The following is a 72089-nucleotide window of genomic DNA, read 5'->3' as shown; positions in this document are numbered from 1 at the left end:
TAATTCAAATTCACTCAGCTCTTGAGACCATTTCCAAGGGCCCTGATCCCACAAAATAATACCCTCGTTAGATTCCCAGGTTCCCCCTGACATTCTTGCCTTCATTTTCCCTTCCAGAACACAGGTGTCTTAACACACAGACCTTCTGCGGATACATACCATTTACCTAGTGTTCAGGCCAAAAGCCTTGGCATCATCTGCGATTCTGCTCTTTCCATTCTACTTGTAATTCATCAGCGATGCTGTGCGCTCAAACTTTAAAACATACCCTGAACCTGACCCCTTTTCGCCACACCTAGTCTTGGCACCTTGGTCCATGCCACCATCACCTCCTGCCTGACCTCTGGAAGAGCCTTCTGATAGGTCTCCGTGCTCCATTTGTGCCCACCCTACCACCTGCTTTCCACATAGCAGCCAGAAGGATCACTTACAGTGTAAGTCACCGCTCTTTGTTCTCAGTCTCCAGTGGTTTCTAACATCTTTGGAATAAAATTGAATCAGGAGTTCTTACTATGGCCTGTAAGACTCAAATGATCTGACCTCTGCTTGCCCTGTGAATTCATCTCCTTTTACCCCTACACACACACAAGCTCATGTGAATGCACACACACACGCGTGCATGCTCACATGCATACACACTTGCACACTCACATGCACACACGCACACACATGGGCACATACTCTCATGGTGCTCTCCTCATGTGCTCCTGCCTGAGGGCTGTGCCACTTGCTCTGTCCCATGCCTGGAGCACCCCTGTACCTGTTACCATGTAGCTCAGTCTCACTTCCCTTGGCTCTGCTCACAGTTGCTCCCCCTTTTAGCACAGATTATTTTCCTATTATTATCTGGCAGAGAACAAGGATCCCAAGAGTGGAAGAAATGTAGGGAGAGGTCCAGAGTAAAAGGTTCTGCTCAGGTGAGGAGTCAGGGAAAGGGTCAGGTGGGGTACAGAACAGGACCATGTGCCCTGCAATGGGGGTGACACCTCAACAGGACAGGAAACCAGATGGAAGACAGGCTGTCATGGGTTTGCCCAGGCCAGGCCATGTAAGGCATAACACTGAAATACCCTGAACGGGCTCCAGCCATGGTGGAGAGTTGAAGGTCATTGTTATTCAGAAAATACTGACTGAGAACAAATATTCTGTGCCTGGTGCCATGCTGTCAAAACACATGCCCCCAAATGCATTGGCGCTGCTCTCTGCCTTTAGCCATGTCAAGTCGGACTTCTGCAGCCCCTTTCTCCTGAAGCCTTGAGACGATCTCACAGGTCTCTCAAAAGGCCACGCCATATTTGATCATCATCCCCACTTCCAGTTGGGGGCTATTTGTTACAGCAGCTAAAGTGACTGTCACACTAGTTGGTTCCACATACTCTTCCAGGATCTGTCTGATCTCTTGCCTTCCCTTCTGAGACACAGTTCTTGAGTTGTTCTTACATTCTACACTGTAATCCATCAGCAGTATGATGGCCTTCATATTGCCAAATCAAGTGGATACATATCTGGCCTCTCTTCTGTATTTGGTACTGCTGCCATTTTAACTATTTTGTGGGTATCAGCAAACATCACTCTCCCAGGTTTTTCTCCTGCTTCATAGCTGGCTTTCTCTTAGTCTCCTTTATAAGTGTCTACTCTGTCCTAAAGACTGAAGCTTCCCTGTGCTTCCATTCTAGACCCTTTGCCCTTCTCATTCTATAAACACCACCCAGGTAACTTCTTTCAGCCCATAGCTTCAACTACAATTATACCAAGATTCTCCAGATATTTTTGTTCATGATATTATTTTAAGATTGGGCATAGAACCCTCTGTACATATAGTTATTTATTTACAGGTGGTATGCACGCATTCTTGTACTTACTCTGTACATTATGAAACTTGTATATAACAGAAATGTGAAAATGAGATAAAAACAAACCAAAACAGAAGCTCTAATTGTTTCTTGTACCCCCTGATGGATTATCTTGCTTACATCATTCTTAGAGACTAGTGGTTGGCAAACCAACTACTCCCTATGGCAGAGATAGTCAGCCCTCCACCAACAGCTCATGATTCCCCTTGCATACTTGCAGCATAGCTGGGAGGGCTACCAGGACTATCAAGAGAAAAGACCACTATTCCAACACTTTGGAAAGGAAACTGGCAGACACACATATATATAGGAGTGTGTGTGTGCACAGTTGCCTACCAGACACTAGATACCACAGAGGCATGCCAAATTCAAATGCAACATGCACAAAACTCAACTCACCATCTTTCTCCCCAAAATGTTGCCCTTTGAGAAAGTACTAGATGATGGTGGAAAATAATATTATGCCAGAAAGCAAGGAAGTGTTCGGAGACTACTGGGAATATGCCAAAAGGACACAATAATTGGCTTAAAGGAGCTCCCACTGGCCAGATTTGGGGCAAGTAAACTATCAGAAAGAATGACAACTTGTTTTAAAGGAATATTTATATGTATGTGTGTGTGTGTGTATACATACATATACATATATATGTATGTATTTTAAAGGAACCAAGGAATCCATAGCAATACTTCTTTTAAAACGGTGAGGGGGTGGAGAATGGAGAGGGAAAGCTCTTCTTTACAGACGAATACCAGTACCAGCTAATAAATGTATAAGGTATGATAGATTTAGCAAATCAATATTTTGTAACCAACAATGGAGTAATTGATTTGGGCAAGGACCATTAATGGATGTTAACGGGTGAAACATTGTTCAGAACAAGATATTTACTCAGTCACATAGTTACCCCCCAACACACACCAAATTACTGATTAATTACAAAGGGGGAAAGGTGCCTTTTTGTGGAGAGATCAAACTTAGCATCATTAATAATGGGACAAACAGCTATTATGTGCTTCCTGACGTGAACAGCAAGAAAGGTATAATATCACGTATATAGAATCCTCGATCCAAATGTACAGCCTAAACCTGATCATGAGGAAACAATCAGCTGTACTCAGATTGTGGCTCATTCTACAAGGCAACTGGCCTGGACTCTTAGAAAAGGTCATGTCATGAAAGACAGAAAAAGGCAGAGAGGACTATTATAAATTAAAGGAAACTAAAGAGACATGACTGCTGTATCCAATTCATGATCCTTGAGTTCGAGATTTTTAAAAAAGCTATTAAGTGCATATTTGGGGACAGCTGGGGAGTTTAAATGTGGACTATGTATTAGATAATATTATCGGATTGATGTTAGGTTCCTTCAGTATTGTTCAGGAGAATGTCCTTGCTCTTAGGAGATACATGCTAATGTAAGTAGACGTGAGGTATCGTGATGTCTGCAACTTACAAATGGTCCAGTTAAAAAATGCTTCTGTGTGTGAAAGTGCTTCTGTGTTGAATATGAGAGATGTAGAAAGAGACAGAGGTAAAGCCAATGCAGCAAAACGGTAACAATTGGTGCATCCAGAGGAAGAATATAGTTATTTGTATACTATTCTTTCAGCTTTAATGCAGGTTTAAAAATTGTCCAAGTACACTGGAGAAACAAGCAAGCAAACTTTGTCCCTGCTCCTGCTGACATAAAGGTTATCAGGGACCAGATTAGGAAAAGCTTTGTTTGATTAACCTAAGAATTTGAACTTTCTCCCAAAAGCTAAAGGAAATCACGGAAAGAGTTTAAGCAGAAAAGTGACATGATCAGATTGGATGTGAGGGGTGAGAGAGAAATGCAGAGAAAAATGCCGCCTTCTGGCTTTTTCTCGGTCTCCATTTGCCCATCTAGGTGAGCAGATTCCAAAGAGTCCACCGTCCAAATGTCTCTCCTCCCGGTCTGAACCTTAGCACTCCGACTCCTGTGACAAGTGACAAGCGGTTCAGATCCCCTACCCTTGCCCCCCGGATGACTGGTCTCCCTTCCTCCAGCAAGGCCTCTCCCAAATCAGTCTGCAGGTGAGGCTGGAGCAACCTTTCTGACACACAAACATGCCCAAAGCATCCCCTGTTAAAAATGTTCAGCGATGCCTCAGGGGGAATGTTCAATCTCTATGGCTAATTACCAGGAGACATCCCGGTCTGGTGTCTACCTGCCAACCCCTCTAGCTACCCCTCCTACCATATCCCCATGTCTGTCCTATGTCCCAGCTAAGTGTCTCCAGTGTGTCCTGCTGCCACACATCTTTGGGCCATTACACACTTCCCTGTCCAAAGGGAGTACATCCTTGCCCTTTCTCTCTGTGTGGGCCACGTCTACCCGCCCCTTTCTTCTTACATGCACCTCTTTCCCACTAAACTTGAAACTCTTGAAGGCCAAAGTCATGCCTTTTCTGTAATGATATCTATGCCTGGCAGCTGGTAGTGCTCAATAAATGATTGCTGAATGAATGAATGCAGCATGAATGGGACTATCAGTTAGGGTTCTTCAATTAGGAGCAACAGAAATCAACTCTGGCAGAAGGAGTTCAGTAGAAGAAAGCTCCACATTACATACACAGGGGCTGAGCAAGACCTCAGGAGGAAGACATGTGCACAGATTTGTGGACTTAGCAGCAGAATGTTGTCAAGAGTTTTGTTTGACTAATGAGGTTATTACACATTGAAATCATGACTGCTATTTAGTTTTTATGTGTAGAAAACACCCTGCAAAGTGGAACAGACACAGGGGAGCAGTGGAAAGATGGCCTGGGTTCCAGAAGCTGAGAACTGGGCTCTCTTCCCTCCACTCCCCAAATTGGTCAGACAGTGATGTTAAGCTCAATGACTCTGAGGGACCCCCGTTGAGAACACCACTGTTTGATTCTGTGGCTGCAGGAAAATATTTTCAGTATCAAGGCTTCAAAGCATCATTTGTTTCTTTGGGGCCTTTGCTCCCCATTTTAGATGTGGCCTGTTGAGCACTCCAAACATGGTATATTAATGGGAAAAGGCTGTGCTCACACTTGCTGGAACCATCCCTGCCTCCCTCCTCATGGAGAGGCCCTGCCCAGAGTGTTTTGCCCTATTCCGAGGTGAGGAGGAACCTCACTCGTGGTGAACCGGCCACCCAATGTGTTACTTTCATCTTCATTTTCCATCAGAAGCCAAAGGGGTCTTAAAATACAAAATGGGTGGTTTCTGTTCTGCTGGCACTTGGCTCACAGCCTCTGCGGGCGCCTTCTGTGCTGGTGAAGGGCTAGTGTGGAAAGGTGACAGATAATGTATGCAGAGAAGGGACGCCGTATCAGAGTCACGGGCAGGTTAAACTCACACCCGAGAAGCCCCAGGAGGTTCCTCCTGACCCCCAAAAGACAAAGTCCCTGTTTTTCACCCCTTCACCTTCAGCGGACTGGTCTTTCATGCTTTCTTACAGTCACTCCTTTGTAAATGCTCTCTGCTAAAAGGCTGGAGCCCAGGACCTGCGGCCACAGGTGCTGCAGCCACGCCAGTGGCTGAGAATAAGCCGCCTGTTGTACAGCGGACACTGACGAAGTGCTGGATTCGGTTCCAGAACCTTCCCGAACAAGGGAAACCTATTTCTGTCACCCGGAGTTGAGCTTCCAACAGGGAAGAAAGAGCCGACAGACAGCTACACTCATACTCCCACAGGAGAATGTGAAAGTGGCCAAATTAACTAAGCCCCTTGAGTAAGGGTCCCTCGGTGGCTTTTCTGCCAAAAGCAATATGAGGACTCGCCCCAGAGCCTGGCCTGCCCCGCAGCCCGCTTGGCCTGAGGCTCCAGGCTCTCATCTCCAGCTGCAGCCACCCAGCCTCAGCTGCGACTCTTAACCAGAGCCTCCTGTGGTGTTTCGCATGGAAACTCAGCTTTTATGTATCTGGAATGTGCTTTTGCCTCCCGCAGCTCCAGAGGGCATGCATCTGAAGTCCATAAATATTGTAAGACTCCACCTCCAAGTACTTCTTACAGCTGGGGGCTTGTCCCAGAGCAGGCCCAGATGGTTTTGGTGTAAGGCCGCTTGCTTGCTGTTCGAAAATATGACCTGAAGCTGACAGCTAGCAAAGACACTTAGATCTTATGGCTTCTCAGGGCCCACGTCCCATCCAGCCTCTCCCAGGCCCCCTTCTTTGCTGCCCTGCTGGCTCCTCAGTTACTGCCCTATTTCTCGCTTCTTGGGCTGAGGTCACCACCAGAATACTTGAAATAGGCCTGCATTTCCTCCGAACCTCAGCTACCTTTGATTCCCTGGCATCTGGCTTTATCTTCCTACTTGATTAGCAAGCAGCAGCAGAGACCTCCCAGATACCACATCCCGTGGCTTTCTCCCCCAGGGAGCCTCCTGCCACTGAGTGTCCCTGCCTGAAGCGTTCTCCCATTGGGTGTCTCTGGTGACACAATGATTACCATCGTGCTTGTCATCATTATCGCCATAACCAAGAAATGACAGTGCATTACATTTGGAATAACACTTCAGTGCCTTTAAAGCACTTCCTCATGCATGCCCTCCTCGCAGCAAGCTTATGAATCAGCATTTTTATTCCCATTGTACAGATGGAACTGGAGTCCACTAGAGGAAGTGGCTTAGTCAAGGCCACATAAGTGCTGGAGCTGACCTTGAATTTAGGTCTTCCCACACCTGGTCAATGATGTCTGAGAAAGAGCACAGGTTTGGTCACAGAAAGGGTTTGGCTCCCATAACAACTGGCATTAGAATTTGGCCAGTTTTTGAACCTGTCCAACGATGTGTTCCCTTTTGAGAAAACAAGGCTTGGTCTGTGCAGGAGGTACACTTCAGAGGGTGCCTGTGAGAATGGGGGCCCAGTGCTAGAAGGCACAAGGCCCACCAAACTGCCTTGGAGTCCCTGGGCGACCTTCCTTCCTGATCAACTGCCATTCCCACCCCACCAAGGGACTCAGTGCAAACTCATTGTAGAGCTAGCCTGTTGGTGTTCTGCCCTGACATTTGGGGATGTTTTGCTAGCTCAGAGGAGAAACCCTAAACTCCAAGCCCTTCCTCAGATGCTGCAGGCCTAGCTAAAGACTGAATTGTTCTTGGCAAGGAGCACAGATTTTTCCTACCCTCAAAGCAACAGGCACATCCCAAGTGCTTACAGGATGTAAAAATGTAGTGTTACACATTTGATCCCAAGTAAAGCTTCCTTTCCTTCTTCACGAGCTTAACCTGATTTCGAGCTATTAAAATTCATTTGGTGAGATGCCTCCGCAGACAGATCTTAGCAGCTTCACCTTTAGCGGACGTGGCTGACCTTCCACTGGGTGCAGTAAACTGGAAGAACCAGCAGGCTGCGGAGGGGAGGCACATCTGCCTCCAAGTCCTGTGCTTCTGAAGCCCGCTCTACCAAGACACGAGGCCTCGCATGTCCTCGGAGCAGCTCAGGATGGGAACAAATGAGGCAGGAAGGAGCCACATGTCTGTCTACCTGGGGGTGCATCCCTGTGCCACCAACTCTGCCACCTTGCTTGAGATGAGGCTAAGCAACACCCTCCGCTTGGAACTCCTGCTTTTCATTCAGACAACTCCACAGAGCTGAGAACCCTTTTCTCTGATGGGTGGAAATCAGCTTTGGAATGGAAAAGTACTTGCAGTCACTGGGGAATGAATATCATCTCCAAAACACATTTACTGCTCACATTCAGATGAAGATTAAATGATTCCTTTAATACTCATCAACTCTATTAAACTTCATAGAAGCAAAACCTTTTGAAATAAAGTAGCCAGATAGTTGCTGGAAACAACAGGCTTCTGAGGTTGCATTCGCCTCCACCATTACCTGTGTTCTGTCAGCCCAGGGAAGGGGCCTGAGGGAGGGATGGGGAGCGGGCTGACATGGCACAGGCCATGACCCACGCACATGCCTGGCATGGTGCAAAGGGCTGTGAATGCATCACGTCATTTAATTTCCCCAGCAACTCTGGAAAGTAGCTACTATTATTATTGCCAATACATGAGGAAGAGCATGGAGGGCCAGACAACTAGAAAATGGTAGACTGGGTGTCAAACCTAATTCCAAAACCATTCTACTGCTCTTCTGTTTGAATCGAAGCCCAAGCTCAGCATATAATGTAATTAGAGCTCAATAAACAAGTGTGTGGGTTCTGGAGTCTGACCACTTGGCTCAAACCCTGGCTCTGCAGGTTTGTAGGTGTCAGTGCTCAGGGAGGTTATTTGATTTCACCGAGCCTTGGTTTCCTCATCTGTAAAACTGAGATGATAATAGTCAAATTCAGAGAGCAGTGCCTGACATGACATAAGCCATCAAAATCAGAGGAACCAGAAATAGACAACGGTCTTGGGTTGTATACCCCAGAGGCCAGCCCTGAGAGAAGGATTTGGCTTCAAGTTCATTAGGAAAATATCCAAGGAGCATATCCCAGGGAACACTGGCAGAGGAGTGGAGCAGTGTGACAGGAAGGAGAGGGAGGCGACAAAGGGTGCGTTAGGGATCAGGCTGGGCGCCTCAGGGAGAGAGGGTATAGCGTGTAGAGCTCCTGCCCCAGAATGAGCCCCTGGACAGATGAGGGCTAGGTGCCGCTCCCAGGGGCATCAACACCTTGCCCTTTGGGCCTGCCCAAGCTCCAGCGAAGAGATTCCATCACGTGGAGACTTAAGAGTCCTCACAGAGTGACACTGTTGGCAAGGATTGGCAGGGTAGCAACAACACCTGTCACAGCTTTGAATGCTCAGTTGATGCTTGTTTTGGTCACTGTAGGCTGGCCTCTTATCAGGGCCCTCAAGGACCAAGGGGCCCAGGAGCAGAGAGCACCCACATCCACGTAGCTTCCTGACCAGCAGCTTCCATGTTCAGCCATTGCCCCATCTGAGGACAGGTTTCTTTTGACTCAAGAGATCATCTCTGAAACACAGATTACGGTGTGTGTGTGTGCATGTGTGTGGTGAATGGGGGTCTCCGTGGGGCAGGAGTCATAATGACAGGGGCCACCCCCTTTTACCTGTGGCCTGGCACCCTTAGTCATGGGCAGCCCCTCTTCTGACCCCAGATAAGAGGCGTCATGCCCGGGGCCCAGAGCTTAGAGGACCCCACTCTGGCCTTCCTCTGCCTACACCCTTCCTCATGGGCTGAGGAGCTCAGAGGGGCAGGGAAATGTACCTAGGGCCTCTTCCCCAGGGTCTTCCCCCTAAGGGTGGACCACGCAGCTGCTGTGCACCGCATCCCCCAGAGGTGGCCAAGGAATGGCTGTTTCCAAAGTGGAGTGATGGAGCTTGGACATGAAGGCTTGTGGAGCCTCTTTCAGTATGGGCTAGAACCAGGGGTGGGAAGAGAAGGACTGTGGGCCACGTTCCGAAGGTCCACTCTCCCACACCACCATGTGCCAGCGAACGACTCTGAGGAGCCCAAGGATTCTAAAATCACAGATTAATTTCCTATCATCTTGAAGGTATATTTGTCAAGGCAGAAGGTGGACATATTTTACTTAACATTCTAGAAGCTTAATTATGACTTGTAAACAGTTAGACATACGGTATGCAGGCCTCCACTTGTCCCTCTGCTCTGAGTTTTGCTAATGTTAGGGAAGGGCCTGCGCAGAGGGGGTCAGTGTTTCTGAGTCTCACCAAAGAGTCCCTGAGTTTAGTACCCCTCGATTGGAGGGGATCTGCCCCAAAGTGATAATTAAGTAGATGAGAATGAAATCTTCTGTCAAGTTCTCCCTCTCAAAAAAAAAAAAAAGAAAAGAAATCCAAAGTACAAACTGATGAGTGCTCATTGTAGAAAAAGTGAAAATACAAATGAGCATAAAGAAGGAAATAAAGTGCTCATAATTCTACTACCTTCATTGGAATGTAAACTTTGTATTTCTTAGCTTGCTTGTTTCCATGGATGCACTATAAAGTGGCTACAGAGTAACACAACTATATCTATATCTTGGTCACCCACAACATTTCAGAAGGAAAATTTTCAAAATTTTTCATTCAGTGAGCAATGTGATTGCTGGAAAAATCACATAATATTATTAATACTGCTGTTAGTATGGTCTCTTACTAGATTAGCAATAATCTAATCACATTGCAGAAAATCCTTCAAGAATATTAGCAAGAAATAATTTCTTTCTGCGGCTTCTGAACAAAAGCAATTCAATCATGACCCATCAAAGTTGCAGTGACTAGAATTGTAGGAAGGAAAAGTGTGTGCACCTGATGACAACTGTTTAAGCACCAGTCCCCAGAAGGCTGGTGGCTTCCCACCGCCACAGATGGGCAATGAGAGTGAAGAGGAGAGAAGGTGGTAGGGCCAGGCTCAATTCATTCTCTTCCTCATTTGCGAACCCAGTTGGCACTAATAAAATGCCTACCGTATGCCAGACACAGCGCTGTGCCCTGAGGAGCTCACAGTGCTGCTATGCACACTTGTTATTTTTGCAGTTCTGTTTCAGGGAACCTTTCATTTGTAAAAATGACTCCTCTGTCACTCTCAGCCTACAAGGTTCAAGAAATTCACCTCCACTTCTAGACTCCAGGAGTGGGACTTGTGACCTTTTTCCCAAACCAGTGAGAAACCTTGCATCCTCCAGACCACTGTGACTGGTTAGAGATGGGCACAGGATACAAGCCAGGCCAATCAGAATCAAAAGACTCGTGTCTCAGATTTTTATTCTAACTTCAGGGAAAAGGGATCTCTTTTTCTTGGCAGGAGTTCTGAGATTATTGAAGCGTGACGTTCCTTAGGGACAAAACATAGAAAACCAGAGAGCTCAGGAAACCTGAGAATGTAGTTCACCCAAATAGATCTTGGAGACATTGTCAGGCAGCTGAATTAAGCTGCAATGAACAGTGGATTTTTTGGTGACATGAACCAATAAATTCTTACTTTGGTTTAAGCAACCTTTTTGTTTTTGCTTTTGGATACTTGCCATCAAAATATCCTGATACAAAAATCAGGAGCAGACAGTTACAATGTAATGTGTTGTCTTGTAACAGACAGGCAGGTTTTGGCGAGATGTCAGTGCTCAGAGAGAAGAGACTACCTGTTGGTTTCTCTTCCTACCTGGGGAACTGAGGAACTCCAGAAGGATGTGACATTGAGCTGGCATTGGGGGGTGAATGGAAAGTGACCAAGCAGAAGACTGGAGAGAGGGCTTTTAAATGTAGTAAGCTTTCTCACGTAGGCCCTAGAAAAGCCCGATGGTTTTGGTGCTGGGGAGAGAATTGGGATCTTTCCTTGAGCAGGATTGGAAAACCCTTTCATGATGTAAAACCTTGGACATCCTGAGGAAAGAGCTGATTCCTGGATTGTTCAGACAGTGTTCCTGAAGCCCTGTAAACCCCGAGTTGGATCACTCAACACCAAAGTGAGCCCTTTCCCCTCCACCTGCTGACCTTTCCCTTCTGGGGCCTTGGGATCCAGATGCAAGGTGAGTGGCCATTTGCCTCATTCATGTCTTCTCCTGGGCAACTCCCTGTACCCTGTTGACAGTTTCAGTAAAGCCTGTTCCACAAAAGCGTTTGACTGAGCCTATTAACTCTGCATAAGGTTCACATCAAACGGTCTTCTACTCAACACTTTCAGGTATTTTTATTTCCAAAATATAAGCTCTTACCCCCTTATTAGAGATCGCCTGCATTCTCTTTGCTTCAGACTTTTTTTAAAGGTAGCAGAAGCTCAGCCATGTCTTTCTGTTTTTATCTACTGAGACTTAGGAAGTGGCGTGCAACCAGTGGGTCCAAGTTCCAGAATTCTGCAGGGGCCCCATTAGAGCCCTGGAGTGCAGTGCACTTCCCATGTGAGTCAATTTGGCACCCTGTCAACCCCAGTCCTGTGGAGTTCACAGGAGATTTGGCTTGGGGTAATTGTGCTGGCACCTCACAACTCTGATCACTTTGCCGAATTCACAGATTCATGGAAACACAGTATGTCAGTACTGGAAAGTCTCTGAAAGATCATCTAGTCTAACCTTCCAGGAAACATGATGGGCTAAGTGTTAGGAACGGGGCGGGATTAGTCAGATCAATTAAGGAGAATGAGGATTGAAATCCAGACCTGGGGTTTCCAGGACTTTCCTAACATCTCAAATCTCTTTGCTAACATAAAAAGTATTAAAAATAAAAGCAAGCAAGCAAATAACACCAACAATGACACCCAGGTGGCCTGTATTCTGCAATTTTTTTTGTTCAGTATTTTTCAGTGGATTCCAAGGCATGCAGTGAGCTAGTCTAGCAATTCTGTCCTAGCTCCAGTCTTTCCCTCTCAGACCCTTCACCAGTGATGTTCCTCCAGCCAGTGTGACAAGCTCTATTCAAGGCTACAAAGCTGGGACTTGGATGCTCATGGTGAAGGAAGTCAGGTGACATTCCCCCTCCCCACTACTATGTGTGTGTGTGTGTACGTATCTCCACTATTTTAACAGGAGCTAAGAAGTTACCTGGATAAAAAAAAAAAACCTTGGGATTCAGACACATGGATATATATGATACATATCTAGAAGGTCTCTGGTAGAAGCATGAGCTCACCAAGGGCAAAGGAGCCCCTGAGAGGAAATTCCCTGTAAGGAATGAAGTGAAGACCATTCAACACCAGGACCTGAATCTCCAAGGTGGTTTTTGGGTACAACATGATGGCCAGTAGTGGTAAGACCCTGCCACCGTGTGGATGCGAGTGCTCCCCACCCACTGCCATGGAAAACAAAAGCAAGTGTAACACTCAACTCTACAACACTCTCGATGGCTCAGACAACCTTGCTGTAGGACGCTCACTCCAACTGGTTATAACTCCTCACTTTGCAAAACCCGTGGCATGGCATTTGTGCTTCATCAAATCAAGGCTCAGTGGAATTCCTGCAACACCAGCACCTGCAGAGCCCCCTGATTGTAGGGTGTGGAGGCCAGCATGGAGCAGCCCCCCGATGCTGCAGAACTGTGGGGACAGAGAGAGCGAAGTCTGGCATGGCTCAAAAACAGAGACTCTTGAGTACGACATGTTTCTTCTCTAATCCTCTCCGGAACATATAAAAGTAATAGAATGTGTATATAACACAGCACAAGTTACTACATTTACTTTCTTTGCAAAATGTTATTTTACACCTGCTGTGTGCCCCCAGCCTTCTTTAGGAATGTGGATTTGTTAGTAGTTTTTATGACTCTGAAATGTAGCTGAGAAAACACAAGATAAGGAGTCCAAAGATAGGGTCTGAAATATCAGCACTGTTATTAATTAACCACATGACCTTGAGTTAGTCACTAATCCCAGCAATTCTTAGCAGAGGTGCCTAGAACATTACCGGACGTCGTAATCACCGCGAGGTTTGCCTCGAGTAATTAGGTAACAATAATCATGAAGGGCTGAAATTTGAAAGCAATTTAAAATACATAAATTAAGATGAATTCAAAGTAATGCCATTAATCACATCATTTTAATTTCCCTGAATTCTTACTCATTTTCTCAAAAAAGAGAGGAAGTGTTAGGGAAATTATAGCCATCATTATGGGGACAAAGTGTGACCTCTCCATTGCCTATCGAACTGATATGAGGGCATGTGCAGAGAAGCTTGAAGCCGTGTGATAGACATGGCCACTCCATGATAATTGATGGTATCTAAAACATCTTTTGTATATTAGAACAAAAACACCGGTGCCTTCCAAGAGAGAAATGAAACTGCATGAATTTTCAAGATAACCCATAGACTTAGGGCTGCTTGGTGCTATGTAGATCCAAGGACTCATGGTTCTGTATTCTTTCCCCTTGGCTGATACGGATCCTGAGGTGGGGAATTCTGTGAAACTTCCATCATGCCTAGCCGAACCAGACAGTTCCTGCTCCCTCAGTATTAGTTATAATGATTACAGATTCTTACAGTCCCCATGAGTTGTGATTCTCTAATTGCTTCCATTTCCCTTTAAATTTCACAGACTGATAAATTTTTAATAACAGAACTGCAAAGGAAGACAAGAAAGAGAAAAACTGGTGCTGGAGCTTCTATATCACACATGATAGAAAAGGACCTTAGGAACATTGCTGTCTATGATACAACAGTTTCACTTCCAAATAAAAGGCAGACAAACTGGTAACACAGTGAGCTTGTAAAATGCTCTTCAGGTTTACAACAAGATGTTAATTCTCCATAAATTTTCTCTTTTGTGATGTCAAACTATAAAACAAGATTTTAAAAACATTTCACTTTCGACTGTTGAGAAATAGGCTTGGTGATTAATGACTGTGCATTGAGTCCCCTATACAGAATTTTATTGTTGTTAACAACCATTTGATCAATAAATATGAGAGATGCCCTCTCAAAAAAAAAATTTCACTTTCAATCTGCATGCTTACAGCTTTATTAAACTTATCTATGGAATGAAAGTTAGGAAAAATTCAAGACTCAGTTTTTTCAAAACTAAGTTCCATTCAAGAAAATGTGATTCACCATATTTTGTCCTTGTGTGGACCTCACAGGCACAAAATTGGATTAACCATAATCCTTAGTTCAAGAAATATTCTGACAGATTGTACTTTCCAAAGATGGCTGTAACTATAATTCCTTCTCATGTGCTTATCCACAATGTGATCTGGACATTCCTCCCACAGAGAAGTATCTGTCCCCTCCTCTTGAAACTAGGTGAGACCTGTGACTTGCTTGTGACCAATAAAATGTGTCTAGGTCAGTCAACGTGATGCAGCTTCTGCCCTGCTTGCTGAAACACTCAGGCTGGAGCCCTGAGCTGCCGTGCTGTACGGAAGCCGAAACTAGCCCACGGGCAAGACTACATGGAGAAGTCCTCAGACTACACGAGGAGAGGGAGAGCTCCACCGCTCCATCCCCACCCACTGTCTGATTGCAACCACATCAGGGAGCCCAAACGAGAATCACCCCAGAAACAGTGAAAGATATTTGCTGTTGTATCAAGCTACTAAGTTAGGGGGTAATTTTTTAAATAACAGTTTTAAAGGAACATACAGTATCATCATCACTGGTCCATGAATGGCTCTGTGGATTGCTTGACTGATTCAAAATCATATAGTGTTCTCATGAATCCTGATTGGCCATCCTTCTGGATCTTTTCCTGATAAAAATGTTGGTATTTTTAAATGGGAAATTCCACTATTCACCTATTTGTAAAATTTTGCTGAAGAAAATGCATATCCCTGCATCAACCCCGCCCAAAAAAGTTTATAGTACTATTTGTTTACACTAGAAACATGAATTTCTTCTACACTTGGATATGACCCAGAAAGTGCATCATGCATGTTTCCTGTACTCATCCTTGAGCCCCAGTGGCTAAAATATGAGGAACTCCTGACTCAGTCCCTCTGAGCTGCAGTTTCCCACGTGTAAGATGGTAGAAAAGCACTAACCCTGCCTGTCTCATAGGCTTGCGGACAGTACCTATTTAGAAAATGCTGGAAAAAGCATTTATAAGAAATAAGGATTTATTATCATGAAGCTGTATTATTTTTACAGTTGTATTATGTATATTTCACTGTCCTGTCTCATTCCTCATCGGGGAAACAAAGGTATCATCCTCTTTCCCACTATGTGAACCTGAAAAGTTGCTCCTTAAATGATCCCTTGTCTAAATGTCCATTTCTTAAGGTAGGAACCAGATCTTCTGTTTCTTTTATTTCCTTTACATAGTAATATAATAATGCTTTGTGTTTAATCATTTTTTCCCACTGAGATACACCAAAATCTGGCCTGACATTCCCACACAAACTGTAAAACAAATAGGATCATGGTAGGACATGTCCAGCTCAGATCCCATTCTTGGGGGGGGGGGTCATTACTGAAAGACCAAGAGGGTCTCATTAGAAGGTAGTTATGCCCTCAAGGCACCCCATGGCATGGCCCCTGAGGACAGCTTTATAAAGAATCTGTAGTGCCAGTCTCTGAGATTTCTAGAACTATCATCCAGATGTCCATCTGCTGCCCAGACACTGAGAAGGTTGTTTTTGATGATGCAATGTTCCTAATTTCCATTCACAGGTTGAGTATGTTCTCAGTTTCCTTTGGGAATTAAAACTGGGGTCTTGGGTGTAGAAATCTCTAAAGAGTTGGCCACATCATTCTAGGTCTTCAAATCTGACATTCAGCTCAGCCCCTAATTGCCCAGAGAACTTCTGTTTACCATGCAAGGATAAGGGACCACATGAGCCTTTTTTGCCTACAGGCTGAGACCTCCTTGCAGAAGTCTAGCAATCTTGCCTTGGGGGATATTTCGCAGCTCATTATTTTTTCTCTTTAGATACGGTAGCCTCACTTCTGCTCATTAGGCTCCTTTCACTACATCATTGCCTTTCTTTAATGTGGCTGGTCTATTAAATAGCCCTCACCTGGCAAAGCCCCCCAGCCCCGAATGCCGCTCTGCTCTCCCGCTTTCATGACTCAGTGTGGACGCCGCTTTAATAAGAGTGGCACAGGATCTCCTGGAGCCACAAAGCTGCTGTGCAGTGGGGGGCGGGGGGGATAGCACAGAACGGGGAGGACATGCCACTTAGCTTTCAGAGGTTCCTGAAGGCGTTCACAGAAACGCAATGAGGTACACCAGAGGAAACGGCTCTGAGCAGAAATATTGGCATCCCATTTATTCAGCGCTCCCAAATATCAAAAGGCAATTGATTAAATATTGATCTGACAACTGCTTGAAAAGGAGCAGGTGCCTCTCACAATCTGGCAAGAAAACAGGGTCAGGAACACCAAATGTGGGTACTGCAAAAGCACGTTTGCAAAATCTCCGTGTCTTCTTGCCATGATTAAAAGGCTTGTTAGCCATGGGTGAAATCCTATAGAGGGTATGTGCTTGAGTGTCAGCTCATATTAAGCTGCATGAAATTCACATTTTTTCTTTACTCAGAAGCCCTCAAACTGACCCAACCATTCCCTCTGTGGTCAGATCAGCTTCTTTGGACTTTTTCTGAAGGTCAGCCCTTGAACTGAAACAGATCTTAAAAGGTCACTGTTCCAGTCTTTGTTTGCAAGTACACAAACCCACTTGAGCTAGCTCAAATACAAATTGGTTGACTAAAACACAGACATGTGTGCATGTGTATGTATGTGCATGTGCATGTGTGTGCCTAAACGGAAACACACATGTATACATCACTGGCCTAAAGGTCAGGAGTCTTCCAAAAACAATTCTCCTGCCCTTTCTCCCTCTCTCTCTCCCCCCTTCTCCCTCCCTCTCAAGGCTATTTATCACAAGCTCTCATTTTTGCCTCTCTCTGCTCATATGTGGATTTTTCTTCTATTTCCCCAGAATCCTCTTAGCACACCCATAAGCAGCTTGACTTTGGTTTGTCCTGGCACTGACTTCTGTCCCCCTGTGCCCCTGTCCCCTGTTCTGGCATGTTACCATTGTTGTAGGTAAGATGGCAGTCATGAAATGGTTGTCTCTGCCCTCAGCTATGCAGTGTTGGTCATAGCTATGCATAGTGTCATCACTTCAATGGAGACCTGTGTATTGCTGGTGCTACACATGCAAAATTGGATTGTTGTTAAAATGTCTTCAGGAAGATTATACTATGATTTAGCATTGAAATGAAAGGTATGTTCTCAGAAAGGCATGTAAACAGAGCAATGGGGCATAAATCTGATATTAGCGAAGCAAATACTCATTACTGGAGGAATGGCAGCAATTTCATATTTTCTTACAGAGCCACAACTAAATGTTTACAAGACCTAGGAAACAAGGACATCTACAAGTAGGTGAAGCTGCGTTACGTTTTGCTTCCGAGATACAAGCAGAGGATTGTCTCTCTCATGTCAAACCATTCACTGAAAGCAGGAGAAACTGCCAAATCCATCAGAACAGACAAAAGAAATTTAAAAAGCCACGAGGGGTTGATGTAACCAGTTTGTGTGTCCAGCAGGACCATTGTTAAGACAGTGAAGTCTGTTTGTCATAAAATGCTCAACTTCTAGCAACATTTGCTTCAATTGAAACAGGAGAAATCAAAACTTGGCAAATGGGTGTCAGCTTCTTGGAAGAAAATCCTGGATGTAGTGGTAGAGCACTCTTTTGACAAATTCCACATCACTGATGTTTTGGAGGGCATAGAGGAAAATCATCTGTGAAATACCACATATATCAGCAATTCAGAGTTTTTCAGAAGCATTTCAGAAGATTTAGACTCAATGAAGAGAAGTTTTCAGAATTTATTTTACTTATATCTTCCTTTTCATGTGTACTTAGTACATCTAAAAGTCTTTCAATATGTACACAATTAAAAGTCAATGTGATTTTAAAGAAGCATTAAAAAATTTAATTGCCAGCAATTTTTTTTCTTTCTTGGTGACAGATAAAACTATGATCCATCTTACCACTGATGTCAACTTAGATGCAATAAAACACAGTAGGTCCAATGGAATGTGAGCAGAAGCTGTGGGTACAACTTTGACCTCATTTGCTTAAGAAGAGATCCCAGGCCCCAGAATTCTACGTTTTTCTCCCATCCCCCTGGATGGAGTGGCAACAAGGCTATACACTGTCCAATATGGTAGCTGCTAGCTAGCCACATGTGCTATTTAAGTTCAAATTTTAATTGGTTCAAATTCAAAATTCTATTCTGTGGTTGTATGAACCACAATTCAAGTGCTCAACAGCCACATGTGGCTAGTGGTTACTATATTGGACAACACAGATATAGATGGTACATTTCCATCAACACAGAATATTTAATGGAACAGCTCGGGAGTAGAGTGGCTTTGAAAGCCACGCACTGAAAATGGCAGAACCATTCTCAGTCTGGGTCCTCATGCAACTGCATGAAGCCAAGCTTTCCATTGACCTGGAGCAATCACCTCTGATTGTCGAAAGAGAATACAGCTCTTTGTTCTTCATGCTACACTATTGCTGAATATTTCAGTACAGCAGTTCATCTTTCATACTAATTAATACTGTTGGTTGACTTCTTTATTCTCTCTTTACCCCAATAGATACTATTGGGTTTGTTTATTTGTCTATTCTATTGGGTGGGTTTGTTTATTTGTTTGTTTGTTTCATAATTTAGTATAGCGCCCAACACAGACTAGGCCCTTAAGCACATTTGTTGATAAAAAAGCACATGTAATTAATAAATCAGGGCACAGAGGAGGGACAGCTACAGTTTAGAAGATCAGTCAAGGTTTCCTGCAGGAAGTAACATCTAAGGTGAGATTGAAGAATGAATCAGAAACAACAGAGGTACAAGGCAGGAGGAAAAAGCTTCCAAACAGAGAAAGGACCAAGGCAAGAGAGCATGGAGCTCTGGGGAGAGTGAAAATTCAATCAGTTTGGAGCAGGGGGGAAGTAGGAGGTGAGAGTTAGTCGGGGATTAGATCCTGATGGACTGCGTAAACCATGTTAAGATTTAGTATTTCATCCTAAAGGCCACGGAAGGTCCACAAACCAATTTTGATGCATTTACCAAGCTATATTAAGAACTGTCCAATGAAACAAATGTTGCATTCTTAGAAGCATTTGCAGGAGGAGAGTCCCCAACACTTTGGCTAAACATTTCTGTACTTAGTCAAGATCCTCATGGCAGATTCCCTTGTATCTAACCTAAAGCTCTTTCTTTAACCAAAGTGTATTTCTTTTTCAACTGGTGGAGGTAAAACACTTTGGTTATCATTCTCTATGCTCTTCCCATGCAGTACAAAGGTCTTGGGGAATAAGTCAGACCTCTGTGGTGTGAGTTAACTGGGTTGATGTCAAGCATTTTGCTACATGTGGTAGTTTAAATGAGGAGGAGACTGAAATAGCCAATAAATAAGAACTGGGTAATAATGGAAACCCACTGCATTCCAAGAAAAATAAGAACACCGTCCCAAGTCTTCTTTTCCTTGGAACAATGATTCCAGGCCCAGTCACCTTCTTTTGTCAGTAATGGTAGGAATCTAGAGCCTTTCCTCGTGAGAAGGATGACACATGGTAAACAGACAAATTTTCTACATTTGCCCTTATCATTGAGGTGATCCTAACAACTTGGATATATTCAAAGAGCCAGTGTTATCAATAGCCTTCTCTGCCTTCCTCTTACAGCTCTCTTGTGAGTTCCAGATCTGCCATGTCCACCTACTACTACACATCTTCACCTGTAAGACCTACAAACTCCTGGAATTTAACATGTCCCAACCCTGCTTGTTATCACTCCCATATCCTTTCCATAAATCTGTTCTTCCTTCTTATTTCCAGTGGTAAATCCTGCCCCACCCAATTACAAAATCCACAGACCTGTGAACTAACCTTGACTCCTGCCTTTCCTTAGACCCCTCAGGCTGTCTATCACCAAGCTCCATCACATCTGCCTCCTAGGCATCTCCCCCACCCATCACATCCTCTCCAGCTCCTCTAGCTGCTGCCAGAACCCAAATCTTCATCATTTCTTGTATCTAGCCCCCAAGTTTCTGCAATCTGAAGCAATATTCCTAAAATCCAAAACTAATCATGCCACTTCTCTGCTTAAAATTTCTAAATTACTCCCTACTACTTTCAGGAAGAAATTCACACTCAAGAACACAGTACATGAGGCCCTTCATAATCTGATCCCTATCTACCTCTCTAATCTCATCTCTCACCCCTCTCCTTAGATCTCCTCATGCCTCCTCTACAGCTACTAACAGACATAGTAGTTTCTGATACTCTTTATACAGCTGTTCTCTTTCACAGGCATGTACTTCCACCTCTTAATTCACCTGGAAAAATTCTACCTGGCCTGTGAGGTTCAGCTTTGGTAGCCTTTTCTGATTTCTAGGTAAGCAACCTCAGTACTCAGAGAACACAATGATTTTGTCATATCTTTTACAATACCATATGACATTGCTTCCTAACTTGCATGTCTCCCTGACTAGATGTGGAGTTCATCAGAAGTATTGAGTCTCTCATTCATCTCTACAACTATTTGTTTAGTGAATTATATTTTTTTCAAATTTCATGTAGTCAAAATGTAAAATCAAAAGTCATAATAGACATGTTTGTATCTTGGGGATGCAAGCATAGTTAGGGGCTCCACAGCCAGCAACAAATCCTAGGACTGGATCAAAGAGGTAGGGCAACCCAGGACCACATCTGGATCTGAAGCAACACTTCTGAAGATCTGTTCTAAAGATATAGTGCTGAAATGAGGGAGATATAGTTCCTTAAGAATCACAACAATCTGTAGGTGGAATTTAACTATTATTTACTTATCTCTCTATATTTATTTATACTCATTAAACCAGGAAAGATAGTTTTATAAACACATCTGATACAATCAGCTAATCAAAATAAATTATAAATCAGGTCAAATGAAGGCAAGGAAATAAAGTCAAGTCAAGATGATACATCTCTTCTTTTCCAATAGAGCAATAGGGATATTATATCAAATATTATAAGATAAAATTAAAGAAACCCAGGCAAGGTTAAAAAATATCTCTGGGACACAGAAATAAAGCAGAAACTCAAAGCAATAATTAGACAAAAGCTTTAGGCCTGCATGGTAATAGAATCAGGTTTAGGTTGAGGGAGAGGGGTATGGTTCAGCAACTCTGAGCTAAACTGGGAATAAGAGTGCCCTATAGCAAGGACCTAGTTGAAACTACTCATGGCTCTGGGACTGGATTGATGATACCCCAGTGTCATCAGGAAATGGAAGCTTTGAACAACTGATATAAGACCTGGAGTCTCCAGTGGGTCAGGTGAAGGCAACTCTAAAACTGTTAGACAGGGAGAGGCGACCACAGAGAGAGTTAGAAAATACTAACACTGAATCCCATTCAAGATAAGCCTAAAAACAAAAATTCAAAACACATAAAAAAGTGAACTAGGAAAGACATTTGTAAAATCAACAATTAGGAAATAACTTTATTTCAGGTAAATGAAACTAACACAGTGATATGAAAACAATTTATATTAGTATATCTAGGATCCTCAAAGAGATAAAGGAAAGAATAATATTAGAGAGAGAATAGGATATTACAAAATGTAATTAGGCAAAGAAGCTAAGATGAATGAGGAATAAGCACATATGAGAAAGAACCATTTAGCAATCTAGGAAATATATATAAACAAATCAATAAATGAGATCAGTTCTAGGTTGGACTTAACCAAAGAAAATTAGTGAATAAGAAAGTAGTCATGCATAATTTATAAAACATAGTCAAAGAGATAAAAAGATACAATGAAAGAGCAGTTAAGAGAGAGACTGGGAGGAGGCTCCAATATACATCTATTTGGAGTTCAAATGGAGGGAACATAAGTTTCCAGATTTATGGTAATTGATAAAGATAAAAAGAACTCAGATTAAAAGTTATACTATATTTTAACCATATAAATCTAAACTTAGACATATTATATTGAAATTGCAGAACATTAAGGACAAAGAGAAAATTTTAAAAGCTACTAGAACAAAAAGAGAAATCATCAAAAGAAAAAATATTAAACTTACAGCAGATTTCTCATCCATAACAATAGATGACAGAAGACAATGGAGTCTTCAAACTGCTAAGGGAAAATAATTGTCAATCTAGGTCTTCATTGTCAGCTAAAATATCACTTAAAGGTGAGGACAAATAAAGACATTTTCAAAAACAAAAGACCCACAGACATTCACTAAGTGAAACATTGAAGGATATATTTCAGTAAGTAGAAAAGTGAATCCAGAAAGAGTTGGCTACCAGAATTGGTAAACAAATAAACATATAATAATAATAGTCTAGGATGGCAAATTTAATTAATTATTGGCCATTAAAAAATAAGAGCCATAAATTGTGTGTCCAAAAAAAGGATGGATTCAGACAAAATAACAAGGAAAATGGGAACACTACTCAGGTAAAGGTCAAGGGATTGGGAGAATAGATATATTAAATAGCTTTAGACTTTGGAAAAGCATTTATAATTAAATATGCATGTCTAAAATGTAAGGAATACTAGTAAAATTAGATGGAAATATATAGCTTCCAAACCAGCAATGATTAAAAAAGGGAATTAGTTCTTTTTCAATCTATTAGAAGTTAGGAAAAGAGAGCAAAAGTGTGATAAGCAGAAAACACAAAATAAGATGATAAAAATAATTTCAAACAGTAATGAAGAATGATATATGCAGCATGGTTTCATTTGTGCCAGTTTTTAAAACTCCATAACAATTCCAACTGTTGTTTTCAAATATATATTTACATGCAATCACATTAGATATTCATGGAAATGATGAATACCCATCTCTTGGGAAAGGAAGGAAGGAATGAGATGGAAGTAGGGTACAAAGAGGACTTTCATTGCACACTTTACTTTTTTAAAATTATGTGGTAACTATGACAAGAGGTTAATATTACATAATCTGGGTAGAGGCTCATAACTGTAGCTTTCTGGGCATTTAAAGTACTAAAATAAGTACATATAAGCCTATACTAAAAATAACATAACCTCGAAATTTCCAAATGAAAAGATCTTTTAAAAAAATGTTTTGGTCATCTTGAATACATAAACTTTCAAAGGTACAGATGAAATAGTGAAAGTTTATTTGCAATATTTAATTGTCTAATAGTTATTTACACTTAAAACCATGTTTTATATAAAATGTAGTGTTAATTGGAAATACTGTCCTTTTTCCTTGTGAAACAATTGTATTTAAACTAATCACTCATCTTTGATAGTAGTAACTCATAGAAGTCACAGGGATATTTGAGCCACCTAACCCAGTTCTCTAAGTCACATTATCTTAATTTACCTCAGAGTTGAGATAAACAACTTTTAGTCTATGTGAAATGGTGTCACTGGAAATATATGAAGCTTCAAGTTCCTATCATCATATTAGGACAGTTTTTTAAAAGTTGATCTATAGGTTTATACTTACTTTCCCCAAAGGTAATCACTTACTTCATTGCTTTTTAAAGTGATCCTTAAAAGGCATGCTTACATCAACATGTAACTGTTGCAACTGTGAGGCCATTCTCCCATGCATAGTGACTAAATGTGCATTAAATTTTTTCCTTCATTTTTTATCTATTCTGTCACATGGTCATCCAAAATTAGCTGAAATCATTTATAGCTGGTGAGTCTTGGCCAAACAAGTATTTTGTTGATCAAAGTAAATAAAATAGAGAGTAAACCACAGTAGGAGACATTATGTAATGTCAATAGGAGATTACCTTATATCTGGCATAGCCTTACATTTAGCTATTTTTGATATTTCAAACCACAGGAAAGTATATAGTATAAAATAAAATGAACACTTGTATACCCACCACACACACAAAAGACCCCTTTTCTGAGCAACAATTTCGATTTTTTTAAAATTGGTTTCCAGTTGTGGGACAAGATAGCATATACTCAATTTTTCCTTCTCTTCCCCTCTAAGTACAACTAAATACCCTGGAAATAATTCAACAGACATTGATTAAAGGACTCTGAATGTTGGGTAGAAGACAGTCTGTTTAGGGTCCTCAGGACTTGAAGATTGATACTGTGGTGAGTTCCCTGGGTTTTCATTTTTAATGTTTCATATCTTGCCAGGGAAAGGGAAGCCCAGTAGCAACTTAGCTGGAAGACACTCGCCCGGTGACATTGGCAAGTTGACCTACTCATGGCAGTGGTACCAGCAGAGCTCAGGAGGCTAAATCATCCCCTTCCTGTATCTAACAATATCAGTGGGCTCAATCTGTCCGAGCAGGGTCAAGAGTGGCCCTACATGGACAAATCCATCCCATACCCCACACTGTCCAGCAATAGGTAGACATTTATACAGGAATCAGTGGGGCTAGCAGGCCCTATGTTCTCCAGCCATCTACTCAATGGCAAAAGATGACCCAAGACCAATGTCACCCAACTCTCCACCTAATGGCAAAAAGTTACCCAGATATATGGCTCCTTATTCTCTACTCAGTGGCAGAAGGCAGCCCAAGTAGGTCCTTCTCCCAGAGGCACCTGCAGAATTAGAATGGGAAGCCAAATGGCACCAGGTCCAGCAAACAGACCAAAGAAAATGCTGCCCCTTTCAGAAGTCTGTCATCTCTCACTTCCCACCTAAGAATACTGAGAGACCCAGGGAATCATCATTCATGACTGCAAATGGCAGCAGCAGGGACTTAACAAGCTCAGGCAGAGCCAGATAAATGAAACAGACCAGAATATCATTGCAAGGGCTCAGAGAACTAAATTGTCATTGGAACTACAAGCCACAAAAGCAGGGCAGAACCTACAGGCTAAGCCTAAATGGGGAAAATGCCTGCTAAAAGAGAAAATGTTAAATATAGTATCTTCTAACAATATCAAAAATACCCAAAATACACTAAAAAATTGCTCATCACACTAATAACCAGGAAAATCACATCTTGGATTGGGAAGATAATCAACTTACACCAATAATATAATGAATAAGATTTTGGAATATCTGACAAAGATTTTAAATTAGCCACCATCAAATTGCTTCAACAAGTAATTATGAATACTCATGAAACAAATAAAAAATATAAAACCACAGCAAAAAAAGAGAAATTATTTTTTAAAGTACTAAATGGAAATTATAGAACAGAAATATACAATAACTGAAAAAAAAATTGCTAGAGAGGCTCATAGTAAAGTAGAGATGATGGGAAATAGAATTTGTGAACTTGATAAAAGATCAATAAAATTTACTCAGTGTGACCAACAGAATAAAAATAGACCAAAAAAAACCAACCCAGAACTTCAGGGACCATATGGTCAAAAAAAATCTAACATTCAAGAAAGAATGAGGGACCAAAAAGTTATTTGGAGAAATAATGGCTGAAAATTTCTCAAATTTGGCAGAAGGCCTACAAAATCAAGAAGCTGAGTGATCCCAAATAGATAAACCCTAAGAAATACATGCAAAGGTGAATAATAATTAAACATCTGGAAATTGAAGACAAAGAAAACAATCTTAAAAGCTACCAGAGAAAAATGATGCATAACTAGAGGGAACAGCAATTCAAATGACAACAGATTTCTCATCAAAACCAATGGAGGCCTGAAGAAAGTGGCATAGTTTTTAAGTACTGAAAGAAAACAACTGTCAACCATGAATTCTATATCTGGTGAAATTATCTTTTAGGGATAAAAAAGAAATAAAGACATTCTCAGACAAAGGAAAACTAAAAGAAAATATGTTGCTAGTAAACTTACCTTGAAAGAATGGCTAAAAAAAGTCCTCTGAGTGGAAAGGGAATTATAAAAGAAGGATTGGAACTTCAGAAATAAAAAGTGAACAATGGGATGGGTTAAATTAGGGCAAATAGAGTATACTTCTCATGAGTTTCTTAAATCATATTTGATAGTTGAAGTAAAAATTATAACAATATTTTTTGTGGTGCTTAATGAATGTAGAGTAAACACTTGAGACACTTGTATTTTAAAAGTCAGAAGGGTAAAGAAACATACATGGAAGTATGGTTTCAATTCTTCACTTAAAGTGGTAACAGGTAGGTTGTAGTAACTTATGTACATATTACCTTGTAACCCACAGAGCAACCACTAAAAAAACTACACAAAGTGACGTGCTCAAAATGGTATAAATAAAAGAAGATGGAATCCTAAAAAGGCATTCAAATAACCTGTAGGAAACCAATAAAAGAAAAACAAAGAAACAAGGTACAGAAGAAACAAACAGAAAACAAATAATAAAATGGGAGGCTTAAGGCTAACAGATTAATAGTTATTTTAAGTGTAAGTGGTTGAAAAACATCAATTAAAAGACAGATTGGCAGAGTAGATACAATATTATGACTCAACAATATTTTGTTTGAAAGAAACTCACTTCAACCATAATGATACTGAAATACTGAAAGCAAAAGAATAGAAAATGATATATTATTGAAGCATTAATTTTTTAAAAGTAGGCCTATCTATTTAATGCCAGATAATGTAGACATCAATGCAAAAAAAATTAGTAGGGACAAAGAGCAGCATTATAAAATTATAGGAGGATTAATCCACCAAGAAGCCATAGCAATCCTAAATACGTATGCATCAAACAATATAACTTCAAAGTGCATGAAACAAAAACTGATAACTGAAAGGAGAAATGGAGAAATCCACAGTTAAAGTTGGGAACTTCAACACCTAACTTTCAGCAATTGGTAGAACTACTAGACAGAACTACTACTAGAAACTGATTGAACTACTGAAGATATAGAAGAATTGAACAGCACTGTCAACCAACACATCTAGCTGACATTTATAGAACACTCTACCCAACAAGAGCAAAATGAACATTCTTTTCAAGCACCTATGGAACATTCATCAAGATAGACCTTATCTCAGGTCATAAAACCACAACACATTTCAAATAACTGAAATCATATAGAATATATTCTCTAACCATATGGAATAAACATAGAAATCAGTAACAGAAAGACAAAAATTAAACAATTGGAAATTAAACAATTTTTAAGTACTGAAAGAAAACAACTGTCAAGTTGGATAATCCATGGACCCAAGAGGAAGTCTTTAAAAAATAAGAAATACATAGAATTAAATTAAATTAAAATACAACATGACAGTTTGTGAAATTCAGCTAAAGCATTGCTGAGAGGGAAATTTATAGCATTAAATTGTTACATTAGAAAAGAGGAAAGGTCTCAAATCAATTTAGATTATTGAATCTAAATCCTTACTTCAAAAAGATAGAAAAAGAAGAGCAAAATAAAACCAAAGGCAGATGGAAGGAAATAATAAAAATAAGAGCAGAAATCAATGAAATTGAAGACAGAAAAACAGAGAAAAATCAATGAAACAAAAAGCTGGTTCTCTGAAAAAAATTAATAAACCTCTAGCAAAACTGACACATAAAATGAAAAGAGACACAAATCACCAATATCAGGAATGTATATCACTATATCACTATAGGTCCTGTAGCCATTAAAAGGTTGATAAAGGAATAAAACAAACACCCTTACTCTCATAAGTTTGACAGCTTAGAAGAAATAAACCAGTTTCTCAAAAACCATGAACTAACAAACCTCGATTAAGATGAAATAGATAACCTGAATACCACTATAACCATTAAAGAAACGGAATTTGTAATTTAAAACTCCCCCAAAAGAAGTCCCCTGGCCCAGGTGGAATTCACTTGAGAACTTAACCAAACATATAAAGAAGAATTAACACCAGTTTTACTCAATCTCTTCCAGAAAATAAAAGAGGAAGTAATACTTCTCAAGCCTCTATTATATAGACACTAAAACCAGAGAAAGCACAGAAAAAGACAATAATACAGACCAGTCTCTCTCATGAACTTGGAGACAAAAGTCCTCAACAGAATATTACCAGATACAATCCAACAATGTATACAAGTAATTTTATATCACAGTCAAGTGGGACTTGTTCCAAAAATGCAAGGGTGGTTCAACATTCAAAGATCATATGATCTTATCAATGGAAATAGAGAAAACATTTGAAAATCCAGCACCTTTCGTGATAAAACTCTCAGCAATTGGAAATAGAAAGGGACGACCTCAGCTCGATAAAGAGCATTTATAAGAAGGCTACAGCTACCAGTATACTTGATGGTACACAAAAGTATGCTCTCACCCAAGATCGGGAATAAAGTCAGGATACTCACTCTCACTACTCCTTTTCACCGGACAGCAACTTCTAGCCAGTGCAATAGGCAAGAAAAAAAAAAGACATAAAGATCAGAAAAGGAGAAATAAAATTATCTCCACATTCAGATTGTCTATGTAGAAAATCCCAAGAAATTAATTTTTTTAAAAGAATTCCTGGAACCAGCAGGTGAGTTTGGCAAGGTTGCAGGATATAAGATCAACACACAAAAATCAATTGCATTTTGTATACTAATAATGAACATTTGGAAACTAAAATTAAAAACACAGTATCATTTGCATTCACTCCAAAGAAAGTGAAACACTTAGGTATACACTTGACAAAACATACATAAGGTTTGTATGCTGAAAACTACAAAAGACTGCTAGAAGAAATCAAAGAAGACCTAATAAATGGAAAGACATTCCAATAAAAGGATTAGAAGACTCAACATAATAAGGGTCTCTCCATATTGATATATAAGTTTAAGGCAATTCTATCAAAATCCCAGGAAGATTTTTTGTCAACATAGACAAACTTATTCTAAAATACATACAGAGAAGCACAAACCCTGGCATAGACAAAACAACCTTGAAAAAGAAGGATAAAGGGAGGACTCATTCTACCTAATGTTAAGGCTTATAATTTAGCTATAGTAATCAAGGCAGTCATACTGGTAGATAAATAGACACATGGACTAATGGAACAGAATACAGAAACAAGAAATAGACCCACATGAATATGTCCAGCTAGTTTTTAACAAAGATGCAAATTTAATTCAATGGAGAAAATGATCCTTTTCAGCAAATATGGAGCAATTAGACATTCATAGGCAAGAAAAACAAAAAGAACCTTGACCCAGACCTCATATCTTATGCAAAACTTAGCTCAAAATGGATCACAGGCTTAAATGTAAAACATAAAACTATGAAACATTTAGAAAAAAAGAACACAGGAGAAAATCTGTGTGATCTAGGGTTAGGCAAAGAGTTCTTAGATTTGCCCCTGAAAGCAAATCAGTAAATGGAAAAACTGATAAATTGGAGCTCATCAAAATTTTAAAATATTTGCTCTGTGAAGCACCCTGTTAAGAGGATAAAAAGATAAGCTACATCCTGGGGAGAAATATTTGCAAACCACTTGTTAGATACAAAGGAGTAGTATGTAGAATATATAAGGAACTCTCAAAACTCAACAGTAAACAAACAAACAGTCCAGTTAGAAAATGGGCAAAAGACATGAAGAGATATTTCACTAAAGAGGATAAACAGATGGCAAATAAGCACGTTGACTAGATATTCAGCTTCATTAGCCATTAGGGAAATGCAAACAGAAAACCACAATGAGATATCACTACATACCTATTAGAATGGCTAAAATAAAAAGAATAGTGACAATACCAAACTGGCCAGGGTACAGTGAAAATGCATCACTTATAGATTGCTGGTGAGAATGTAAAACGGTGCAGCCACTCCAGAAAACTATTTGGCAGTTTCTTATAAGCTAAGCATGCAACTACCACATAACCCAACAATTGCACACTTTGGCAGACTGCAAACTTCCCAAAGACATGGAAAGTTGTGTTCACACGAACACCTGCACATGAATATTCATAGTAGCTTTATACATAATAGCCAAATCTGTAAATAACCTAGATACCCCTCAACAGGTGACTGGCTAAAAAACATCCCATGGAATACTGCTCAATGATTTTTTAAAAAAGGAACTATTGATACATATAAAAACTTGAATCAAATCTGATAATTATTCTGAGTGAAGAAATGCCACTCCCAAAAGGTTACATACAGTGTGACTCCATTTATATAACCTTTTGAAATGACAAAATTTTAGAAATGTAAGACAGATTAGAAGTTGTTAGGGGTTAAGGACAGGGCAAGGTAGAGTAGAAGGGAAGTGGAGATAGCAACAGAGGTATCCTTGTGGTAATGGAACTATTCTGTATCTTGACTGTGTCATGGATGCACAAAGGTGCATGTGTGATAAAATTGCATAGACTTAAGTACACACACACAAATGAGTGCAAGTGAAAGTGGGAAAATATAAAGACTAGTGAATTATATCATGTCAATATCGTGGTTCTGATATCACCCAACAGTTTTGTGACATGTTACCATTGTGGGAAACTGGAAAGTGTACAGGGGAACTTTCTATATGATTTCTTAAAACTACCTGTAAATCTATAATCACCACAAAATAAAAATCAACAACTCTACACATCAGAGCTTCCTTCCTCCCACCAACCTCACGAGCTAGTTGTTAAACATTTACCAGCACGCAGAATCACCTCTCTGTAGAGAACAGACTGTGCTAGTAAAATGCATTGTGGTTTCTTCCCTAAGACCCTCACAGGAGACAAAGTAGGTGGCTGGAGCCAATGGAAGAATGTGTGGCCTTGGGAAAGTAGCTTTCCTTTCTTTGGCCTCAGTTTTCCTCATCTGTAAAATGAAGACTGAGAGCTAGAGGAAAGGGAAATAAACACTTAGAAAGAATCCACTTTTGCCTATGTCTCCCACCTTCATCCTTTCAGCAAGGCCAATGAGCCATGCATTGTGAGTCTCCAAGTTTGGGATGAAGAAACAGGCTGATAAATGTGTCAACTACAGAACAGCTGGGGCTAGAGGTCACAATCCAGGTACTGTTTGTTGCTGACAACTGCCTGGAAGCATATCCAACTCTCTGACGCTGAACCTTATGAAGTGGCCTCTCCCAGTGGACGCCCGACACTCCACATGGAAGGCTTGGAAAGGACTCAGCTTGAGCCCGCCGAGGAGATAAGGCTCGGTTCTCGCAGGCAACCTCCTCCATTTACACTTGGGAGCTGCCAGGAAGAGCTGCTTATCCCCACCCTCACCAACCTTTGGTTGTCTATTTCCTACTGTGGCACGCAGTACAAACCCAGACCAGCCCCAAAGGTGGAGCGTTCTGCCCTTAGAGAACAGGCAGGGGATCAGGGTCAGCAGCTGTTAGCCATGGGAGGGAACATGGGTACCAACTGTGGATGACAGTATCCAGGGTATAATGGTGGTACCGGAGCCAGGCCTGGCCCCCGAGGAAGGAGGGAAGTGCCTCCTGGGGTCCACAGCCCTGGCAGTCTCCTTGGTGCCTTCCCCACAAGCTCTACAGCTTGGCTGCCCATGATGGTCAAAGGCAAGGCAGTTCAGTGGCTAAAGCCCTGGGTGGAGGGACAAGAGACATGGACTTCACCTGGCTCGGTGATTTCCTCTAAGACTTTGGATGAGCCATATTCCTTGTCTGGGATTCAGTGTCCTCGTCCATAAAATGAAGGGCTCAGATTAGGTGTTCCCTGAGGTCAGCCCTCATGGTCAAGGTCAGCTCTTAGACCTATATGCAGGGCCTGCCTGAAGCCACCACAGCTCACAAACCTTATTGGAACAGAAGTCCTAGTCAGATTTCATTTTTCTTCCAAGGCTGTTTATTGCCTAACAAAATGTACTTAGTGACAAATTCGTGACTGTGATGTTAAGTGTAGGCTACAAACCCAGAGACCAAAAAATAAAATAAAATAAAATAAATAGGGGAGGGGTGGAGAGTGCAGGGCTGGAAGAGGGAGGGCCATCAGAGGGTCAGGAAACCTTGACTTCACACGAGCATCTCATAAACACGGGCACCATTCCTTATTTATTCACGTCCTCTGCTCTGTCTGGGTTCCGCGTGGTCTCCACTTCTTGTTAGCTTTTCAGCTGCACGCCAGGCCCCAGCTGGCAGTGGCTAATTGCAATCAGCAGGTGAGAAATGTAGGTTCTCCGAAAAGGAATTATCTCCAGCGCTGGGAACCATTCTGGGAAATGTAACAGACCTGGGAAGAGAGGGGGAGATGTTTAAAACCTGAACTTCTGTGAAAAGCATTAATTGAAAAAGACAGCACCGCGCACCAGGAACCCATGACTCGCTCGCCTGAAAATATAATGAAGCAACTTTGTGTGGAAGGGAAGACGGGGGAGCATTTCCATTTCTGCAAAAGCAGCTCCCGCCTCATGCGCACCAGCCTGGCCTGCCCTCTTCTCCCAGGAGACCCAGAGAGCACAAAGGTGCTCTTTTACTTTCGTCTTTTACCTTTATGTTTTTCTGCGTGAGTGACATCACTGCGCCAAGCAGAGGCCTTCTCATTTATTTTCATTTATTTTTTAAAGAAAGCTATTAAGCAATCCACTGCGTGAAGGGGAGTGACTTGAGGAAAAGTGCAAAATCAGTTTGCAGTGTCTTGAGGTCATGAACACACAGGTGTCCCCTCAGCCTAGTGCCCAGGGACAGGGTGGGACGTGGCCCACGCTGAAAGGTTGTTCAGCTCCTAGGGAAGCAAGCCCTGTGTCAAGGAGCAAGGTCCTGGAGGTGCCTGGGTCCCCAGCCCGGGCTGCTCTCCGGTCAGAAGCACCAGGGAACAGGAGAAAGGGCCGCTGGCTGTATAAACTCCACCTGCTCACCTACAGAATCATCTTCTCCCTGTGCAGTATCAGGAAAGGGAGTGGAAAGGGAGTGAGAAGCGTAGCAGAGGGCTGATTTGAATTTCATTTTCTCAATATGTCCCCCTGTGGGGAACGCTGCGTGGTGCTGCATGCTGATTCAAAGAAAATTGTCTCTGCTCGCCAGGGTTTAAGGCGGGTCATGGGCAGCTCACATTGCACTGGCTGTGGGGCGCCCTGGCAACCGCCTGGGGGATCACACAACCCACGACCGCCCAGCAACCTTTACAGCGAAGCTGTTGGATTCCGGCAGGCCCCAGAACCCCTGCGGGCCACCGTGGCCTCATCTCGAAAGTGAGTGCATTGCACACTGCGACCCTTCACCTCACTTCAGTTCTCTGATTCCATAAAAGGCAAGTGATAAGATGTGGCTGCAAACACAAAAGATTTGTACCCCAAAATAAATGTTTCCTGGGGTTTTTGGAGGGTGGGTGGCTTTGTTTTCCCTTCCCTTTGGTTGTTTGTAGGACACTGGGGAGGGAGAGGTTGGGCGCTGGAGCCAACCTCCGAAGGAACCACAGTCCCCGGTGGTAGGTCAGACTAAGGACAGATACTCTGAGGCGGCCAGCTGGGGAGTCTTTGTCCACCTGTGAGAGCCCCTCCTCCATTCCCCAGCCACTCTAAGGGCCAAAGGAATGTCAGCAGAGAGATTAAAGTCTCCAGCAGAGCAGATAAAGAGGCCTCAAGACCTTTCAGCCTTGGAGCCAAACCCCAGGCTTTGTGATCAAAAGACAAGTAAACAGCCATTCCCACCGGGTCTCTCAAACCTGCTGAGTGCCACAAATGTTTCCGCCTTATAAACAAGCTTACCTGAAGAAGGCAAAGAAAACCAGACCCTGAAATCCCTCGCAGTTTTTGGCAGACCCCTTAGGAGAAACTGCTGCAGACAACTTATTGAGTGCCTTTCTCACATCTCTCTGAAATAAGATGTCAAAGCTTGAACATAAACCACGAACAAACAACGTCAGCCTGGTTTGTCATGCCAGCTTCCCCATCCCGACACCGGGAAAGTTTAGAACATGAGCTGCAGAATTAGAAGCCACTGAAAGGGCTGTAGAGAGGCCAGTGGGTAGACAAGGTAAGCAGAGAGAGGAGGCTGCCTCTGGCCTCCTTGCAACGAATCCTGGGCTCTGTACCACAGACTGAGCTTCTCACTGAAGCCTATGGAGGAGTTGTGCTTCAGGAGGTGTCCTTGGTGAAGACAATGCTAACAGTGCCATATGGAGTGGGGCAAGACAGAAGCCCGAATGAGCACTCAGTATGTGCCACCACATGGGATACACATGGTACAAACAGCAAATCCCTGTGCCAGCGAAGCTTGCATTCTAATGAATAAATTATATAGGATGTTAGAAAGTAGTATGCACTATAGCAAGAATACATCCAGGAGAGGGATGGAGAGTGGGGCAGTGCTATAATGTCTAGTGGGATGGGCAGGGAAGTCTTCACTGAGATGAAGTGACTTGAGCAAAGATGAGAAGGGGTGAAGGGGTAAGCCCTGCCAAGACGCATTCCGGGGGAAGAGGGATGCAGGTCAAGGGGACGGTGAGTGCAAATGTCCTGAGGTAGAAGCACGCCTGCAGAGGGGTAAAGTGTACCATAGTAGCCAATGGAGCTGGAGTGGAAAGATGGAGGGTGTCTCCACAGATCCTGAGTGTGGTAGAGAATCACAAAACATCATAGCAGTGACCCAGCCACCCTGTCAGCCTGCTCTGCTGGACAGGGACCTTAATAGCTGCCTCCAGGGACCTATAAGACTGTGGTTCTCCGTTCACTAACAACTAGTCCCTGCCATGGTCCAGTTTAGTTACTAACCAACTGGGGGGAAGCCCCACCCCTCTGACTTGCTGGACTTCTGACCTCCCACCACTTCATCTTGTGGATGCAGGCATGGGGGGGGATGGAGATGTGTGGAAAGAGAGGGGTGACTTGAAGGTGTCCCTTACCAATTCCTGAATCCCACTGCAAAGTGTCATCAGACACATAGTGATTCAATAAAAGTTTATCTGACCCTTCCCTACCACCTTTTCCACACAGAGTGGAAAAACCTGTGGAGAGAATTAACTGTATCCTGGGCTCATCTGATTGCTCTTAGGAGCTGTTGCCCGAACACCCAGTATTGATCCAGTGTCTATCATACTTACGTACTCTGCTCTGGCTCAGCAATGCAGCAGGGTCTATCCTACATAATGTGAGATGGGGCTCGGGGGTGACCGGGCATTTTGATGAATTCATGGCTGGATGCTCCAGGATTTCCTTGGCCAGAACCTCCCACTTGCATTTCAGCTTTCATCAACACTAGCAATGCACCATGCAAACAGAGCATCTAAGTAGGGGTGACACTGGAAGCAGGAAGCTTGTGGTCTTGGAAGCCTGGGCACCAGGATTCTGCAGTGAGGCTCTGTGACTCTGTCACAATGAGGGGAAAAGGAAATCATTACTGGAACATGAATGCGTCCAACACTTTCCTTCAGACCAACCCCTAGATACTTGGGGTGAGGAAACAGGCCTGAGGTCAAGTCAATGTGATGGCTCTGTTCTGTAGTAGCTTACCGGGAACTGTGTTTCACAGAATCCTTTTCTTTTTCTTCTATGGCTATGGCTGGTCAGAAGGGAAACTGGAGAGATGTGGGAAGTGGAAGTGAAGGCACAGGTGTGTCTACACTGGGTGTAGGGTGGGGACCGCCACAGCTCCCACCCCCTCTGCCAGCTCAGGTTTCAATCCGAAGCAAAAACCACTCCGAGGGTCTAGAGTAAAGGCTTTATGGCAGATGAGAGCCTTCTGCAACCATGGGCCCTGGGTGGGCAGCCGGGGAGGAGGGATGAGCGTGAAGCAGGGGAGAACGAGGACAAACTAGAGCCCAAGAGGACAGCTGGAGCCCAGCTGCACAGATGGTAACTGCATCAGCTTCTCACCGCCTCCTACCCTGTGGGTGCAGGTGACCTGCAGGCCAGGCGGCTGTGCCTCAGCGTGATGCTGCTCACACCAGCCTCCCACCCCTGCCTGCCGGCCAGCCGGCCAGCCAGCACTCAGGGAAGCTGAGGGAGGAGCCTGGCGAGCGCAGCCCACTCCAACGAGGTGAGCGGTAGGGGGGGAGGAGGAGCTGTGGAGGCCCACCGCCCTACAACCACTGTCGGACCACAGACACGCCTGTGCCTTCACTTCCACTTCCTGCATCTCTCCAGTTTCCCTTCTGGCCAGCCCTGACCGAAGAGGGAAAAGAAAAGGATTCTGTGAAACACAGTTCCCGGTTGGCTACTACAGTACAAAGCCACCACAGGAACTTGACCTCAGGCCTGTTTCCTTACCCCAAACATCCAGGGGTTGGCCTGAAGGAAACTGTTGGACACATTCATGTTCTAGTGATGATTTTTTCTCCTCACTGGCCAACCAATGAGGGCCGCACATTGTGCCAGGTCAACCTGCATTGCATGGAGAGGTGCCAAGAGAGCCCAGATGCTATTGGGACATTGGGAGACCCCACTGGCTGGAAGAGTCCAGCGTCCTAATCCACAGAGGGACCCCATATTCTGTGAGCACACACGTTGCCTCATTTCCCCCCTTATCCTAGGTCTGTAGGAGTAAGACATTATCATCCCTCTTCCTGCGTAGTAAACCTCAGATTCAGCATGCTGCTGGACTGGCAACAGTCACCTGCAGAGCTGGTGGCAGCTGGTGACAAGGCCCATACTCTCTCCCTAGGAAGCATGCTGAGAACTCCCAGAACACTGCAAAAAGGTTTTTAGGCTGCATATTCACTTAACAATCTGGACCCAAACATTTTCTGTAAGAGTTCGCCTTCCAGGTGATTCCAGAAAACGCCAGTACAACCTAATGAAAATCTTTCTCAGCAAATAAATGTGAGCACTGTAATCTGTGGAGGGCTTTCTGCAAAATATGCCCTTTGCAGACTCTGCTCCTAGGTACCCTGGGAGGAAGGAGGGGGAAATACCATATACAATACTGTGGGTAAAATTGCAATATTTCCAGAATCTCTCGCCTGGCCTTAATTCATCTCCATATCAATAGTTGTTTCCAAAGGGTGGAGAGAAGTAGCCATCTCCATATCAATAGGTGATTACATGGGGAAGCTAGGGCTAATCTAGATTGGAGGGGTTGCGTGGGTTTCCTTTTTGCACCCGTGTCACGAGAGACATGGGCTAGCGGAAGTGGATGACGACTTGTAAGCAATAAATGGGTTTCTCCCACTTCATTTCTCCCTTTGACTGATTTTGGTTTCAAAGGTAACTTGCCCCAGGCTGGGAAAATATTTTCCCCCCAGTTAGAAATACAGAGATGTCAATGTAAAAAAGAAAGGGAAAAAAATTAAATCATATCAAAAGGAAGACACAATTAAGACCAGAGAAATGTGGAAGGGAAAAACACAGCTGTTCAAGAGAAGGGAGCTGGATTGATCTCTGGAATTCCATGAGTTAAGGAGAACATCCACAAAATCTAAAGCTAGAGGCTCCCACATCAGCACATGTGAGATGCTAAGAAAGGAAGGAAAGGAAAATGCCAGAAGGAATGCCTCAATTCAGAGCACCTCTTGAAAGAAAGAACTTTTATTTATTGTGGAGCAGAGTTGGTGCAATATTGAATGAGATCAGGGGCCTGAAATTGTGCCCTCTGTATTTCTGCCTTGTGAGATGTATGTCTGTGCAGGGGAGGAAAAATAACTTTCCCTCTACCCTTCTAGGTTCTTGGCTAAGACCCCCTGTAATAAAAGACAGATTAAGAGGAGAAAAACAAACAGAAAGTTTAATAACATGTCTACCTTCTGCATTCATGGGACAGACCCAGGAAAACTGAGTAACTCCCCAGATGGTGCAAGCCACCACCTTCAATACCATCTCTTGCTAAAGACAAAAGATGTTGGGAGCCCTTATGAGAGGTTTTCAGGCAAAGCATGGTAAAAGCCCCATCAAAGGTAAGGTTGTTATGCAGATTTAAGTCCTTGTCTTCTCCACTGATACAAGTTTCTAGAGATTCAGTCATCCTCCTCCTTCGGGTAGAGGGGGAGATACCTTTACAAGTCAAGATTTCCCTTATAAATAAAAATGTCCCTTACCAAAGGGTAACTTCTCAATTTCCAGAGCGTTTCCTAGGTCTGCTGTTTCTTAAAAATAACGAACCTAAAATAATCTTATGCCAAAGGGGCATATTTTGAAGTGGCAAATTCTGCTCCCCTTCTGCTGGAGCATGCGTGATGTTTCAGCTGGAGCAAGGTGGTTCCGACCCAGCCAAGGAGTCTCCAAGGTGCTGTAGGGACCAAGGGCACGCTGCCCCAAGATGTGCTCCTTTGGCACGCAGAGTATATTGAGCTGAAAATCATCAAGGCCCAAAAGATTCAGAAACTTTGCTCTTCTCACTCACTGCCTAAGTAGGATTTAGGTAGAGGACCTGCTTGAGGAAGACAGCTGTCACCAGAGATCACTACATTATAATATGAATTAGGGGTGGTAGACAAGGAGGACTTCAGCAAAGACTGAGTGTTAAAAATCCTCTGTGTCCCATTGTTTCTGTGTGGCCTAGCAAACATTTTTTTGCGAAACATTTACTCTTTCATCTGCCTGTGAACTGCTTCCTTTTCCCGTTGAAATCCTGGGCCCCTACCCTCTTCTCCTTAGTTTGGGACGAAAAGTATACCTCATTGCCCCTGACTTTCTTTGGAATCTTATGTCTGTGGATTCTCCCTTTGTAGGTAATTAAACTTTGAGTTTTTTTCTCCTGCTAATCTGCCTCAGGTCAATTTGATTCTTAGACCATCTAGAAGAACCTGGAAGGGCAGAGGAACATTTTTCCTCCCCAACAGTGCAAAGTTAGGCCAGCAGGAGAGACTGGCACAGCTGATGGGAAATTTCTGAAACTTCCTCACAATTTTGCTGTGAACCTAAAACTGTTCTAAAAAAATTAAGTCTTCCCAAAAAACTGGGAGGGGAAATGGAATCTGGGGTTCCATAATGTTCAGAATATAAAAAATGAACGTTCAGAAATGAAATCCTACTTTAGTTAGTGAATCATGACATTCTTGCTGAATTATCATCCTTTCAATGGTTCAGCATAAACACCTGAAGGGGAGTAAATTTTGCCACACAAAGGTATGCCTCTTTGGCATATTGGTTATTTTTAAGAAACTGCAGAAACAGGAGCTCTGAAAACCAAGTAGAAGTTACACTTTTGTAAGAGACATTTACATGTACAAGGAAATATCCATTTGTAAGGGTGTCTCCCTGCTGTATCAGGAAGAGGGGGGTGACCCTCAGTCTCTAGAAACTCTAAGCAATGGGGAAGACAAGACCCAAGTCTTCATAATAACCATACCCTGATTGCTGTGCTTTTCCTGGTCACTTCCCATAACTGGCTCCCCACAACATCTTTGGTCTTTAGGTGCAGAAGCATATAAGGCCACTTTCTTTGGCCATTTCAGCGAGTTTTCCTGGGTCTCTCCCATGTTTACAGGAGGTAGACATGTTATTAAACTTTTATTTGTCTCCTGTTAATCTGTCTTATGTCAATTTAATTATTAGAGCAGCCAAAGAACGTATAAGGGAAGAAGGGAAAACTTTTCTGCTCCTACACAAGTGTAACTCCAGAGAGAGGAAATCCTGGGCAAAATACCTCTAACACCTAAATCAGTCAAAGGGAGAAGTAAAGTTTAATACCCATTTATTGCTTACAAACTGCGATCTGGGGTCATCTCTTTCCTGCTCCGGCAGAAGCAAGCAAGACCTCCCCCTAACCTCTCAAGTTCATATAAGCCCTCGGTTGCCCAGGTAATTACCCATTGATATGGAGATATCCATATCTCCACCCCTGAGGAACGTCTGTTGTTATGGAGAGGCACTAAAGCCAGGTGAGATATTCTGGAATATTACAATTTTACCCACAACAAGGTTCAGGTCTCCCATTATTCTGCAGGCACAGAAGTTAGGTCTGTAGCTCTCTGGGGACAGGAATGAACAAAATTAGAATTTAGCTTGTAATATCTTTGTCTAGTGCAGGGGTTGGAAAGCTTTTTCTGTAAAGGGCCAGATAGTACATTTTTAGGCTTTGCAAGCCATACGGTCTCTGTTGCAATCACTCATCTGCCGCTGCAGAAGGAAAGCAGCCATGAACAGTATCTAAATGGATGAGCATGGCTGTGTTTCAATAAAACTTTATTTACAAAAATAGGCACAGGTTGGTTTTGGCCTGTGGGCCATTGCTGACCACTGGTCTAGTCTTTTTCTAGAAAATTGGGCATGCATGCCTATACTGAAAATATGGGCAAACTGAGGACTGAAATTATGCATTACAAACTATACATGTTCAAACACAGAGGAGGAGGAAGAAAATGAAGGAAAGTAGTGAAAAAAGAGAAGAAAGCAAGCCAGTTTGTATTTTATAAGCCAGAGGGAGAACAATGCAAGCAGCACAAGGAGGAGGAGAAACAAAACCTGCCTTGTAGGGGTGGCCCACGCTTGGAGGACCGCAGGCCAAAGAGGGAGTGCCGGACCAGAAACCAAGGGCCCCGCGGGCTGTTCTCTGCCCTCGCTGGCACTGTCACAACACTTCTCCGGACCTAACATTCTGTCATTCTGCCCAATTCCAGCGTCCCGAAGTCCTCAAAATTCCGAGGCAGGCAGGAAAGGAAGACATACTGCGGAGAGGCAGCTGCGGGAGTGAGCGTCCGAGGTGGGGATTAGGGCCGCGCTGTGGGTGTCTTTCCATGACAACAGATCCCTGTCTTCTTCTTGCAACATATTATGCTGAAGACAGAGCTAAACCGGAGCTTAAGTAAACAATTTAATCAGCAGCCCAAAGTTTCCTTTTATCACCCAATCTCTTGGCTAGATGGAATAATTATTTTCCATCTTCTAACCGCTGGACTGTTCAGTATCAGCTGAAGCAAACAGAATACCAGGCTTTGCTGGCTGCCATCACATCCCTACTCTTTCACTAACATAATTTCCATGGTGGCTCGTTTTTTAAAGACCTCGCAGCTAAACGTGGTTCTCCGAGCGACTCTGCTGTAAAGACTTTGTAGTGTGGGAGGAAGGGAAGGGTTTTTCATCTAAAATGACTGCAGCCAGTGTTCCGATCATTAACAAAGACAGTGAAATACAGGTCATATTCAATGCCATCACCAGTTTGAATAAGGAGAATATTCCTAGACCCCATCTGATGACCAATACGTTAGAACTTTCTCGGCCTTACTTCCTCATCTGTAAGAGGGAGCTAGTAATGTTTGCCATCTTGTAGGTGTTCTGTAGAATAAATTAGATAATGTAGAAGAGTGTCTAATCCAGATCCCAGCATCAGGTGGGCGCTTTCTAAATAGGAGGTACCTTGATATTGTCAATGACTGATACAGATCAATTCTTACACAAGTAAGATTACTCCACTTCAGCGTGAGAATTGCTGTCCTTAAAAAAGGCATTTTTCTTATTCTCTATCCATCTTCCCATGGTATGTGCCTACTATGAAGGAGCTCCCCTGCAACAGGCTCTTGACTGGTGTAGACATCATTTACATTCAACAAAAGGCACTGTGGTCAACCCCACCCCTTGGCTGCCATTCCATCTCTGGGGCGGTGTGGAACTACGGAGTAGATAGGAGTCAGGCTAAGTGGAGAGTATGAAGTCTTGTGGGTAATCAGGCATGCCTTCCACTGAGTCACAGGTTTCTTTTGGCAGGTGTATGGTGGAAACACCCTTCCTGTCACTGCTGCCCTTCCCAAACCTACTCCCTCCCCTGGCCTGTGCTCTAGCATCCTGGCAGGCCAAAGTCGCTCACACACGGTCCATTTTCATGGCTAGCAGGGAGGGGAATGACTTACCTCACCACGTAGGCCTTTTCTGGTCTTAGCATCTTTGGCTCTCCATCTCCACAGCCCCTCTATAGGCTCATTACAACTCACAGGAATCCAGCATCCTCCCAGCAAGCTGCCTCCCAGCTGTCTCTGTGACCTTAACCTCAGCCCTCTCCATTCCGTCCTGCACCTGTGGCCAGGAGGCTTGTTCCAAAGACCCAGATCTGCTCTTAGCACCACTCTGCTTAAGAGCTGTGGCACATAGCACAAAGGTCACATTCCTCAGCAAGATCTAGAAGGCCTGTCCCAACCTAGCTCCAGCCAACCCTTGTAGCTTCACCATCAGTCCTTTGCTCTGGCATGCCCTCCTCTCTCATCTGCTTGTCCAACTTCTGCTCAATCTTTAACCTTAAGCTCAAATGCCACCATGTTTTTGACACCCCCACTTTAGGTAATACCAATTGCCCCTTCTTCTATATTCCTGTAGTAATTTATATGTAGTTCTGTCCTAATATTTTTCACACATTAGTATAATTATTTACTGATGGTTCATGTTCCTGCTGGGCTATAATCTCAATAAAGACATATATCCTGGTATTTCCAACACCCAACATGCTACTTGACATGTGGTAATAGGTGTGCCTTGCTAATGGAATAGAATGAATTGAAAAAACAAATCCCATGGGTTTGGCAGGGGAGGAGTAGCTGATGCAGGCAAGACACAAGACCAGATGCACCATCAAGGAAGTTTACTACATTTCTTTGTTAATGGTTTTTAATATTTCTTAGGATCGCTTTTGGAAATTAGCCAACCTTTTCTGCTACCCACACTTACCCACCAAATGGATGACCATCTCTATTCTCAGAGCTGTCAGTCATCCTGTATTTATGATTTTGAGCCATCGTTATAATCTGTCCCTTGCTCAGTTTTTACTCAGCATCCATGAAGGCCAGGAGGCTCTGTCTTCTTAGCATGTGCCTTGCCAGCCCTCTTCTCCCTCCATGTAAGCAACAGCCTTATCAATAGTTTGCATACGTGAAGTCAAGAGACTCCCAGGAATTTTCTAGGGCTCAGAATTACAGTCTCCAACATTACCCTTTTGCTGTTTCCTGCCCCAAGGCCCAGGGGTAAGTTCCACACTCCTTGGCTGGGGACAGAAGATCTTCCACATCTTGACCTCCTCCCCACTCTCCAGCTTCTGTTCTCACCACTGTCACCCAACTCTTGTTGTGACCTCCATGAGCTTCACTACTGCTTTCTGAGCAGGCTGGGCTCTGTTGTGCTGCTTTGCTGTCCAACATGACCTTCCTAGAATGCTTTCCACTCCTCCATCTTAGGAACCTCTCATCACCCTTCAAGGCCCACTTCAGCTGTTGCCTCTCTGGAAACATCTTCCCTGCCAATACCTCTTCCCCTCCTGCCTGGAAAAACACTGTATGCCTCCATACTGTGGTTCGCCTTTCTTTAGTTTTCTTTCCCATTTTGTAAATTAAATTAAATTTCATTTAAATTTGGATATCAAGTGCTGATTATTGGATTACTCATTATTAGTTAATGACATACTCTCATCGTTAGTCCATGCACACTGCATAAGCTCTAGAGAAACCACTATCCAAAACAAAAGCCAGGACCTTGGTAATACCCTACATGTCATTACTCCATTAACTTATGCCTCTGATTCCCTATTTGAGATAATTTATCATAATTTTGAATCATATATTCATCACACCTATTCTCTCCTTTTTATATAGTTTTACTGCAGCTACATATTCCTTTAAAGAATATAACTATTTTATTTTAGTTGTTTCTAACTCCAACAGAAAAGAACAACATGTTGTATGTAATCTTTTGGAACTTCTTTTTTCAGATTTTTTTTTATGGCTAAGATTTATCCATATTTTCCTGTGTAACTGCCCTTCATTCATTTAGTCTCCTGTGTAATTTTCCACCGTATGTATATGCCACAATTTATTATTCCACTCACCTGTGGAGGGGCATTTGGTTTGGGATAGGGTTGCCAGATTTAGCAAGCAAAAATACAGGACACCCAGTGAAATTCAAATTTCAGATAAATAATGAATTTTTTTTTTTTAGTATCGCTATGGCCCATGAAATATCTGAGACATGCTTATACAAAAACAATTATTGGTTCTTTGTCTGAAATTCAAATTTAACTGGGCATCCTGTATTTTATCTGGAACCCCTAGTTGAGGCACATAACTGCTATGAATATTCCTATATACATGTTTCCTCTTGGATAGGCCAAGGTTTCTCTCAGGTATATCATCCCTAGGTGTGTGAATGCTTGCCTTAGGAGGTAACAGGACTGTTCCCAGAACTCCTGAGCCCCATCTCCCATTCTGAGAATATAAAAAGGGTGAGAGGGTGAGAAGAGAAGGTTGTATGTGAGGAGGTTGGTGCAGAGCCAAAGCTCTACGGTGAATGCCCTCTCCTCCTCCTCTTAAGGCAGGGGCACTCTTTAACCCCCAGCTCAGTGAGAGGCCTTCAAGGTGCTTTGCAATGTGTTCCCTGCTGTTGGGAGCCCCAGGAAACCTCACCCGCGCTCACGAAACGTAAAGTGGCTGTGGGTCAATTTAGCTTCCAACTCGGGGCCATCTGGGGAAGAGAGAAGGGCCATTCTGTGCTTTGCTGGCCAAGTCAGTAGAGACTGCCTTGAGGTGACCCTAGACTCCCAGAGTATGTTGGGACAAGAGATGCAAGAGTGTGACCCATAGATCCGAAGCGGCCACAGAAGCGAGAGAGCTGATGGGGTGCCAGCTTGGGGCCTGACCACTAGTGTAAGGCAATCCCAGCAGAAAGAGGCTGGAGGTGAACTATCAGCCTAGGAGCAGGAGCAGTTTAGAAGGGCAGATGTGTTCACATTTATCTTAATTGGATTCCATCTTGTGTCTTTCAACCATTCCTTCCGTCCAGTTGAGATCTTTAATCCTGATCTCAAGGCCGTCACCCTTTATGGTGATGTATCAGCCTGAGAACTTTGAAGAGAGAGGTTTTCAGCTATGGGAACCTGTGAAAGGCCTGAGAGAACATGTCAGGAGAGAAAGAGTGGGTTTCATTTATGTCCTGTGCCCATCCACGGTGCCAGCTGGGTCTGCAGCTTTAACCCTCTGAAAACGAGACCCAGGAAGAGCAATGGCATACTGTCAAGTTGGAGCCATCTGCTTCCTGACCTCTCCTCCCTCTGCCAGCTTCAACAGTGGCTGCAGCAAATAGCAGTTAAGAAATGCAGGTGATGAGTAGGGAAAGAGGACAGGTTTCACTCCCCACCTTACCTCCCCACTGCAGCCTTTCAGTCTAAAAGAATCAGCCTGAGGCGGGCAGGGAGAAGATTTAATGCTAAGCCAAGCTTGGAGTTTCAATTTTTCACATCTTGGATGGGACATTCTAATTGCTCAATTATTTGGCTTGAAGTGACCGTAAGGACCGATTACCTAACAATGAGGAGACACAGAGAGCTGCTCAGTTTGCATGCAGATTTAGGGAAGATTACCCTCCCTGAAACCAGTCTGATAATCAAGGGCTGGTTTGTCCATGTCAGAGGCTGTATTTGCATACTAGTTACACAGGCATGTCCTGATTTATGCACATATTCACCTCACACATACATTCAACCACATCTAGCCAGCCACACTGGACTTCCAACCTGCCAGGAAGTCAAAGTTCCTTTCCTCTCAGTCTCCTTGGGGTCATCCTACCCCTTTCCACATCTCTTTTCTCTCTCTGGTTCCCTTTTCACGTCCCTCTGTAGAGCCCACTGCGTTTTGATACCCTTGGTCTCTGAGTGTCACCCTGCAAGTCCGAGGGTCTTGGTCCTCACTTGGGAAGCAGGTGGTAGGGGAACAGGAGGCTGGCCTGGCAGGTGATAGAATCAGAAACATCCAACCAGATGGGAGTATCCTGCTGAAAAATAGGCTATCACGGATGAGTGTTTGCGAGTAGACTGTCTTCCTTCTGGATGAGCTCCAAGAGTAGAAACCAGGTCTTATTTGCCTCGGGGCCTCTAGCGAAAGCACAGTACTTGGAACACAGTAGCCCTTAACCAAAGTTTATTGAAAGGGTGAGCAAGTGAATGAATAAATGAATAGGAAAATGGATTGACTGAAAGGCCACAGGGATCAGCATTCAGTCTCAGCTGTTTCAAGTTTTATCCCCAATGGTGAAGATTAAAGGGTTAGACCTAGTGAATTTGTAGAAGCCAAAGCGGGGAGGATGCCCTAACATGTGAGATGGTGGACTCAGAATTCAAGATCTCAACTGGATGGAAGGAATGGTTGAAAGAGACAAAATGGAATTTAGTTAAGATAAATGTAAACATCTGCACTGGGTTCAAATGGTTAATGGCAACAGTGTAGGAAATTCAGCTCCCTTTTAAAGTCCCCTGAGGGTTTTCTTGACTCAATATCAGTCAACAGGAAAACATGGCTACCAGTATTGACATTCAGAACCAGGCTTGGTCAGGCCGTATCAGTGAAGGCCAGGGAAAGGAGGACATTGCCAAACCAGAGCATGTTAGAGCCCAATGACCAGGAAGGTGAATGATCTAGAAATTCCAATTATACAAGAAATAATTGAAGAAATGGGACATTTGTGCCTGGAAATAAGAAACATTGGGGCAGAAGAGTAGCTTTCAATTGGTTGAAGAGCCATACTGTAGAAGAGGAGTTAGTTTTAGAAAGCAATACCACAGCAAAAATTAGAGAGGTAAGGTGTAGCTGAAAATACTTAAGAACTCCCCCTGAATCAGAGCATCACAACCATGGAATAGCCTGCTTTATGAGGCAGGGGCAGTCTCAGTCACCTCAAGAACTCCAAAGGAAGCTCAAGAATGAACTGCAAGGGTATATGTAGGCCCTGGCCTCCGAAGTCCCTTTTGGTCTTGATGTGCTATGATTCCACCTTGGGTTAATTGGGGAAAGCCTGTCTCAGTTCAGGAAGCAGGAGAATTACAGGATGAAGTTTTAGCACATACAGATACTAGCTATATCTGAAGCCAAGGAAATAATGCAGCTTGATGAAAGGCCTTGGGGTGGGGTTGGTGGGGCAATAGGATGGAGATGAGCCAGGACCGAAATTAGTTAGGTGCCACTCTGTTTGCAAGGCTGATTTAGAACCTAACATTCAAAGGACACCCATAATGAGTTTCAATAAGAACAAACAACATTTATCAAGCACTACTAATAGGCCTATCCCAAAGGTTCCTGTCTCTTGGAATTAAAAGCCAAATAACTCAAGTCCTCTAGACTCAGAAGCAGGTGAACTAAAAGTTAAGGAAAAGGGTCTATGAGACTGACTCAGAAGCCAGATGCCTTCAGATAGCCTTGTTCTACCAAGTATAGAACTTACTCAGAGTCATTGGTTTTACACTTGTACTTCCCTTAAGGAGACTGGATTTATGTGTGGCTCCCCCCTGGGAGCCTGTTAGGCAGAATTTCAGTCCCTCCCCAGACCCACTGAACCAGAATCTGCATTTTAACAACAGCCCCAGGTGGCTTGTGGGTGCATTAGAATTTAAGAATCATTGCTCTACACTAGAGTTAACCAAAATGTTGCATTGTTGCTGGGTTACGATATCCAAATACGGGACACTTGAGCTGACAAATCTCAGTGTGTTTATAGAGACAATAAGACAGGATCTTTGGCATTAAGGCTGCCCCATCTGCAAACTAGGTTCCTGTGGTCACAGAAAGGCTGACAATTGCTACTCAGGAGATTCCTAGCTGAATCAGGAAACTGGGTTTAGCCTAAAGTAAAGAGAATTTGCACCTCAGAACCCAATGACATCTGAGAGGACTGGGAAGCAAGTTTGATTTGGGGGCCCAAACATCACAACAGTAAACCAATGCTCTGGAATCCCCCAATCCAATGTTAAAGGATGGAGTGCTTAGGGTGGCTAAGCAGAGCACATAGCTATTCCTAACTTTCAGGTGTTACCTCACTATACTTTAAATATGTGACACTGTGCTCTACCCTGGTGGCATTTGATGCTATTTTAGATGGGGTGGCATAAGAAAAGCCTACTCCAAGCATACTGTGAAGGGGACCTGGCATGTGGTCTGAGATGGAGCTAGGATGAACTAAGGGAAATTGTAGTTTTACAGTAAGATGCCTTGAAACCTTTTCTGCACTGCCCTAGTGGTTCATTGTCCTTTTTAGTGGGAGAAATAATCCAAAAAACCAAGATAAATGCAAAAACATCAGGGTTTAAAATGAAAGATCATCTGGCCTTGAGTGAATCAGAAAATCCATGATTTTAATTCACATCTAACCACAAGAAGCAATGAAATAGCCTTTTGATTTGTTCCAGTTTTAAGACCAAATCTATCTAATAAGGATGCTCAAGACCATTACTCATCCAGTAATATTGCTCCTCTGAAAATCCTAAGGAGGGCTTTCTTTAGATCAACCTTTAAACAGAATTCAGCCTCCCAGCTCTCCATGGTTCAGCCCAGTAACCAGGTGCAACTGACTAAGCAGGTGAAGCCCAAGTTCAGGAAACACAAATCATAAAATCTGTCCAAAAAGCCCAAGAGGGGATAGTTGTTATCTCTGTGGTTCTTCTTTACACACCATTTTTTTTTCTATTTCATAAATCAGATGGGAAAAAGCAGGCTTGTTTTTGCCTTTGTAACAGGTCAAATCACCTGTGAGCAGAAGCACAGCTGGGTGACCATGCCCTCTGCTTTATGGGACCACCCGTGTGACTGGCAGGCCTCCCCCACAGGAATGAGTAAGTCTGGAAACGAGGGCAGGATGGCAAAGGAGGGGGTGGTCCCATGTGGCAGGACACATGGGAGCCACAGAGCATGCGGGTTTCCACTCCTCACCCTTCTTCAAACGCCCTTCTGGAGCAGCATGGGACAGCCAGTCAGGGAACACTAACAGGCAGCTGTTAATCACCATCCACATACTTTTCAATAAGAAAGTCACATTTACTGGCAACTCTCCTACTGGCACCCCCCAGAGAGGGAGGCTGCTCTCAAAACCCTGGTAGTCCCTGTGTTGGAAAAGAACCAGCCTGCCCCCAGGCAGAGCACACCCCATGCCTGCTTTATCCATGCGTTTGGCCAAATAAACCAACAATATTTATGAAGGAGCAACTATGGAGTGGTGCGGTGGAATGCCAAACCCAAATGTGCAAGATTTCATCCCTGCCTGCAAGAAGGTCCCTGTTTTGTTGGGGGGAAGGAATAAGATAAACTACAGTAAAAAACTTGCAATAGCAAAGCAATAGATAATAAATGCCACGAGAGTGGTCACAACAAAGAAGGTTGTTGTGACTGCACTGAATTGAAGCAAAGGGCTAATTATAGCAGGAATGGAGTTCGAGGTGAAGGGTGGTCAAGAGATCTGTGAGCCTGAGATCACAGGGGAGGTGGGATGTGAACTAGCTTGATGCTTACAGGGGTGGACAGAGAAGATAGTGGGGGCAGGAGTGGAAGTGGGCTATAAACCTGGGAGGGAGGGGCTGCGGTGGAGGCACAGTGCAGAACAGTGGCTGTGGTAGCAGCCTGTACTCTGTGCAGCACTCCTCCTCTGGCCTGGGGCGTCGTCCAGAAAAAGCCATTGTCAAGGAAGGGCAAAGCCACTCGGAGCAACGGCCGAATGGATCAGGTACCTAACCTGGACTGTGGGAAATCAGGACATTCCTCCAGCTCCATCTTCTGCCAGGACTACTGACTAGAGTCAAATCTATCACCATAAAAACACAGAGGTATTTGTCACAGGGAGACCTTGATGGACAGGGAGACATGCCAAGCAGGGCTACCCTCCACACCACAGTACCTGAGATACCAGACTTTCATGCGGCTGGTCCCTGCTCAGCGCCTCACCCATTCCTCTCAGGGGCCCATCAGGCCCATGCTTCCCCCCTTCAGGCCTCCTGCTCAGCCTCCAAAACCCAGCCCTTCTGAGGATGCTGGTAGGCCTACTATCTGAGAAAACTGAAGCCATCAAGGCTGCCCCCACCTACTGACTTAACTCCACGGCACCCACTCCACCTAAGTCCTACCCCAAATCTCCAAGGATGGGGTTAGCCCTGTGTTCAAGGCCAGCCTCTCCCTTACAGCTCTATAAGCCTTTCCCTTTCTTTCTTTTTTTCCTGTCATTGTCTTTTCTATTCATTTTCTTTTCTGCCTATCCAAAAAAACCCCAAATTCAACAAAAACATGCAACATACATACAGACACCCTTCCTTTTAACCTCCTGCAACCACTGGCTGTTGCTCTCTGTCCCTTCTCAGGCCCGATCCTTCTGAGGGTGGTCTTTGCTGGCTGGATCCATTTCCTCGGTGCCGTTCGGTCCTCAGCACTGGCTCTTGCCTCCCACTCCCATGCCACTGAAATGTGCTATTTTCAAGATCACCAATGACCTCCTTGTTTCCAAATCCCATGAAAATTTTTTCGTCCTCATCTGCTGAAGTTGATGCTGTTGCCTTTCTCTACTTCTTGAATCTCTCCATTCCCTCCATCTCTATGTCCCCAGTTTTCCTCCTGCCTCACTGACTAGCCCATCACTGACCCTACTGGGGAACCCGGTGTCCTCTCCTTCCAGAAGCTTCCATTACATCCTGTGTTGAGTTATATGACTCTCCTCTGTGCTCCCTTAACAACCTGGCCTTTACTATGTTATACCAAAATTATCTGCTTATGTGTGTGCTTCCCCCATTAAGCAAGAAGACCCCAGAGGCAATTGGCTGCATCAATTCTTCTTCATGCCCCCAGCACCTATTACAGAGTATAGCATCCATGGATACACCACAAAATCTGTTCAGCTGGCTTGGAACAAATGCCATAGGCTGATTTTTACCTTTTGGTTTGTTCAGAATTTCATTTCCAAGTACACATGTTCTTTCTTGCTTACTCAAAGGACCATATTCTAGAGGCGCAGCCAGACATCAAAACTGGCCTGTGATGGGGAGGTCTGGAATTAGAGCTCCACATTCGGTGGGGATCTCCCAAACCCTTTTTTCTTAAGATCTTTCTTGTCCACCTTCTTACCCTTTGGTTCACCATGCTGCCAAGGTCTTCTATTGACCTGGCTCAGTCCTTGCTGAAGAGAATGTGGCACTCAATTATGTAACCATCCCAACTCCTAGGCAGTTCTATGGGTATTATGAAACTCCCCAGCTGTGGACTCTGTGTTTACAACTGGTTATCCTTTTACATAGTTGTAGCAATATTGGTCATCATGTAGATGGAGTTTATACATATTTCTTCTAGGGTTTACAGAGACACCTACAAAACAACAGTGGTATGCTGGAACTCCGTGGGCCCACACTGCAATCATGATTATAGGAGAGCTGGTATGTTATCAGCAAGTGGCATCACTAATCCAACATGCTTCCCATTGTTGCCATGAACTCAGCCTGTCACACCATCCCTGTATTTAGAATGGAATGTCTTCCCTTCGCTGGGTTGTCTTTATTTCTACTTAGTGATTTTGACTCTGTATTCTGATTCTTATCTGATTGATTTCTTATCCAAGGGTGTAGACCCTATCAGTATTTGGGGGATGTGCTTCTTTTCTGCCCAATTTCTTGGCTCATTGTCCTGGCTCCTGCCCCACTGGTTCTCATCCAGGCTTATGCTTCAAGTCCTTTATGAAAGAGCTATACATGAGCCATCACAGACAGCCCCTTCTTTCCTGTCCCATACGTCCACAAAGACTTTCCCACAACCTGTCCCATTCTCTTAACTCTGTAAGAAATGAGCTTCATGGATGACCATGGGTTTGTGGTATTCCTCAAGCAATCACGTCTGCCTAGCAGGTCCAGATCACAAGGGACAGGCCATACTGAACCTGTACACACTCCCTCAGCCTACTGGGTTCTGTCTTCAGCCGATCTGAAACAATGTCCTGTGGACTGATGTTAGGTTACAGTGCATGGAAGTGTGGAAAACACCCTGAATGGAATTAGAAGACTTCATCGTTTAACTCAGGTGGGCCCTTAAAGAAGCTATTCCATTCTTTTGACCTAGATGATCTCTGAAACTCCCTCAAGATCTGTTAGGTTTGTTTTCTGGTTCAAGAGGTTCCTCGAGGACTGAGAGAACCTGATTCACTGCTGTCCCTGCATTCTCTCCTGCCCCATGAGGGTTGCCTTTCAAGTCACTTAACTGTCCAAGAGAGGCCCAATGTCTTAGGGATGTCACTCACAATAGTTCTCTGAACAAGGGCTCAATCTGTTCCAGCTTACTTCAATCATCATAGAAGTTGGTAGAGAGGGCAACCAACAGATTGGTCTGTCAAGTCTCTGAGGCTCTTCAGATCCTGACTAAAGTAGATATGCTACAAACATGTGGTTTAGGGCTCCCTGATGTTTGTATCCCCAGGACCATTGCCCTCTTTCAGACAGAGCCAGGCCCATTGCAGCCTCTCTGTAGGCATGGTTATCCAGAAGTTCCTGTTACTCTTCTCTCCCTGTGTTTCATCATCAGGGGACATGGCCAGGACTTTTGGCTGTACTCACAGTCTGAACTCACCCACACACTGATTATCTAGTACAGAGATTGGCAACCTTTATCTGTAAGGTACTAGATCATAAATATTTTGGGCTTTGTAGGCCATATAGTCTGTCAACCACTCAACCACTCAATTCTTCCAGGTAGCACAAAGGAAACCATACATAAACAAATAAATGAGGTTATTCTAATAAAACTTTACTTGCAAAAACAGGTCAAGGGCAAGATTTGGCCTGATGGCTATAGTTTGTCTATGCCTGGTCCAGGCCAACCCACTACCAACTAGAACTGGTTGTCCGGGTCTTCAATAGGGAAACCTGATTTATGGAACTAAACTTGTGGGTGTCGCTTTTGCTTGCATAATCTTGCATGGCAAGATCATTACCAGTGACATCTATGGTTAGGTCAGGACACAATCTGCCTGAAGTCATGTAAGGTCGGCTAGTACCATGGTCCCATACATCAGCTGACATTTTACTTTGGTGTCAATAGATTACCGCTACTCTTGGTCACCATTTGCCAAGGGCATTCTCCCTGAAGGCAAACTTTTAAGGGAGCAGGGCATTGCTGTGCTATCCAATCTGAGTATGTTGCTGTTAGGCTGAATATCAGCAATGATCCAAGGGACTCTGATTCCAGAAGGTCCCCATATGTCTTAGTACATGTGTACTAATCACCTCTGTTAGAAGTAGAAAAGGTTTCCATTTCCTCTCCCTGTTTCCATCTCTGGTCCCCAAAACAGTCCCAGCCTCAGCTTTCTGTGGTTTCTGCAACATGTTGTTGAGATCAGTTCAGAGCAGAGAGGAAAAGGGGCAGAACAGTATTGTGGATGAAGCACACATTTTGAAGCCAGAGAAGCCTGGGTCCAAATCCTAGCCCAGCTCACAACTTCAGGTCTTCATCTGTAATATAGGAAAAATAATGCTAATACCTCCCTGGTGGTTGGAACAGTTGGGAGGAGGATGTGACGTAAAGGGTGTGAAAGTACTTTGGGAAGGACAATTTAGTTATTATTGTTGTTACTTCATCAGGTGGTGACAAGACTAGCACCTCCATGCTCCCAACTGTCATTGTTCATGGATGTTTCCTAAATGCCACCTAAGGCAGCTGGGAAAGAGGGCTCTCTAGCTAAGACATTCGCGTGTCTGCCAAATGCCCTCTCTGCACAAATTCTGATTCCCCTTTAAATAATGGCAAAACCAGAAGGTACCTCTCTGTGTAGCAGTTTGATAAACATACGTGTAAGTGTCTTTCCAAACACTATCTCATTTTTTCTCACTACAGTCCTTTAAGGAAAGCAGAATAGATACTATCTCATCCACTTATCAGATAAGAAAACTGAGGAAAAGCGCCATTAAGAGGGTGCTCAGACAACATCAGTTTGCTGAAGAACTGGAACTAGAATCCAGGTCTCTTAAACCTAAACTAGGAATTCCACAAAGTTAGGAACCTTTTCTTTCACAAAAAGAAAGAGCTGCTCGAATTTCACCCAGTTCCATTTTTCACTAAAAATATGTGTTTGGAACACAATTCAGGATGCTATATACCGGGCCCTTCGTGTGGCATTTGTCACCCTGTTTCTTGTCAGTGTCTTACCTAGAAACTACAGTTAATGCAGAAGAGGCTGATAAAGGTTTGTGGAAGTAAGGAGGAGGGGAAGAGAAGCAATTGCTCTCATCACTAAAATGCCAAAAAGAAAAACCCATTTAATTCAGGGCTTATCTAGTCTTTCAAAGAGAGAAAAAAGTAAAAACAAGATCCTGGTTTTGTTGTGTGTTTGCCCAAGCATTGATTTTTGTCTGAGAGCTCTGAAAATGTCTACTAGGTCATAATAGAAGCCTTAACAGCATGCCTCCACCTCTCATAAAGCTTTATGATGAGGCAATGTTTTCCTGATTCCCAAACGAATGGTGCGTTGGTTGCATCTAGAAACATAACATGTCCTGCCTACTGGCAAAACCAGGTGTGATGCTGAGATGCCAACAGCTTTCCAAGTGGACCCAGGTCAGCATCGTACACCACTGTTGTCTTCTCATAAATTAGCATGTTCCAAGCATGGGGTAGTTTGTATCCTTTCTAATATTTTAGAACTAGGTCTCTTACTTAGACCATCACTACAGCATGACATACACTCCAGAAATCAGTCTAGTGTGTGTGTGTGTGTGTACATATACATATATATGTGTGTACATACATATACACATGCCTAATTTTTATTGACCTCATTTTTTCAATTTTTGAGTGGGCAATAAAGTCACATGGCATGAGCAAAAACCATTTTAAAACATACAAAGGAAAAGACTCCCCTTCATCCTTTTCCCCAGTTTCCCTCCCCACAGGTAACCACTGTCATTACTGCATCCCATCACATCTAAGATACTGTTAGTTTTAAGATGCATCATTATTTTATGTACTATTGAGAAAGAAAAAAATGTGCCTAATTATAATTCTAATATGCCATATAATGGAAGATACCTTCTATTTCACAGATGTCAAAATGAGAAAAATGCATGTCTTAGAATCAAAGAAACATGGTAGCCTTCTTGTGTATGTTTACTAATTTCTTTATGTGTATGCAAGCAACTGTGAGTATAGATGTTAGTTCTACATCCTAAAGATAGCAACGAGTATATAATGGTCTCCTTGTTGCTTTTGTGCACTTTAAAGTATATCCTGGAGATTTGCTCATATCTCTATATAAAGATTGCCCTCATTCATTTATTGCTGCATAGTATGTTATTGAATGGATGTGATATAATTATTTAATCAGTTCTCTATTGTTGGAAATTGGGCTTGTGTTCAATCATGCTATTTTGAATAATGCTGCAATGAATAGCCTTGCATGTACATCATTGCCCGAGAGGGCAAGGATTTCTTTAGAATAAAGTACTAAAATTGAATAGCTGGGTGAAATAGAATAGGCATTTGTAATTTTGATGGATGCTGCCATGTAGGGTCATGCCAAATTTACCCTCCTCCAGTTAATGCATGAGTGTGCCTGTTCCCCAAATCTTTGCCAATAAACAGTTGGTAGTTTGTTGTTAATTTTTATAAATCTGATAGGTAAAAAGAAATGGTATCTTAGTATAATTTTATTTTGTATTTCTCATGAGTCCAGTTGAGCATTTTTCATATCTTTAAGAGCCATTTGTATTTCCTCTTCTGTGAACTACCTGTTTGTATCCTTTGTCTATTTTTCTATTGCTGTTCTTACTGACTTTTTTTAGGGAGATTTGTACTTTATGCTATGGGTGGCAACTTTTCTTCTAGTTTGTCTTCACTTATGTATTTATTTTTTACTTTGTTTATTATACTTTTTGCCATGCAGAGTTTAGTCTGATTTTTCACATAGCTAAATTTATCAATCTTTTCTTTTATGGATTCTGGATTCCTAGTCATACTTAGAAAGGCCTTGCTTACTCCAAGTTTATACAAAAATTTACCTATTTTTTCTTTGATAATTTTTAAGATTTCATGTTTTTGCATTTGAGTCTTGGATCTAATTTGGAATTTTTCCTGTTAAATGATATGAGAACTAGATTTGTTTTTATTTTCTGTAGATAGCTAACCAGCTGTCCCAGTGCCATTTATTAATCAGTCTGTTTTTTCCCACACTACTTTGAGATGCCATTTTTATAATGAAGTTCCTATATGTATTTGGCTCCATCTTTAGACTTTCTAATCCATTTCATAATCTTCAGTCCTCCTATTTATAAATTACCTATATTTTTAAATTAAATTCAGTTATAATTTCAGATGTGCAGCTTAAAATCACTTTCAAGGACTGGTCACTTTTAAGCCCCCACCTGAAAACTCATCTTTGATATGACCTGTCCTGTTTTATAAACTATACAATAAAAAAATAACTAGAAGAATTGCTCTGGTCAATGAAGGCCTCCAGGGAACACTCGGTGACATGACATGGCTGCTGTTTGATACAACAGGAATGTTGATCATCACAGGTTTACTGCTTACAGCTCTACAGGTACACACCAAAATATAGGAATAGCCAGTGCCTCTTAGTAGCAGAGTCCACTGCTCAAACACTCTAGGCATGATATAGCCCTCCTTCTGCAGACTGAGTCCTAACTTGATCTACCCAGCCTGTCTTTCACACGTCACCTGTCTCTTAAATCTCCATTTTCAATCCCCATCCTCCCTTCATGCTTTGCCTGGCCTTTAAGAATTGATGCTTGTTTTTACCTTTCAGGTTGCAATGACTTATCACTTTTACATCCTAATATATTTAAATTCTACCTGCTTCTCACTATTTCCATTACCAATATCCTGGTCCAAATCACCAACTTCTTTCTTCTGGGCATAGCCTCCTAAGTGGTCTTCCTGCCTCCAGTCTTATCTTCTTAAATTAAGACTCCATATGTCAGACAGTGATATTTTCATGGCTGCCCACTGTTTAGGATAATGACTGAGATCCTTAACATGGCTATGAAGTCCTGCATGATCTGGTCCCTGACAATCTCGCCACTCTCATCTTACATCATATCCACCTTCATTCAGTTTGCTTGAGCCACAGTAGGGTCCTTCAGTTCCACAAAAACATTTTGCACATGCTATTCCCTACCTGAAGTACTCTTTCTCCCATGTTTTTAAACCTATTTATCTTTCAGATCTCAACTCAAGCACCACTTCTTCAGTGTCCTATTTTTAATCTCCTAATGTCATATCCATTCTTTCATGGTGTTTCTTTCAGTTCATAATGATACATTTATCTGTATTGTTACTTGATTAACATATGTCTATCACAAGCACCATAAGGGGAGGGACCATGTATTCTTGCTTATCACCTTCCATCTCCTTACCCCAGTATCTAGCATGCTATCTAGTCCAGCACATAGTAGGATGCCATAACGTATTGAGTCTATTAAATCCATGTTAATTTCCAATAAAATATTTTAACTTACCACCAAATAGCCATTTATTCATCAATGTCTTTGATACTCCCATATATACATATCCCAGGAGTATGCAAAGTGCTGAAATGGAAGGAAGAAAGCAGGATCCAAGTTATTCCACGAAAACATTGCTGGTGGCTTCCCTCTGCATGTGGTCAACAAGAAGACACCCAGCCTGGAAGCAGGAGAATCTGAATAGATTCTGTTCCCATAGGATTCATAGACTTGAATATGGACCTGGCCAAAGATCTAAATGAGAGCAGATCTCCAGGGTGCTTGGCGCCTTGGCTTAGTTTTCAAGAGACCTGCAGATGTCTCCAGTTCCAGCCCTCTTCCCAGCCTCCTATCAGCCTATATTCACTTCCTTCTTCCTCATCAAAGCCACTATCTTGTCCAGGACCGTAGGTCTTCTGAGATATTAAACATAATGTTTACTCATAAAATACTGGGATCCTCAATCTTAAAGACCTGTAGTTTGGAACAGCAAACATAAGGCAAGTAGGGGTGGGGGGGTGCTGGATAGTGTTTTGCATTCTGTGTATGGGAACACTAAACTCAGGTTGGTGGACTACAGGATAGTTCCCAATGGTCTCTGCCTCCTGGTATTTGTGTCCTTTTGTGGTACCCTCCCACACTGAATCCGCTGGTGTATATGGCCAAGAGACTAAAGTAGACATGACTTCCGTATAAGCCATGAAGGCATTGCAGCTTCTACCTTGGTCTGTCGGATACCTGGCTATGGGAAAGGCAGCTGCCATGTTGTGAGTACATTCAAGCAGCCCCATGAAAAGATCCATATTGAGAAGAACATAGGTCCATGGCCAACAGCCAGCACCACTTATCAGCCATGTGAGTGAGCTGTATTGGATGGCTACAGCCCCAGCTGACATATAAGTGTTACCTCATGAGAGATCTTGAATCAAAAACCACCCAACTGATATAAAGGGAATGTACTTCAACATAATAAAGGCCATACATGACATAACCACAGTTAACATCATACTCAATGGCAAAAAGTTGAAAGCTTTTCCTCTAATGTCAGGAATAAAACAAGCATGCCCACTTTTATCCAACATAGTACTGGAAGTCCTAGTCAAGGCAATCAGACAAGATAAAGAGATAAAAGCATCCAACTTGGTAAGGAAGAAGTAAAACTGTCATTATTTGTAGATGACATGATACTATATATAGAAAACCCTAAGAAATCCACCAAAAACCTATTAGAACTAATAACTGGATCCAGCAAAGTTGCAGGATACAAAATTAACATACAGAAATCTGTTGCACTCCTATATACTAACTATGAACTAACAGAAAGAGAAATCAAGAAAACAACTCCATTTACAATTGCATCAAAAAGAATAAAATACCTAAGAATAAACCTAAGCAGGGAGGTGAAAGACCTGTACTCTGAAAACTATAGGACACTCATTAGAGAAATAAAAGAAGACAGAAATAAATGGAAATCTGTCCAGTGTTCATGGGTAGGAAGAATTAATGTTGTCAAAATGGCCATTCTATGCAAAGCAATTTATAGATTCAATGCAACCTCTATCAAAATGTCAACAGCATTTCTCAATGAACAAGAGCAAATAATCCTAAAATTCATATGGAACCACAAAAGACCCCAAATAACCAAAGCAATCCTGAGAAAGAAGAACAAAGTTGGGGGTATTATATTACACTCCCTGACTTCAGGCTATACTACAAAGCTACAGTAATCAAAACAGTATGGTACTGGCACAGATCAGACCCATAAATCAATAGACTGGACTAGCCCAAATATAAACCCATGCATATATAGTCAATTAATATATGATAAAGGAGCCATGAATATACAGTGGGGAAAGGACAGTCTCTTCAATAACTAGTGTTGGGAACACTGGACAGCTACATTCAAGAGAATGAAACTGGATTACTTTCTAACTCTATACACACACAAAAAAACTTAAAATGGATTAAATACCTAAATGTAAGATGTAAAACCATAAAAGTCTTAGAAGAAAATATAGGCAAAAATCTCCTGAACATAAGTATGAGCAATTTTTATCTGGACACGTCTCCCAAGGAAGGGAAACAAAATAAGAAATGAACAACTGGGATTACATCAAACTAGAAAGCTTCTGTACAGCAAAGAACACCATCAACAGAGCAAAAAGGCAACCCACATGTTGGGATAATATATTCATAAATGATTTACCGAATAAGGAGTTAACATCTAAAATATATTAAGAACTCATATGCCTCAAAACCAATAAAACAAATAACCTGATGAAAAAATGGGCTGAGGACCTGAACAGACATTTGTCCAAAAAAAGTAAATCAGCTGGCCAATAGGCACATGAAAAGATGCTCCACATTGCTAATCATCAGAGAAATTCAAATTAAAACCACAATGAGATATCACCTCACACCAGTTAGGTTGGCCGGCATCGAAAAGACAAACAACAACAAATGTTGGCGAGGATGTGGAGAAAGGGGAACCCTCCTACCCTGCTGGTGGGAATGTAAATTAGTTCAACCATTATGGAAAGCAGTATGGAGGTTCCTCAAAAAAACTAGAAATAGAAATACCATTTGACCTAGTAATTCCACTTCTAGGAATTTACCTGAAGAAAATAAAACCACTGATTCAAAAAGATACATGCACCCCTATGTGTATTGACACATTATTTACAATAGCCAAGATATGGAAGTAACCAAAGTGTCCATTAAGAGATGAATGAATAAAAAAGAGGTGGTACATATACACAATGGAATATTACTCAGCCATGAAAAATAAAGAAATCCTGCCATTTGTAACAACATGGATGGACCTAGAGGGTATTACACTAAGTGAGATAAGTAAGGTGGAGAAAGACAAATACCATATGATTTCACTTATTTGTGGAATCTAAAAACAAAATAAACAGTATAGCAGTAGACTCACAGACACTGAGAAGTGATGGGTAGTAACCATGGGGGAGGGGTTCAGTGGGTGGGTGGGGAGGGTGACGGGGTTAAAGGGACACAAAAATTCTCAATCATAATATAAATTGGTCACAGAGATGGTAATACAGCATGGAGAGCATAGGCAATGGTTCTGTAATATCTTCCTATGCTGACAGTAACTGCACTAGTTGGGGTGAGGATTTAATAATGTGGGTAACTTGAACCACTGTGTTGTATGCTTGAAACCAATATAAGATTGTATATCATGTGTGCTTCAGTTAAAAAAAAACACACCCAACTGAGCCATTCCTGAACCCCTGATCCACAGAAAACATGAAAAATAATAAAAAATTATTATTTTAAGCCACTAAGCCTTGGAGTCATCTGTTATGCAATCTCAAACACAGGCCAAAAACAGGATCCCAGTGTCTATGTCTTTAATGTTTTGGACACAAGGCTTTTGTTTCTCTCTTATTTATACCCTTTTTCTTTCTCTTCCATGAGCTACTCTACTTAGGAAGGAATTTATGCCCTTCTCCTGGGCTTCCTTTATAATATATACAGGCTTCTGTGCAGGCCAATATATGTACAATACAGTGTAGTGGGTAATAGCATCAACTTTGGAGACAGAGTGCATTAGTTTAAATTCCTGCTTTGCCATTTACTACCAATATGACCTTAGACAAATTACCTAATCTCCCTTTACCTTGATTTTCTCATTTTCAGAGTAGAAATCAAAATAGTACCCTAACTCATAGTCTTGTTTCCAGTGCTCAGAATAAGACCTGGCACATAGGAAGCACTCCAAGTACAGTTGCTGTTGTTATTATTCATATTATTTTATTATCATTATCATTATTATTATACTGATTATGCCATGTTGATTGTATAGTGTCACATCTCAGTCTCTCTCCAGACTATGAGCTCCCTCAAGGCAGTGCCATGATGCCATTTATCTTTGCCTCTTCAGCTACCCAGTAGCACCCAGGACGTGACAGTGACCAACATGTATGTATCTTAGAGGATTGCCTGTGAGAGGGTGTAGGCAACTTCAAAGTCAGGTACTTGAGCCACAGGGGAATAGAATAGAGGTACTGCTTGTAGTTCAGGAAAGGGGCCAGAGAAAATACAGGGCAGACACAGGCATTGGGGCAGAAGGCGAGGCAAGCAGTTGCCCAGATCTGTGGAGGGTGGGACAGCCCAGGGTAAGTTGTCTATTATGGAGACATAATACATGAAGGAAGCCCAAGTTCCCTGACTGAGCTCTTAGCCTTTGGTGGGATCTTTTGAACATAAAAGCCCCTCACTCGTTGCCAGTATGGGTGGGGCCTTGAACAAATCTCCTAAATTCTTAAAGCCTTGGTTTCCCTGTCTGTAGACTGAAGATGATGATAATCACATTGAAGACTCCGGAATACTAAGGGTTAATGTGGTCAAGCTGGTAAAGTGCTTAGCACCCTGGCAGGCACATAGAAAAAAACACAGTAAGTGTTGACCACCGTTTCGCTGGTGAAAAAGTCTTGGTGAATACAATCTTTCATTTGCTGGTGTCTTAATGCCAAGGAATTTCAACCATTCTCCGGCTTCTCTGCCTCAAATACAAAAAGAGCCAAGACTCTCTCTCTCTTTCACACACACACACACACACACACACACACACACACACACACATACACACACACACACACCCTTCCTTCTGAAAGAGGTTAACTATTGTGACCGGTACAATTAGCCCCTTTCCATCTGATAACAGCCCCATCTAAGGAATTCACAACCGTTAATTAGAAGCACTCCACAATCTTGTGAGGGAGGAAAATTATCGCTCAGACTCTACACGTGTCTGAACCAAGTTGCTCTGCGGTCACCTCAGTCACAGAGCCCGGGCCTGAGCAGGGACAGAACAGGATGGAGCCTGCCAGCCCCAGCCCCTCCACACCGCCTCTTCCCTCTTCCAGGGCTCCAGGGGGCTGACTGGAGGCCCTGCAGTTGTAAGTTCATTATTAAATCATTTCTCACCGAAAGAAGAAAAGGACTCGAAGCTCCACACACCGTGGTTTTTAAAATGCTAGTCTCTCTTCAATAGAAATTGAATTCACTGATGTAGCCCAGGGAAAAGCGAGCTCCTTCCTCCCCTCCAAATGATTCTTTCAGGGTAATATAGCAGTTAAACCTTCAGGTACATAATAGCACGCCGGTCTATTAGCCAAGGCGATTTTATTCTTCGGCTTGCAGCTTCTTGCCTGACAGTTGTCACCTAGACAACCATGTCTCCATGAACTCAGAGGAGACTGGGGGGGTGTCCTGTGAGGAGACAGCCAGCCTGATACATCAAATCTTCTGGTGCGAGGGAACCATTCTTGGCTTTGCGATGTGGAACACACTAAATAATGCATTCAACTGTTGTCTATTCATCTTTTCCATCACCACCACCGCAGGCCCCTCCTTGCCTGTGACCTTGAAACGCTCCCTCAGCTTCAGGCCTTCCCATTCTCCTGTTATCAGCAAATCTGGTTTGGTGTGAGTGTGTGTGTTTAACAACTTTCCAACCTTGCAGCTTCCTAGCTATGCTTTTATTTGGAAACAAAAGAACTGCAAAACCGGAAAGTTCTCTGTACCAATGTGTAGGGAGACTAATCAGACAGGCGCAGGCAGGCAAATGTGACTTAATGAGGAAGAGCCAGCGTATCTGCCCCTGCCTGGGAAGGGCTGAGCCCCAGGGCAGGAAGGGAGAGCACCTCTCCTGGCCTAAAGCAACAAGGACCACCAAGTGAGAGAACCTGAGAGCAAGGGGAACAAAGTGACAATTTTAGGACAAAGGGCCGAAGTCACACTTTGCTCACACCAGAAAGCAGAGTGGCCTGTGGGTTGAGGGCAGTCCACAACTGGGGTCCTTCTCAGGATTAGGATGAGAAAGCCTGGAGGGCCTGGGGTGGCAGCCATGAGATGTAAGTGAGGTCTGCACACCTCGGGCATCACAAGCAAGGGGCCAGTTACTCACGAGGTGGGTACGTTTGTGGGGTGGGACATGCATCTAACTCCATGGTGTCATTCACACATTCATGGAGCAGATATTGAGTGCCTCGGTGTTTTCCTGGGCCCTCTTCTAGACCCTGGGGAGATAGCACTGAGCAAACCAGGTGAAGATTCCTGCCCGTGCAGAGCTTACACAGCAGTAAAATGCAAGCTGCTAAACATTACTTTAAAATCATCAAATCGTCAGTTAAAAATCATCAAGTCATCGGTTAAGCGTTTCCTGGAGGTGCTTACAAGATGAAGGGTGTAGGGGAAGAACACTTGTTTTAATGTATCAGTCCATCCCAAGCATCATACAGACCAAAGAAAGCAAGCTATCCATTTGGTTCTTCATCTGGGTCTTAATGGCGCCCAAGGCTCCACAAGGTCGATCATGGCCTTCTCTTTTACAGCTATAATGGCCACACAGCAGACCCCAGGTCCCTTTTTACAGCAGTCCCTCAGTGGTGTGCTGGAGCCAGCTCATGCTGGCTCACAGGGCCGATTGTGCGCACCCCTTCCCAACTCCATGCTTAGCGTCATCACGCTCGTAGCTTGAAATTAGCTATGGTGGCATATCTATGGCATGGACATCGGCTACAAATCAGGGCCTTGGTTTGTTTAAAAGCTGGTTTATCAGCACAGTCCTAGAACCACCCCTCCCACAGATCTGAGAAATTCTGCTTGGTCCATGCTGTTTAGGTAGGATGACACCATCTCCTCCAACCTAGAATATGACCTGAGAATGGCCTATCAGGGTGCTCTGTCCTCTTGGCCACATGACCTGGTACAGCAGGCACCTGATGCACAAGAGCCCAGTCACTGCCTTCCTCAGGATTATAACCAGAGCGATTAGGAAAGGTGCTCTTCTCCTCTGAGATCAGGAGGAACAAGGATCGTGTATGCCTAGAGTTGTCATCTTTCCCACTCTCTTCTCAGCCAGCCAGACAGTAAGGCCAACACAGAAGGGAGCAGAAGCGAGAAATGGACAGAAGCCAGAGCCCTGACAGCATTATTTGTGCACCTAGAGCTATATGATGATGTTGATGATTTTGTTTAAGCTAGGTTGACTAGGATTTTGTCACTTGTAACCAAGAAAATCCTAATTATAATATATTGTCTTCTCTCACACCTTCCTTCTCCGTAAACTGGTTTGGCTCTTCAGCATAGAACAGCAGATGATGTCAGGGCCCTGCTCACATCCCCTTGGCACTCATTGTCCCCAGGTAGCCTGACGCCTACTTACTATGAGCAAATGAAATACACTCAGCCCAAAAGTGGGAGAGGCCCAAGTGCTGGTGAGTTAACACCCATAGAGGCCACCCTGGGCCACACCCCAATAGGAGATGGTGGATAAACATCCCAGCTGCCCTACTTCTCAGGTGGGACTTTGAGGCACCTTCCACACCCTCTCCCTGAGGTCCCCAGCAGCATGGAGCCTCAGTTGCTCACAATGTCAACCTGTTTTAAGACTGAATGGATTTCCATGCCTTCTCTGTCTCACTTCTCCACTCCCATGAATCACCTCCCAAATAAACAACTTGCACCCACGCCCTTGTTGCAGGATCTGCTTCTGGGGGACCCCAGCCTAGAGAAACAAACCGTTGCCCACCAATTAGGTTAATATGACAAAAGAGGACTACAGTCCAAACCATTTTGTTCTTCTCTTTCCAATAGTCTCCGTTCGTGGTTTCTCAACCCCAGCTTTTTGTATGACTTGTCTCATGTTACCCAATGCCTGGCTACAGAGCTAGTTTGCCAATGAGGACAAAACACGGCTATTCAGAACTAAAAGTGGGAGTTGCACTGGTTTGGATTTGGTACATTTGGTTTTGGCTATGAAATTAAAAATCTGGATGCCCCCAGAGGTTTTCTTTGTGGACCCAGTGAAAGTGCAGTGAACTCTTACTTGTCTCCTCTTGTGAGAGTCAACCTGGGCAGTTGTAGATACCATCACAGAAAACAGCTCCCTCCCTTCCACCCAGTTTGTTCACACTTACCCCAGGCTGTGGAAACACCTTAGCTAAGAAACCACACCCATTCTTCCAAGCAAGAAAAATACCTGTTCCAGCTATCAGGCTGCAAAGATTTACAACTCCCAACATTTAGACACCTGCATTTCTCCAAAGCCCTGGTTTGAGACTAATTTCCTCATGCATTACAGCTCCTTTCAACTGGGTATGCCTCTGACTTCATGGTAAGTAAGGAGGGAAGGACTAATCAAACAAATTTAAGGGAAAGCCTTTGTGATCCCAGATGAAAAGAGTCCAAATCTAACTTGCTGTGGCTAATCCTTCTGAGAATTAAGGATCTTTAAGGAGCACATTTCAGAGGATGGCCTGGCATAAGGGAAAACCTGAAATTGCAGGGTGAGTACTTGCATGTGAAATCTAGCTCTGTCACTGCCCAGCCATCTGGCAGCATGTACAGTGGTTATAAATACAGACTTGGGAGCCAGCCTGCCTGGCTTTAAGTCCCAGCTCTACTACTTACTGGCTGTGTAACCAAGGGCAAGTGAGTAACCTCTCTGGGCTCAGCTTCCTCTTCCATGAACCAGGGGTAATAATGGACCTGCCTTGTAGGACTGATACAAGCATGAGATGAATGACTAGCTCTCAAGGGCTTGGACGAGTGTCTGACACCTAGTACGCTACCCCAACGTTGGCTTTTCTGATTGGTCACAGTCCCTCTGGGCTTCACTCTTCTCATCTGTAAATGGAGGGTTCCTATACATTGTTGTTTTATGAGGACAAAATGACACAACATTATTGGAAGGGAAAATCTGGTAAAGTATAATATAAATTTAGGTTGTAATTAAATCAGCTCAAGGTTTTGTGGCCAACCATCCTCCCCTAAAGACCGAAGCTGGGCATTCAAAAGCTTGGTTAGTCTTGACTTGCAGCAAAGGAAACAAGAGCCCAGGGAAACACACCCTCCCCTCTACGAGCGTTGGACATATGGCTAGCAGCTGGGATTTATGCAAAGCATCCTTCAAATTAGTCCAAAAGCCCCACTGTTTGGTTATTGCCCCCAGTGCAACCGTAAAACCACAGCTCACAACTGCCAGCAGGTTGTACATTCCCAGCCTGTCCTCACCCCAGCCCCCTCCCAGCTTCCTAGCCATGACCACTCCAAGCTCCCCGGCCCCGGAGCCACCTGCGTGTCCTCTAGTTAACTCAGTCTGCTGTCAAAAAGGAGGAAGTAATTAAATGGGGGACATGTCAGTCCCACCACAGGCCCTGGAAAAGTCAATAAAATTTAGTCACCAGAATGGGAGCTGATTTTTAACCACTCTCCTATAAACCATCACACGCACAAAAGATGTCAGCTTCAGGTCATATAGCAAAGCAAGTCCAGGAACTCAGGTGCTCAGCAGCGTTTTCTGTCTGTGGGGCAGAAGGAAGGGAAATGAAGTACTATTTATTACAGTGAAATGTGTTATGAGAAATGAATGGAAAACATCTTGTTTCCTCCATAACTCTACACCCTAAAGAGATCAGGGGGAGGGACATTGGCAGCGTGAAGAGTAGACAAATGGAACAGAGGACAGGATAAAATATTGTTACTACACAATTAGGCCAATCCGGCTCTGGGAGGCTGTACATGAGAAAGTCAGCCTAGACAGCAATTGAATTAACAATTTTGTTGCTTGCTTTCTATTTCAAAATCCTCTACCCTTCTGTTTCACTGCTCCAGTATCTGAACAGATTTTTCTCAGCAGTCAAGGAGTTTCACCTCAAGGGAGGAGGGTTGCGGAAGGAAGAGGCAGAGCATGTGGAAACCAAGATTCTTCCAGGCTGATATGAGCCTCCGTACCTGCCTGGCTGGCCTTCTCTTCCCTTCCATTCCTTTTGCTTTGCAAATCATGAAATTTCCATGAAATCAATCTCACCAACCACTTCATGCGAAATTCCAGCTACAATCTAGAAGGACCAGCATCCAAATTTGGCCAAAGTGTTTGGGGGTGGTGTGAGGTTGGGGGAGGGGAGGAGAAGATCTCCAAAAAGGAGGCTTCCTTTTCACACATCAGAGACATCACAACAGACCCAGAATCCTAGAAATGTGCTAATCACTCTTTTCCCACAGTCTCAGCTCTCTTTGCAAAAGGCCTAGGAACCCTTTTGTTTCATTTCATTTTCTGGTTTGTGCTTTTTCTTTTCAAAAAATCAAAAGGGGGACTTATTTAAGAATTTCAATGAAATACTAAATACCAAATGCAGAGCACAGCTGCCTTAAAGTTAGTAGTTAACATTCATTGAATACTTATAACTAATTTTAATCCTCACAACCATTCTGGGCAATAGGTTCTAATATCATCATACCTATTTTACACATGAGAAAACTGGGCCCCAGAGAAATTAAGTAACATTCCCAAGGTCATGCGGCTGGGTAATGGTAGAAGATAAGATCTGAACACTCACTATTGCCTGCCAGCTCTCCATGCTAACCGTAGCTGATATTTTTCTAATGTTGAGCAGATTCCCAAACCCTTCAATGTACATTATCTCAGTGGATATTCAAACACATCTCTTGAGGTAGGCATTCTTGCCCCCAATTTAGAGATGGAGAAACTAAAATTTAGGATTAGCAATTCTTATGATATTATGGAGGCAAAAGTGAAGAGCAGAAATCAAACACACTTTCTGGGCTTCTCAGCATACCCCTGCCTCAGAATAATAAATCTTTACATATGGCAAGGTCCCATCAGCCCTAGTAAAATCTTCAGCTGTGCTCTATAGAAAGTGCTCCCTGCCTCTGCTTCAGGAGATAGGACAGATGGCTTCTTCACTGGGCACATCTACCTTACTGGTGGTACATGCTTGTATTTCCTGCAAGGCGGACATACATGGCCGTGCAGGTTGTTTGATGAACAACCTCATCGCATCTACAGGGGCACCACTGACATGGTAGATGTGGTAGATTTATCATTTTATTAAGACAATTTTCCAGTAGATGGCAGTAACGTGTCTTGAGGAAGGGGTGGATGCGTTTTCCTAATTAATGCAAAAGCAATGTGAAGGCTAGTGGGGCCCCTGATGGTGTCTATTTCGAAAATTCTTCTCACCTGCAGTGGCAAGATGGCATTGATCTATCTATCCTCTTTGGGTTCCTCTTAAGACCTAAAGTGGGAGATGCTTTCTGCAAGATGTCATTTATTTACATTTAACAAAAGCTTACTGGGTACCTATGATGGGACAGATATTGTACAAGGTGGACCTACAGTGGTGAACAAAAGAAACATGGTTCCTGCCCCCTCAGTTATTGAAGTAGTAAAGGAGTACGGAAGACACTGCAGGTTGATCCACTGTAGTTGGTTTACCTTTTCTCTCTGGAATGCCTCCATTCTATAGGCTGTAAGAGCTAAATAGCAGCAGCAACGACCTAACTTCTTAGACATCCTTGCAGCTAGAAGGAAGTTGTAATGTGACCCAGGTCTTGTCATGAGACATAAACACACAATAGTCAGTTGATACTCACTTTTCCTCTTCTCCCTTCTTTCTGGCTAAAATACAGATACTAGGCCTGTGGAGCAGCAGTCATCTTATAAACATGAGGACTAAAGATTTTTACTAGAGACAGCAGAGAAAGAAGAGGAAAGGAGTCGGAGTCCTATGTGGCAATGTCGAGCCACTAGACCTGTGCTGGATGGCCCATCTTGTCATGGCAGACAAATAAACCTTTCTGTGTTTAAACTATACTCAGTCAAATTTCCTATTACTTGCAGCTGAACACCATCCTAATGAACTCAAGGAGACAGACATTAATCAATATAATCAACATAAAAAATCAATATAAAAAATAAAGTATAATTTTAAATACTAATAAATGCCACTAGAGAACTACATGGCACAATGGGAACGTATGTGGAGGCACCCGACCAGGTCTGGGGGTGGTGAGTCAAGCTTTGCTAAGGAAATGACATTGAATGTCAATAACTAACGGCTGGAGTGAGATGGCTTTCTGTGAAGTGAAAAATTTATTCAAAGCCTTGAGGGGGGAGGAAGCATATACATTGAGGGTGAACAAAGAAGGATGGTGTGCAAAAGAGGAGCAGTAAATCAGCCCCCTGGGGAACAGAACCATGACCTTGACCTCTTTGCTCAGTTCATTAACCAACAGAATTGACTAACCAGAGCTGGCTAACCACTCAGGTATCACCAAAGGGGAAGGCATGCAAATGCAAGTTTCCTCAGGCCTAGCTGAAATAGAAAGGAAATTAAGTTCACTCTTAATTATTCCCTTCAATAGAAGGCAAGAAGAACCCCTGAAGGGAGTCCATTTAAAAGCACTATTCGTCTATACCCAAGATGACTGTCCGCACAACCTAGGCACTCAATGAATGTTAGTTGAATGACTGAACAAATGATGTCAATGAAACTAATTTCAAACTATAAAATGACATGCAAATCATTATCCCCAGTCTGTGAATTATTGTACCATGCTCATCTCTAACATACAGTCTACTGGAGATAACAATAGGGAACCTTTTACCTGCTTGCTGAATACAAGGCTTAAGGCTCTGTGTTCCTCTTAGTGAATCTTAGCTTTGCTCTTTACTCTGAATATGGGGATGCTTTCTCTATCAAAGATCACTCCTCTGAGTGCCAGCCTTTCTCCTCCCACAGTGCTCTCGGTGCTTCCATGCCTGTTTGAGCTAAGGCACACAGTCAGCCCACAGAGCAACTGAACATTTCCACACCCAACTTGGCGGAATTTAAAAGCAGGAAATGGTCCCTGCCATCAGTGCTCCTTCAGCCTTGGAATTTCAGTTCTTCAAACTGGCTCTCCAGCCTGCTGGGGGCCAGTTTCTCTTTCAATTCCAGGGGAGGACCTGCATAGCACAAAAACATGTTTCCCGAGTGCCAACCATGTGCGAGGAGCTACACTTCTGAAATTCATTTGCGTCTCCTAACAAGTTTGTGAATTGGGTTTTCTTATTTCTTCTCATTCAGGAGGATTCTGAAATACAGAGAATTTAAGCAACTCACCCAAGGTCACACAGTAAATCAGTGTCAAAGATGGGACACAAAGCCAGGTCTGGTTGCATTTGGAGTCCATGTTCTACTTTCCCTCTGCCAGATTCTTCCAATCTTTGGGATCTCTTCTTTTAAAAAAATGCTTCTATTTCAAACCCTGCTAAAGTATTCATTTGCCTAACCAGCACAGACAGATCTCCAGCTCTGCCTCTGGGAATACTGCCTCTCAGCTCTCAGCATCTCGCCTTCCCGCCTCTCCCATTCCTTCCCTTTCCCTCCCCTAGCCTCCTCTTCTCTCCTCCTCCTCTTCCTCCTTTTCCTTCTTTCTCTCACTCATTCGCTCCTCTCTGTGTCTTTCTCTCCCTTTTCCTCCCTCCTTCCCTTCCTCCCCTTCACTCTCCTCCCTCTCTGAGGCCCTGTTTCTATACTCTTTCCCTCCCAGGCATTCAAACTCCCCAACCTTTAAATTAGACTACAGCACTAATTCTGCATTTACTTCATCTTTTCTACTTTCCTGTAGATTTTGTCGGTAGAATTCCCTATGAGCCCTTCCTAACTGCCCTCCCGCCCCTTACCCACTGTAGTGCACACATGGTGCCCAGTGCTGCACTTGGCTCTAATGCAGGGTGAGGTTCCCAGGCCAGACCTGTCCTGCTGGGGCTCTAGACCATGTTTCACCTTGGGTCGCTCTGCCCTGTCATACGTCACGCTTCCAGGTGTCCAGACACAGGCACAGCCTAACTGCCCTCTGTCTCCCAAAGCAAAAGGAACCTGCACATGGGGTCTGGCTCTGTCATTCCAAATGCCACCCTCAGGGAAGAAAGGAGATGCTGTCAGGGATCAGTAATGTCCACCCGGGAAGTGGCAGTCTTGCCCCACTCTGCCCTCACTTTTCACCAACCCTTCTGCAGCCCGCCCTCACCCCACCTGGCCCCAGAGGCAGCCTCTCAGTATCCTGACCTGCACCAGGGCCCTCACATCCCTTCCCTCTGCCCGCATCCCCCGCCCCATCCCCCCACCTGCTTCCTTCCTACTTACCTTCCCTGTTTCATCCCAGCCATCCCTGCTCCCAGGGAGCCTTCCCAGAGCTTCCACCATATGTTGGAATTTGGAGTCCCTGCGCTATGCTTCCAGAGCTCCCTGGCCTTTCCTCTCCACCCACTTACCACAATGGGCTGTAATTTCCCATTCACTGCTCAGTCAACCCCATTTTACCTGTAGATACACTACAGTCCTTTGAGAGAGCTATTATTATTAACTGCACTTTACAGAGGAGGAAAATGAGGCCTAGCTAAGTTTAGCTGAAGCCTCTGGAGGTTTACCAATGTTTATCTACTCACAGTGTGACCCGCTGACCAGCAGCATCAGCCTCACCTGACCACTTGTTAGAAATGCAGAATCCTGGACCCCACCCTGGACCATTGAATCAGTCTCTGTTTTTAAAAGACCTGCTAGGGGACTCATGCACACGTTGGAGTTTGAGAAATTCTGGACAAGCACGTGCAACAAGGTCTTATTCAGCTCAGATCATCAGTGGCCTTTTATCTGAAGAGATGGTTTCCTGCCTGGGCTGAAGTTGGGCATCTGTGGAGCTAAATGTTTCCTCTGGATGCTGGAGAAGTGATATTTGCCATTCCCCAAGGCAAAATGTTAGGTCAGGGTGACCAGCATTTGCTATCATAAAAAAATCATATTTCCCAAAGGGAAGAGCTTATGAATTTGCTATATAGAAATATTTGATTGGTTCCTACTTTCTCTTTCCCATGGCTCTAAGGCAACAGGGGTTAAGAATGAGACTCCAAAATCAGCCGGCCTCATTCTAGTTCATATCCCCCATTGTCGCTTAGTGAGACAAGTCATTAGCCCGCCTTAGCCTCAGTTTCTTCCTGTATAAAATGGCAATGTGTGTAAAACGGGAACAGCTTAGGTGGCTGTCATGAGGATTAAATAAGATAATCCATGTGAAATACTCAGTGCTGAACAGAACACATAGTTTATACTCAAGACAGTCAATCTTAACTATTATGAGAGGTGATTATAAACAATTCTCATTAGGGTTTATAATTCCAACTCAAACTTTTCTAGATGCCCTCAAATTTGCTATGTG

The 72089-nt window shown here is 43.2% G+C and overlaps 1 long non-coding RNA gene across 1 annotated transcript; it reads right to left on the bottom strand.

Moving 5' to 3' along the window:
- Window positions 1-31810: 31810 nt before the first annotated feature.
- LOC130681880 (uncharacterized) lies at window positions 31811-71258 on the bottom strand. The gene is made up of 3 exons (XR_008995111.1): window positions 71021-71258; window positions 69995-70110; window positions 31811-32208 (listed from the first exon to the last, which is right to left on the bottom strand). It is a non-coding gene; the product is annotated as an uncharacterized LOC130681880 (long non-coding RNA).
- Window positions 71259-72089: the final 831 nt, after the last annotated feature.

Source organism: Manis pentadactyla, chromosome X (genome assembly GCF_030020395.1).
Source record: "Manis pentadactyla isolate mManPen7 chromosome X, mManPen7.hap1, whole genome shotgun sequence".
Taxonomy (NCBI): Eukaryota; Metazoa; Chordata; class Mammalia; order Pholidota; family Manidae; genus Manis; species Manis pentadactyla.
The sequence above is the reverse complement of the archived record's forward strand: the minus strand, read 5'-3'. Positions and strand labels throughout refer to the sequence as shown.